General features: G+C 39.7%; 1 protein-coding gene across 3 annotated transcripts; it reads right to left on the bottom strand.

The window, feature by feature from the left end:
• Positions 1-22019: 22019 nt before the first annotated feature.
• LOC114666351 (B2 bradykinin receptor-like) lies at positions 22020-54021 on the bottom strand. 3 transcript variants are annotated; one of them, XM_051919852.1, is made up of 3 exons: positions 53795-54021; positions 47073-47139; positions 22020-23462 (listed from the first exon to the last, which is right to left on the bottom strand). In XM_051919852.1, exons 2-3 carry the CDS (start codon positions 47081-47083, stop codon positions 22418-22420), a joined length of 1056 nt encoding a protein of 351 aa, XP_051775812.1. In that variant the 5' UTR covers positions 47084-47139; positions 53795-54021; the 3' UTR covers positions 22020-22417. The 3 variants fall into 3 exon arrangements, with proteins under 3 accessions (XP_051775812.1, XP_028677007.1, XP_028677008.1); XM_028821174.2 differs by lacking the exon at positions 22020-23462 and adding an exon at positions 24679-30008 and having other exon boundaries at positions 53795-53975; XM_028821175.2 differs by lacking the exons at positions 22020-23462; positions 47073-47139 and adding an exon at positions 24679-30008 and having other exon boundaries at positions 53795-53975.
• Positions 54022-72089: the final 18068 nt, after the last annotated feature.

The raw sequence follows: 72089 nt of genomic DNA on the forward strand, positions 1-72089 counted from the left end.
GAAGGAGTCCATATATGTCCATTTATAAGTGTAAGAAAGCTTGTGAGAACTAAGAAAATTTGAAAATTGTGCATAAATCAAAAAATATGACAAAAGAATGAAAACTGGCCAAACTATTTGACATAATGATGAAAGTGGACTTTTCTTTGGAAAAAATGCACCCTATTATGTGATGTAATTGCTCAGGCCTTAAAGCTGCCTGGATAATCCTGCAGCTTCATGTAGTAGTAGTAGTAGTAGTAGTATTGTCACAAGGTAGATAAAGTGAGTGCTTTATAGTCGTAGCAGTAGCATTGTCATGTGTACAGAGTGCAGTGCTGGACAACCAAGCAACATAGTAACACCATGATCATGCAATGAAATAAAGTGTGGTAAGACAAAAGAACAATGACAAAGTTTTGGGGAGTCCACCCCGTATATTATCACCATCACTAACAATCGAGCAGAGAGTAATCATTAAAGACTGAGTCAAGACAGGCTAAATTGGTTAAGTGGAGTTCTTGGGGTTTATAGAAGCTTGACAAGAAGAGGTGGGACATGGGCGGCAGTGAGGTTGACCTAAGGACGTGGTTTAGTGTTGGAAGTAGGCAAGGCTTTAATTGTTTCTTCATTCTGGAGGTTTGTGGAAGAGGGAGAAAGGGCATTAGTGCAAGCTCAAGCTCTAACTCTGCAGCTTACCTCCTGTTAAGCCCTTAGACTGCCTCCCATATGTGGGTGTGTGACAAATGTTTTAATTAAGATCTTGCACAAGTCTCTTCAGATCCATTAGTATGTCTGCTTTCAGTCTCCCAGCCACCCCTCTGGCCATCACTGCAGCAGTAGTCTTCTTTTGGACACATTCTGACATCAGATACCCTGCCTATCTGCCTGTATGGATAACTAGCTATCTGTTATATGGTGCCTCGCATGTTAGCACCCCCTACTCACTTTGTGACAACAACAACAACAACAACATTCATTTATTTATATAGTACATTTTCAAACAAACAATGTAGCTTTACAACATGTCAGAGAGGAAGTTATAATAAAAGAAAAACAAATACGATTAGGCAATAATATTAAAGAATAAGTAATAAAGAAAAAACAAAAAATCTATATGATCTTAAAAACATATAAATATCAAATAGAAGAGTAGCGTAGTTTTATACAATATAATGAAGTTAAGTCCCTAAAGATGAGTCTGTTGATAAGGTCGGATGGCTGAGAGGACAGAAAAATAAAACTCCAGTTTAGCTGGAGAAAAAACAATCTGCAGGGATTCCAAGGCCAAAAGACTGCCCAGCCCCAACCAGGCATTCTACCTAACATAAATGGTCTTAATTCATTCTTTTTTCTTTCGTTTCCAGAGAGAATTTGACGAAGTAGGTCTCATGGACAGCCAGGTCAGTTCAGCATCACAGGTAGCTGTTCGTTGCTTTGATTAGGTGGTGGTGGCACAAATCACCACTTCAGAAGAACCAGAAAAGACAGCAGAGAAAAGTAGAGATTATTAAAGATTGCAAATTCCTGAAGAATACATTTCTATGCATATTCAGTCTATTAGGACTACAACTAAAATGTAGCTATGAAAAAGCCAAATTAAAATGTGTTTTTAGCAATGTTTTAAAATATTCCACAGTATTAGCCTGGTGAATTTCTATTGGTAAGTATTGCAGATTTTAATTGCATAACAGCAAAAGACTGCATCACCACTTCTTTTAAGCTTGGCTCTTGGAATTATAAGCAGACCACCATTAGAAGATCTAAGGTTACGACTTGGAGTGTAGGAGGACAGACATTCCAAAATATAGGAAGGGCCAAGATTACTTAAGGTTTTTTACACCATTAGTAGTAGTTCCATGTAGTCATTTCTAAATGACACAGGTATCCAATGTAACAACGCTAAAACTGGTGAGACGTTCTCAGATTTTCTTTTTCTAGTTAAGATTCTGGCTGCTTCATTCTGAACTAATTGCAGTCGATTGATGTCTTTCTTAGGTAGTCCTGTTAGGAGTGTATTACAGTAATCTAGTGGACTAAAAACAAAAGTGTGTATTAATTTTTCAGCATCTTGTAATGTTATAAGAGGTCTAACTTTTGCTATATTCCTTAAATGAAAATATGCAGTCCTAGTAATCTGGTTAATATGCGATTTAAGGTTTATGTCAAAGTCCATGACTACCCTTAAATTCTTTTCCTCCGCCTTGACTTTTAAACCTAAGTGATCAAGTTTATTTCTAATACCCTCACTATTTCCATATTTGCCAATCACTAAGATTTCTGTTTTTTCCTTATTTAGTTTGAGAAAGTTACTACTCATCCATTCAGAAAGACTGCTGAGATACAGGATCATAGAGCCAAGAGTGTCAGGGTCATCAATAAATACAACAGAGTGTCATCTGCATAGCTGTGGTAGCTCTCCTTGTGCTTTGAGATAATCTCACCTAATAGAGACAAATAACATGAAAAAACAAGCAGACTCCGAATAGATCCTATACACCATGTACAATATCATAGATCTCCGAAGAACAATCACCACAGCTAACAAAGAATTTTCTATCTGTTAAATAAGACTGAAACTAATTTGAATTGTTTGGGGGATAACCCCAAACAATTAATTGGGTTTCAGTCAATTTAAAGCTGCACCCACACCCTGTTCTTAAACAGCCCTGTATTTTATTTTCAGAATATTAATTTTACTCCTTTATATTGACCTTTGTCAATATAAAAATCCAGGAATCCATAGTTTGGCCAAATTGTTGAAAAAGGAAAATTAACACGGGAGAAAAATGATTAGCAGGTAATTTAATGTTACATTTGTATTTAAAACAGTGAACTAGCAATTAAGATTGATTACAAATTATGTATACATTGTCAATTAATCAATCAATGACTCTTCTTTCAATTGCGGTCGTGCAAAGTGCAACAGTTGGTCTGCAGAAATATTGGGTTATCCCATTTAATAATAATCAAGGCTCTCAAATAAAAATGATGCATGATGGCACTGTTACAAATCATAAACTGCCCACTGTTGGTAGCTTATAGTAATCAGGTGTAGATTTGGAGCTCCGTTTCTCTCGAGCATTGGTCCAGAATAAGATGCCACCTTCTGTCAGTATCTTGCCTTTATACTCCCCTGCCTAGAAGGGGAGGAATCAATTGCCCTCACTGGGTGTCTTCTCCTAGCTGTAGGAACAGAAAGAGATCATATCGTTAACGAAAGCATCCCCTCTTGTCCCAGGGTGGAACTGCTTACCCTTGATACAGCATATTCGGTTTTTCATACAGCACATCATTACAAAGTGGTGTAGATATCAAAACCAATACATTTCAAAATAAATAAGAATTCAAAACAATAATGTTCACTGTGAGGTAGCCATGTTTCAGCCAGGTTTATTTCAACAAAAATGCTCTGTCAAACCAAGAAGCTCCACAGAGCACAAAAGGCATAAAGGATTTGCCTATTCATGAAAATTTGGACCTAATCCAATTCAAAACAGTGCCACTAATACACAGGATGAACTGCAAATGTTCAAGTAGTACTGAACAACTGACCATGTCAAAAGCAGCACTGAGCTAGGCACATTTACCAGGGCTATCTCAGAGCTGTGATGAGAGCATAATCCAGACTAATCGTTTACATACATGTGAACCTGCAGTTGTTTAGCCACAACATGTTCCAGAAGTTTGGAAAGAAAGCAAAGTTGAGAAATGGGCCTGTAATTAGCTAAGCAATCTAAATTTATCCCGGCTTTCTTTAAAATAGGTCTAACAGCAGCAGTTTTCAAAATGGTAGGTACAAATCCTGAAGATTTTTTAATTATATTAGTAATAAGAGGACAAAATACAGGTAAGCATTGTTTTATAAGTAATGTAGACATGGGTTCCATAGAGGATGCAGACTTTTAATATAAGTTGAATAAACAGAATGGAAAGCGTAGGAACAAGAATGTAACTTGTTCGTTATCAGACAATGACTTCAGGTTTAATAGTATTTCCACAATTTCTCTTTTTAATTCTAAATTATTCAGAATCATATTTCTGTCCGTAAAGAAATGTAAGAATTTTGATCAAAGTCCAGGACTAAAGAAAGCAGCAGAATTTTCGTAAGCTTGGGTAAGTTTAATAAAAATAAAGAATAAAAACTTTGGGTTTCTATTACCAGATGCAATTAATCCTTATTTATGGAATTTTCTTGCACAGATGAATGCAGTATAACTGTTTATTCTGTTTCAGACAATATTACAAAAGGTGACCTCTGTGCTGGGGATGCGACTTGTGGCAGTGAAGGTGAGGCTGTGCCAAGCACATCTTCAGGCGCTGGCTGCACACACACCTCTGTCTCAGAAACCACCTGGCGACCATTTGACCGTGTGTTGAAAAACGCTCTGCATTCACAAAATGGAATAGGGGATGCTGTAAGAGATGTGGCCAATAAATTAAGGAATGTAAGTGTTGTACTCTGTGATATTGACCACAAATTAAATGAACTGGTTAAAATATAAATGCTGCATCTGATAACCTGCTTTTACATTCTGCTAATTGCATTCAAAAGAAGTTGTAACGCCGTTCGATTTGGCTGATCATTTGGTGTGTCAGGTTTAAGTTCATCATAGCGCATCTCTTCAGGCACAGGCAAGTCATGATTGTGTGCCACATTATGTAGCACACTACATGCTTGAACAATGCAAGACACTTTGTGTGGACTATAGAGCAGCACTCCACCAGTCTTCTCCAGGGAGCACCAACGGGCCTTAACCTGCCTTATAGTACGTTCTAGAACTGACCAAGCTCGAGAATGGAGGTCATTGTAATGTCGATCTTGTTCAGTCAGTGGGTTGGCAAATAGGGTGAGAAGCCACATCTTCAACGGGTACCTTCTGTCACCTAAGTATTCATGTTATATGGTTATATCATACAAATAACTGGTGGAAATATTAAATGTCTCTTCTTACTGAGAAGCCAGCCATCACACACAACACCATTTTCAAGTTTGTTCCCAACACTACTATTTCTCAGAATGAATGAATTCTGAGTTAAGCCAGGCCATCGTACCACAACATTAATGAGATGCATTTTCTCATAACAGAGCATTTGCACATTAATAGAGTGGAATCACTTTCTACATACATAAGGTGCATTCAGAAAATAAATTTACTTTATAGCAATGTGCGTACAGTCAACTGTTCCAATCACCTTTGGAAAACTAGACGTTGCTGCGAATTGCACTTTGATATTTGCATGTTCAACCAAATTGTAAGGAAATCTTATATATTTGGATGACAAAGGGATAAAACAATCCCATACAGCTGACATGATGTAACTCAGTGATGATTGTGAAATACCCAATTGGTCAATCAGTTCACATCATGTGACTAAAAACCTGAGAGTGGACAGAAATTGTGTAAGTGTGTAAGTCAGTGAGAGAAGGATAGCAAGCCTCCCCTGGTAAATTAACAGGGAGGCATTTCAGCAGAAAGTACTTCACTAGACAGTACAGCTCTGAAAGTCTGTAAGTGGGTTTCTTCTTTCCTCTTAAAGAACTAATAAAACAGTGGTAAATATATGAAACATGAATTGAGAGTGTAAACAGCTATGTTGCTGTTTTGGATACATGATGGTCAGTACTTGTGAATATCATCATTGACATCAGTCCAAGTTTGTATGGTCAGTGTCTTGTGGAGGAGGAGGAAGCAAACAAGTTAAAGATATTTGCAGTGTGAAAGTGGAAAGAACCAGATTGCAAAACTGTTAAACTAACAAACATGTTTTACAAATAGATGTAAAGCATCATTGCATACCAAAGAAAGAAATGACTTAACCATGCTATGTGCATATCTGAAGAAAAGTGTCCAAAAGGGCAGCCAAGAATAATTTTATTTATTATTTTTTTAAACAAAGAGAAGGCAGACATCAATCAAAGAACCACAGACAGAAAAAAGTGAAAGAATAGATCTGAAAATGCCTTGGAGCATAACAGCAATGATAAAGATGATAATCCAGACAGTATCTGAATAACAAATCTTTTCCCTCACTTAGTATGTGTTTATATAAAACCTAAGAACACTGTTATGGAAAATTATGGAAAACTGAGCATTTTCAGTCATTTGGTCATTTACGCAGTTCTGAATGTGACTCAGGTCTGGCAGGAATCTTATTTAAATTTAGACTCAGACCTGACTCAAAACTGCCTTCCTGTAAGACAAGAGCAAAAAAAAAAAAAACAGTAGTTAAAGATGTCAATGCACCAGACCTGGATTCAGCTAGTCCTGCTGTTTCAATACTTGGGTTTGGATGGTCATTGTCCTTATCTTGACTATGAGCCAACAAGATGGCATCCTAGAATGCACCTCACAAGCATCAAAGACAAAAGTTTTAAAGCAACAACAACAACATTTATTTATATAGCACATTTTCATATAAATGATGTTGCTCAAAGTGCTTTACAAGATGAAGAAAGAAAAGTTTATAAAAAAAAAATAAAAATAAGATTAGGCAATACTAATTAACAAAGAATAAAGTAAGGTCCAATGGCAAGGAGGACAGAAAAAATGAAAAAAAAAACTCCAGAGGGCTGGAGAGAAAAAAATAAAATCTGCAGGGGTTCCAGGCCACAAGACCACCCAGCCCCCTTTGGGCATTCTACCTAACATAAATGATCTCAATCAGACCTCATGGTTTTCAGGCATCACGTGGAGACCTCTGGCCTTCAATTCATCAATGTAGGGACTGCACGGTGCTTTGATCGGGTGGTGGTGGCGCAGATTGCCACCACAGAAACCCAGAAAAAGAACAGCAGAGAAAGTAGGGGTTATTACAGATCGTGGAGCTATGATAAAAATGATAATTAAATGCATATACAGAATATCAGGGTTACACTAAAATGAAGCTATGAGAAAGCCATGTTAGAATAATGGGTTTTTAGTAGTTTTTTAAAGCGCACCACTGTATTAGCCTGGCAAATTTCTATTGGTAAAGTATTCCAGATTTTAGGTGCATAAAAGGGGAAGGCTGCCTCACCACTTCTTTTAAGTTTAGCTCTTGTAATTATAAGCAGACACTCATTTGAAGATCTAAGGTTACGTTCTGGAGTGTAAAGAGAGAGGCATTCCAAAATATAGCACTGAGGGAGATTATTTAAGGCTTTGTAAACCATAAGCAGTATTTTAAAGTCAATTCTAAATGGCACAGGTAACCAATGAAGTGACATCAAAACTGGAGAGATGTGCTTGGATTTTCTTTTCCTAGTTAAGATTCTGGCAGCTGCATTCTGCACTAGTTGCAATCGATCGATGTCTTTCTTTGGGTAGTCCTGAGAGGAATGCATTACAGTAATCTAGTCGACTAAAAACAAAAATGTGAACTAATTCCTCAGCATCTTGCAATGTTATAAGAGGTCTAACTTTTGCTATATTTCTTAAGTGAAAAAAATGCTATCCTAGTAATCTGATTAATATGTGATTTAAAATTTAGGTCAGAGTCAATAATTACACCTAAATTCTTTACCTCTATCTTATCTTTTAAACCTAATGGATCAAATTTATTTCTAATACCCTCACTATATCAATTTTTGCCAATCACTAAGATTTCCAATTTCTCCTTATTTAGTTTGAGAAAATTACTACTCATCCACTCAGAAAAACAAAATAGACACTAGATCAGTGAACCAAGAGAGTCTGGGTCATCAGGCGCTATTGATAAATACAGTTGTGTGTCGTCAGCATAGTTGTGGTAGCTCACATTATGCCGTGAGATAATCTGACCTAATGGAAGCATGTAAATGTAAAAAAGAGCAGTGGACCCAGGATAGATCCTTGTGGATCTAATAGAATGAGAATAGATAAACGGCCTCTATCTGCATTAACCCGCAAGTCCTTTACTACTTTAATGAGCGCAGTTTCTGTACTGTGATTTGTTCTAAAACCTGACTGAAACTTGTCAAGAATAGCATGTTTATTCAGGTGATCATTTAACTGCGTAATGACTGCCAGTGTAGGATTTTATTTAATCCTACATTATTTATTTAATCTAGGATTTTACTTAAGAAAGGCAGGTTAGAAATAGGTCTAAAATTGTCAAAAACAGAGCAGTCGAGATTATTTTTCTTGAGCAGGGGTTTAACAACAGCAGAGTTAAGACAGTCTGGGAAGACCCCAGTAACTAATAATGAATTTACTATATCTAGTAGTTACTAAAAAGCAAGTTACTTATACTGATTGATTATGGTACTAGAGAATAGCGTGGTGTTGAAAGTTGATTAGCACATGCAAGTGAGAATTTCACCATACTCTGTAGATGTGACAATATTGCACTTATAAACCTATCTACACGGCAGCCCAATGATGTAACCAGATCCTTTATGCAAATATGTTATGTGATTTCTTTAGGGATTTTTAGCATTCCACTATGTTTGTACCAATCTGCTGTAAGCAGCCAACACATTCCGTAGCTTCCCTAGGTGAGTGCTGGAAAATTCCAAAGCCTGCAAGTGACTGAGTGGTACACATTCTCAGGCAACTGTCTGACTGAGTAAGCAGGAACTATGGAAACACAGCCAGTTTACTTGTTGGATATACCCAGGGAAAGCATTCATTGAAGAACAAAAGGCTCAAATCTTGCATGACAACCCATTAATGAGGTCACCTATATTTTTCTGATTTGAAGTTGGACCTAAGTTGCCCGCAGGGCGCGTGCACACACGCACACACACCAAGCACACACTAGGGACAATTTAGAATCACCAATGCACCTAACCTGCATGTCTTAGGACTGTGGGAGGAAACCCACGAAGATACAGGGAGAACATGCAAACTCCACACAGGGAGGACCCGGGAAGCAAACCGGGTCTCCTAACTGCGAGGCAGCAGCGCTACCACTGTGCCACCCTGCCGCCCAATACTCAATTTGTATTTTCAAATGATGACTAATATTATATAATGAATCATTAAATAGTTGGAAAGACAAAGTAAAACAAATCTGGATTTCAGATTCAATGAATGGAAAACAAAAAGAGCTCAAGGCAATCTTCACTTCAAAGAAATCTGATTACTGTATAGAACATCAGAACAATCTTGACAAGAACAGGCCATTCAGCACAACAAACTCACCAATCCTATCCACTTCCAAAATAACATCAAGTCAAGTTTTGAAGGTCCCTAAAGTCCTACTGTCTACCACTACTTGGCAACTTATTCCATGTGACTATGGTTTTCTGTGTAAAGAAAAACCTTTTAATGTTTGTGTGAAATTTACTGTTAACAAGATTCCAACTGTGTCCCTCTTTTCTTGTTGAACTAATTTTTAAGTAACAATCTTGATCCACTGTACTAATTCCCTTCATAATTTTAAACACTTCAGTCATATGTCCTCTTAACCTCCTTTTGCTTAAATTAAAAAGGCTCAACTCCTTTAACCTTTCAAAACTAATCCCTTTATATTCCGGAATCAGCCTAGTCATCTACTCTGGACTTTTTCGAGTGGTTCTATGTCTTTTTGTAGCCTGGAGACCAAAATTGCACACTGTACTCCAGATGAGGCCTCACCAGTGTGTTATAAAGCCTGAGCATAAACTTCTTGGACTTGTACTCCACTCATCAAGGTTCTATATAACCTCAGCTTCCTTAATGGCTTCTGAACACTGCTTGGCAGTTAATAGTGACATATCCACTATGACTCCTAAATCCTTTTCATAAAGTGTACTTTGAATTTTTAGGCCTCCTGTTGTGTATTCAGACCTCACATTTTTACTTCCTACATGTAATACTTTACATTTACTTACATTAAATTTCATCTGCCACAGATCTGCCCAAGCCTGTATGTTGTATAGGTTTCTCTAGAATTCAATGGATTCTAGACTGAAAATCTATGTAGCTTGCTATGGCAGTATAGTAGTAGAAATTTTAAGATGAGTAAAGTTCGCAGAGAGTATAAATACTGCTTTTAGAAAGGACAGGAAATCCCTGACAGGTATCAGCTTTGTCTAGGTCTCCTATTGGGTGCACAGCTAGGGGAGTGTTGCTGTTGGGAGGGTCCCTGTTTCTGTTAGAAGGTATGTTTTTTGGGTTCCTAATTTAATGGTGTTTTGTGATTGCTGAAAACTCATTTAGACATAAACAGAACAATGAAAAATGGGCGTAACTACTCTCTTTCATCACAACAATACAGTGCCAAAGGTTGTGAAAATCTAAGTCAATAAAATTAATTACAATAGCACATGAGAGAATAGAAATAAGAAATGAAAGCCAGTGATCTAGAGTGTTACAATGATAGCTATGCAGCCCCAAAAAACAGTTACTATTAAAGAGGAGATGACAGAAAAGAATCAGTCAGTTTCTTCAGTAGGAAAAACAGTATGTAGAGTGGTTAACAAGACAAAGCACATAATGTCAACCTAAAGTGAACGTAATAGATAAAAGCCACTGAATGCACATATAATGAGATCACATATAAAGTTAACAACAGTAAAAAGCAATAAATAACCTCTAAAAGAATAATTCAGAAATATCAGAGAACTATAAATGAGAATAAATAAAGTAGTTATTGAAGCATGGCATTGAGCATCCAGTAAAGAAAATGATGAATTATACTGTATATTCCTGTAAGTGACTTTTTGCAAAAAACAATATATTGGGTTTGTTAACCTCAGACTTTGTAAAATCTTTTTGGAGATGAGCTAGAGATCGGCATCTCTCACTCTCCTAATTTCACACCCTGTCACTTTCCTCTTCTACACTGTAAAAGGATGAAATTAGGGAAACACAAAGTTGTGAAACATCAAATGAGATTTTAGACATGGCAAGATACTTTCAGGATGAGATGTTGGAATGTAAATGTTAAAAACATGATTATGACGGAGATCAAGGCCTGAGGGAGTCACTGTGTCTAAGGTATGGTATGTCTGCATTATCTCTGAAATGAAAGTCAAGAGGTTTGGGAAACAGTTTGGCCACATTTTGGCTAGGAAGAACATTAAATTGGTCTCGTCCGTTGCAGGAAATGGACGTCTGAAGCGGAGCTCAGTTAACAGCAGTGTTATTTTTTCTATTATTTCTTATTATCCCGAGGTATCCTGTATTTATCCAATCCGAGTGTTCTATTATAGTATATGCAAGCATACAGTATATAAAAATGACAGGTAAGAAAGGGGCTGAGAAAGAAACGGAAAAGAAACCTAAAGCTATATCCAAGCCTAGACAGGCAAGTCCAAGTTCAAGCTCAAGGTATGGCATTTCAGAGACTGATCTGGAACAGACAGGCGAAAGCCCAGACTTCTCGGGACCATGGTCCGCTGCATCGTCTCTAGTTAAGAGCCTAATGCAGGTCACGATAGCTTGCCAATTCCAGAAGATCACTTGAAACTAAAAAAGACCTTGCAGTCCGCGCATTCATCTACTCCTCGCGAGCCGAGAACATCAGCTGTAATAGAGCTCGCCGCTTCATCTATGGTGCACAAAAGCAGAAATTATCTGTCCGAACTCAAGGTAATGATTGATGAGCTCAAGCAAGAGATAAAGAAAAATATAAAGAAAGAAATAAATGGTATGCTCAAGACAAGCGAGAAGACAAGTGAGAAGCTGCAGCGGGAGCTGCAGCAAGATAATAAAGACTCTGAGAAACGCGTATATAATCGCTTTGAGGCGGCCTTTAAAGGTATGCTGGAAAAAATTGAGGAGCACATTCAGGAAAATGCATCTAAATTGAGAGCACTTGCCGATCAGTTGGAAGACGTTAAGCAGACATTCATGACTCGAATTAAAATTTAGCATCCACCGCTGATGGAAAAGCAACAGCTGCGAATTCCGAATGCAAAAAACTCGGACACAGACTTGCTGCTCTGAAGATGAATGCAGAAGGAATAATATTAGAATCAAAGGTCTACCTGAGGATCGTGATAGTCCAAAACCAGTGAAATTTGTAGTTGAACTATTCTTCAAAATAATTGGAGAAGACTTTAAATCAGACACCAAGATAGCAGTAGCTTATCATATACGGGGATCAAACACATCTAAACTTAGGACTTTTGTTGTGCGCTTCGAGAAGTTGCAATATAAATTAAATGTAATGTCACTTCTCAGACAGAAACAAGAGATTATATCTGAAAAAAGCCTCATTCATATTTTCCCTGATTTCTCACCCTCAACAGCTGCTAAATGTGCCTCTTTTTATAATATTAAACAGCGCTTACGAAAAGCCGATATCAGATACAGCCTCTTGTATCCTGCCAAACTGAAAGTGGATTTTCAAGGCAAACATTACATCTTTACCACTACGGAGGAAGCAGATAAAGAGTTAAGAAAGCTGATCCCAACACTTTCCTGAAATACGATCATGAGTCGCACCCTGTCATGGCATCGTAAAGAAGATATCATCGGCTGTCTGATCCCCTTGCAATGACACTGGTACCATAATTATACATCCTTTTCCCTTCTTGGTCACTACCTTCTCTTCACCCAAGTGTCCAAGACATGTTGCCGCAAGTCCGATTACATGACTACAAAGTTGATCATTGAACTGAGGCCTAGGGTGTCCTGGTGCCAAGTGCACATATGAACGCCCCTATGCTTGAACATGGTGTTCGTTATGGACAATCCATGATGAGCACAGAAGTCCAATAACAAAACACCGCTTGGGTTCAGATCGGGGGGGCCATTCCTCCCAATCATGCCCTTCCAGGTCTCACTGTCATTGCCCACGTGAGCATTGAAGCGTTGAAGTCTCCCAGCAGAACGAGGGAGTCCCCAGAAGGTATTCCCTCTAGCGACTCCAAAAAGGGTGGGTACTCCAAACTGCTGTTCGGCGTATACGCACGAACAACAGTCAGGACCCATCCCCCCCGAAGGTGGAGGGAGGCTACCCTCTCGTCCACTGTGGTAAACCGCAATGAACAGGCTCCAAGTCGGGGGGCAATAAGTATGCCCACACCCACTCGGTGCCTCTCACCGGGGGCAACTCCAGAGTGGTAAAGAGTTCAGCCCCTCTCAAGGAGATTGGTTCCAGAGTCCAAGCTGTGCGTCGAGGTGAGCCTGACTATATCTAGCTGGAGCCTCTTGACCTCATGCACTAGCTTAGGCTCCTTCCCCTTCAGAGAGGTGACATTCCACGTCCCAAGAACCAGCTTCTGTAGCCGAGGATCGGACCGCCAAGGTCCCCACCTGCGGCCACCACCCAACTCACACTGCACCCAACCTCCTTGGCCCCTCCTACAGGTGGTGAGTTCATGGGAAGGGAGACCCACGTTACCTCTTCTGGCTGTGCCTGGCTGAGTCCCATGGGTGCAGGCCCGGCCACCAGGTGCTCACCATCAAGCCCCACCTCCAGGCCTGACTCCAGAGGGGGGCCCCGGTGACCTGCGTCTGGGTGAGGGAAAACTGAGCAACTGAGCTGAGCATGTTGCAAAAGAGTCATAAAACCAGCAACTGAGAGAGAGAGAGAGAAAAAAAAGCTCCTTGCAAGTGTATATCAGCTGAGAGAACTGAAAAGTATCTTCTTTTACTGTAAAAAGGCAACTGGTCCCCCACTGCCTTCTCACAGACACAAAATATTCATTTCTGTCAGTATAGTGCCACAACATTTTTACACTTGCTCAAAACACACATAAAATGTTATAGAATCATTATCAACTATGCTCCTTGAGTATGGGAAAGGTGCTACTTAAATAAAATGTATTATTATTATTATTATTATTATGGTCAGGGTCATTTCCCCATGGGAATCAGAAGCTGCACAATTTAACTATGCCAAATACTCTGAATTCTGATTTTCTTTCCAGCTTTCCCAGAATACACTGGACTCTGGCTCAGCTTGACATGACTTTCAGGCTTAAGGTCTGAAATCCAACATTTGAAAAGGTTAAAATATCCTCTATACAGGGGTGTAAGAAAGAACTCCCTACTGGCAAGATTGCTTGAAACAGAACAATGGAAATGGGATGGAAAGTGTAAACAGGCAAAGATTTCCAATATATATACACCAAGATTTCTTTTTATGGGTGTGTTTTAGACCTTTGGGAGTGCTTGATAAAATTCCTTCTTTTGGCAGCATCTCTGTATGACTCATAGTCACTTAGTTTTTGTGTGTGGCAATAGTACGTATTAAATTATCTGCATGAGTGTGGAAAGATTGATAGACTGGTTTTGTAAGTAACTTTGGGTAAAGGCATCATCTAAATATACAAATACAAAAAGAACAGCAATATTAATAGAAATGGCATCCATCTGATGTCATATTGGTTCCACTTAATAGTGACACCAAAAGATGACTATCACAATATGAACATGGTTTTAAGTAGTTGTTGATGACTTTGACTGTATACCATTAAGAGTTATCCATCAATCTGTTTCTCACATCTGCTTTATTGTTTATTCACGGGGAAGCTGGAGCCTATTCCAGCACGCATAGGGTGTGATTATGGAAAGGTAACATAATGGAAGCCCAGGTACTGGAATGTTTCACACTGCATTATACACAGTACACATGATGAAAACTATGTTCAAAAACTAGGTTGTTCATAAATGGTGTATGGACGAGAGGTCTTTGATTAAATTCATACTTATAGCATTTAACCTAACCTTCATATTGCCGACAAACTGTAAATAACACTGTGCAAATAAATGCAAACCAGAATTGTAATATTATACTCTCTGAGTTGCAGTTAGAAAGTCAGAGGCCCACCCCAGTGTCAGGGGTTCTCTTGCTGCTCAACTGGATAAGCTCCAGCTTACTGACATGAAGGCCCCCAGTTTATAGCCAACCTATCCATGTGAGAATGAGAAATAGAGAGGGGCACAACCCTCACCAATACACACTCTGAACAGCATGCAACTCATATGCTTCACTACATGGTGCATCATAATAGCAAAATGATGGTACTCATAAGAAGGTAAAGAACAAATAGGAAGCAAAAATATAAAAAATGAAAACATTACATTCAGATAGGTACATATCTATAAGAAATAATATGCTGTAGAGCATAAAAATTTAAACTCAGGAATTGCTCCCCTGCACCCTACTGAGTCGTGAGTTTCAGACACATGCAGTGGTGGCATCCACCCACTACACCACCTCGCAGGGTGGAGGAAAAGTGAGCAAAGAACAGAAAGGTTAAAGAACAGTTAAAAGCAACAGTGGGAAAAGCATCAGTGTGCGTAGAGGGTCTCTTCTGCATCATGTGTTTCTACATGTGAAACATTTAATTACAGTAATGGCAAAGTCCCTGTATGGGTGCCTTATTAATGCATGATATGGTAAATATGAAGATAAGTCAATAATTATTCACACTTTTGTGATACTTTTGTTTGGGCTGGCTGTACAGCTTTCCTTGTGCACATTTGGGAACATGGTGTGCCTGTGGTCACAGTTGTGACGTTTCGACCTTAATCAGTCAGTTTCTCTTGTTGTTTTCTAGGAATAAAATAGCTACTCTGATCTCCATTTCTACTAAAGAACAAACTCTTGTGTAAGTGTAGCAGATTATTCCTTAGAGTGATTAATATGGGGTATTACAAACGGAGGCTCTTAAAGGTTCAGTGGCTAATGTGCCCAAACTGATGAACCTACAATTAATGTATAGAGAGAGGGAGACTTCAGAGAGGCCATGAAGAATAAAAATTTCACATAAAAGGGGATATGAGAAAGATGACATCATTGAACATGAGTGGGAAATTAAAGACCAGAAAGCTGGAACAAGGGGCCGGACCTGTACCTGTGCGTATCAAGGGGGCATCGATTTTAGAAAAACCATTATAAGTAGCTGATGACATGTAAGGTATGTTTAAATTGAGCAGCTTAATAATTCCGATTCCTGAATTAATACCTTATGTTTTCAAAGATGACATCTGAGAAGGGCTATGTTTAAATCCTATCACCATTAATTAGTAAGAGGTTTAATAAAAAGTTTTAAAAGGACCTCATTTATCAAATTATAGGGAAACATAATTCTTGAAATGAGAAATGGGGCTGGCAAAAAGTTGGATGGGTAGGACTGAAATTATTAAGGTGTTATATGACCTTAAAGCTGAGTAAAGTTCTGGAAACTAGAAAAATGAATAAGAGAGAAGGTCTTAAATGATATGTGTCTGTCCCTGTGGTTTAAATTTTCATTTATGAGGGACTTGTCCAAATGTGAAAATAAAAACCTTACCAAACAATCACCACGATGAACAGCTAAGACGTTATTCAGTCATTTTGATGCAGCACTTATAAGGGGAAATTGTCAACATTTCTGACATAGGGTAGGGTCTTTAATATATTTCTGCAGAAGTATCATAGCTTCAGGTGTAAAGGGAATAAATCTATGTTTGATTTTAAATATTGAAAGAGTTGAGAAAGTTGTTTCCAAGATGTTACTATATAAGAAAGGGCAGAGCAGGTTCTTTGTCCTTAGGAGACTGTGTTCAGTAATGTGGGAAGTGACATCCTTCACATCTTCTACTGTATAACTTTGTGATGGCCAGTACGATTTTCTATGCTGTGGTGTGCTGAGCTGGTAACATCACTTCAAGAATGACCCACCAAATCAACAAGCTAATTAAAAGTGCAGGCTCAGTTATGGAACACACTGTGGACCCCCTGGAGGTAGTAGCAAAGGAGAGAATTAAAACAAAGCTGAGTGCCATTATGAGCAATGCTGCACATCCTCTCTCCAACACACTAACACTGAAGACTTTCAGCCAACAAACCATTCAGCAGAAGTTTGTGAATAAACAATACTGGGGCTCCTTTATACCAACAGCAAAATGTCTGCATAATGCCTCACTGGGACTGTGAGTTTTCCTTCTTTTGAATTTTTCTTGCTTTTTAGTAATTCCAGTGTAAATTCAGACCAAAGTGTGTGTGTATATTTATTTAATTTACTTACTTACTGTATCTCCATATTTAAGTATGCATTTATTTAAAGAGCTTCTGCAAGAAGCTAAATTTCCCCCGGGGATAAACAAAGTTCTATCTTTTTTTAAGCTCAGGCAGAATTCTCTTGAAACCAGTGCCACCAATTCTCCCAGCTGAACTGGACATTTGTCTTTTCTAATGTAGGACAAATTTAAAGAAAAATTTAAAAATATCTTTAAAGATATTAAGATTTAAAAAAAGAAACTATAATGAGGAGGTAATGCAAATGGCTCATTGGAAGACAATTTGGTATGATAAATGAAGTATGCTCTGGGGTTCCCCAATCTTAAATTGGTGAACGTGGGTTTGAGAATTCAGTTATGTTGTGTTATGCTTCTTGATTTACTCGGGGTCATAGGTGATTTCACATACTCTATTCCTAATAGAAGAGATGTATTCAAACAACTCACTGCAATTGGACCAAAAACCTGCTTGGTTAAACTCTGGACACATTAGCAATGGGCCATTGTGCAACAAATTTGTCAGTTGTAACAAAGAATATGTAGTTCAGTCATAATACTCAAAATTTTACATTTATAGTTATTTTCCAATGAGCTAAGGCATGTCCTCTCCAGTGCAGATTGCTGGGATTCAGGTTCAGATTTTTTTTTTTAATTTTAAGCAGTTTAGATGGGAGGCAAAAGAGATGAAAAGTCTCAAATGCAGGCCTTCAGACCTATTCCAGAATCCTACTCAGAGTCAGTATTAACTAATCATGAAAAATATATTCAATTTGGCCAATAGCTGATTGTAGTATTGCACTTCTGTCTGCTGCCATGAGCTTGCAACTGAAGTTGGCAGATTTGTTGGAATGAACTTTTATGGTTGGAAAGTGGAGAGGATGAAAGTGAAAAATAAAATGAGTGGGACCAATGCTCCAAAAATGCATACATAAGGATTCAGATGTCTGGACTGTGGAAAAGAAAGGATACTCCTTAAAGAAGGATCAATAATGTGTAGACTGTTGCTCTGTTGAAGAGGGAGCTTTTCAGATTCCTATAGGAGCTGTCCACCCATAACCCCCTGTGGTCACTAAATAAAGAGCTTAGGCAGGAAAGGAAGCTGACAGTCTCCTTTCTTATAGCCTTAAAAGTGTCCTGGCAAACCTTTCACTATGTAAGATGTACTTCAGTTGTTAAAAAAGCACACAATCTCATGTGTAATATATTGTTCAAGTAGTATTTCATTTTATTTTATTCAATAATTGTGTCGACACAATTAATTTCACTTTAAGTGTCCATTTAGAACTTTGCTGATGAGAACCTATATTAGTTTCATAAATACCTGAAAATATTTTTAACTACCTTTCTGCAATCACTTGTGAAGAACTGAATCATTCAGTATTTGCTTTATGTCTCCAGGAAACACACAACTAAATACACAATATTTCTGTTGCTGTTACTCCTAAGCAATATATACTAGGCCGGTGACACATAATCTGTTGTGGCTTGGGTGAAAGAATCCAAAAGGAAAATAATTAGAAGGACCAGGAGATGAATATCTGACTTGAAAGGTGTGTAAATAGCAAAAGTAGAAAGGGTAAAGGTCAAAATAATAAAACAAAAAAGGAAATGATTGACAAAATCAAAATCATGGGTATAAAAGCTGAAGGTGAGAAAATGTTGCCAAGAAGGTCCTTACTTTAACTAACAAATCCTTTCCCTATCTAGACTTAAATTCACCAGGTATACTTTGAATGCATGTTGCCATATTAGATAATCGTTGTGCACGGCATTCATGCACAATGTCAGTGTCACATCATATGTTAACAGTGGGAGCTGCAACAACCATAAAACACTATGAACAACCATTGAAAAAATAAATAAAATATATTTGGGCAAAATTAATAACTAAGAAACCAAAATTACATAATGTTAACATAATTTACAGGATAACATTCATGACAATATCTATCTTTGGCAGAGGAACCAGCAATAGTATAGGATATTTATTCAGAGGCTGACAGCAAAGTCTTTTTGGTGGACTATCAGCCTGCAGCATAGATGATTTAGACTATGAAGTAATGAGGGAAGACTCCCAAGGGTGAGAGCTGTTAACATGTCCACGGCATCAGTCATGCAGAGCAATAGCTGACCTGTACATATGTACTGTACATTTATGGTCTTAATGCATACATGTAATATGGAAATATGTTCTTGTTAAGAATGTGCTCTGGTTCTTGGCTATTATTGTCCTTTTCAATGTTTTTATTTTATTATAACTTTTTTATTAATTTCTCCTTATTTACGCATCACTGACATGGAATTGGCCACATTACTGAAAGCACCAACGACCATTTCTTGTTATGTAGCCATGGCGTGTGACATAATCACTTTGTGGCTCTTTAAGATTCATTAGCAAAAAAAACGCACTCAAAATGTCTACAGTAGTTAGAGAGGGAAAAGATCATAGACCGGTTTAGAACATTTGTTTTGTTTTTTGACTTCATATTTCGCCTCTCGTTTTGGGCTTCTTCACTTTTATTTTTTATTTCTTTTGGCCTATGTTATGGGTTTTATCCACAGCAAGGTTATTATAGTTTTGCCTTTTTATATTAGTTTTTGTTTCAACATTTTTTCTGACCTTACTTGGAAATTCAGTTTATTTTTAGTTTTCCTTTATCGTGTATTTTTAGTTTTAATTTAGTTTATATTTCACAAAGACATTTCTATTTTATTTTTATATCTATTAGTTTCAGTTTTGGTTTTAGTAATTATGGTGCAGTTAAAGAGCTACTACGGAGTTTAGTTTTGTGTCACAATCAGACAGAACTATAGACTTCATGGATTTGGATATGTTGGTGGACGCTTACTCCATTACATGGTCAACTATCTGGTTTTAAAAACAAGCATAATAAAAACCAGATATTGATATATGAACAATTTGATACTATTTTATAATTTTTAAAATAATTTCTATGTCATTTGTGGTGAACAAATGTGTGCCAACTGTTGGCACATTTTATCTTTTCTTTTTATTGCCCAGAATGGGCCAATTTGTAATGAAATTTAGGGAATTTTAAGGCTTGAGGGTTTTTTACTCTAAATGTCTACAGCACACAACATACCCTACTCCAAGACAATGTGCTTATAATGAATGCCTTCAATATTGCATTCAAAAATCTCCCATACTGGGCTTTGTTATTTTCTACCAGCCATATTGATCTTTGATTCCATCTCAGGCACAAACAATTTATAGACAGAATTTTTCCACCTGCAGGCCTGAAAAGATATCAAAAAATAGAAAATAGATTCTACTGTGTTCTGACAGGTGTGATCATGAAAATCATGGGGGCTTAGGAAGAACAGGACTCTTAGGCTTGAATCAATGAGCAGACCCCACCTAGCTGTATTGAGGGAAACAAAGAAAAACAAGCATGTAGTGTGAAGGTTAGGGTCATTGAAACTTGAATAGCCCATGTATTCGAACAGTAAACCCTTAATGAGCAGAGCAAGAGTAGATAATAGGAGTATGGATGGGCACAAAACAACAGAGACAGCATCTGAGATTAGGAACAATATATACATTATATAAACCTGTTTATCAAGAGCAGGATCTCTGGAAACCTGGTGCCTGGAGCAGGTTTGAATGCAAGGCAGGAAAAATCCCTGGTATGCACTATGTACGATATGGCTGATGTTAAGAACAAAAAGAATATGATATTTCAACTACAGTAATCCCTCGCTATATCGCGCTTCGACTTTCGCGGCTTCATTCCATCGCAGATTTTATATGTAAGCATATTTGAATATATATCGCGGATATTTTGCTGGTTCGTGGATTTCTGCGGACAATGGGTCTTTTAATTTCTGGTACACGCTTCCTCATTTGGTTTGCCCAGTTGATTTCATACAAGGGACGCTATTGGCAGATGGCTGAGAAGCTACCCAACCACAGCGCGTATTATGTATTAAATAAAACTCCTCAAATATATTGTGAGCACAGGGGCTGTTTGCACCCCTAGAGGACACGGCCGCCCCTCAAAAAACGCTGAAAGATTACCTTCACACTGCTCCCTTCTTTGCTGGGCTTACATGTGGCTGCTTTGCAAGCGATATGCTTCCCGCATGGTGCTTCGTATACTTAAAAGATCAAACAGCACGTATTGATTTTTGATTGTTTGCTTTCCTCTTTCTCTCTCTCTCTCTTATAAAAATAACCATATAAACATATGGTTTCTACTTCGCGGATTTTCACCTTTCGCGGGGGGGGTCTGGAACGCAACCCCCGCGATGGAGGAGGGATTACTGTATCTATTTTGAGAGAGAGAGAAATTGAAAAAAGGGGGACAGATATTTTAAAACATAATTCTGCTACTGGATTATTTTCACAATATCAGGTATTTTGATCTGTGAATATAAACTTAAATAAATACAGAATAAATCCAAAACACATTAGTATGTTTAATTTTTCTCCAATTGGCAGACTTTCTTCACCTACTTACGTGTAGCTTAGAAGAGACATTGCCAACTCAGGAACTTTACAAGGTTTGTATCACTTCGTTGTTAAACAACTTTTTTAAAGCAAAAGTGATTCGTCGGCAACAATATGCTGATCTTGTATGTTGACCTAGACTAATTCTCAATCAGTGCCATTTTATTTTTAAAAAGGATTTTTCCTGTGTGAAGTAGCAGGTAAATTATTGTCAACAAAAAGCAGGCACATGAGAAATAAACTGAAACATTACTCACTCATGATTTTTCTGTCCATACAGTAAAGATTTTGTTGACCAGCACATTCTGATTTAAGGCATTTTGAATTACATCTTGATATACAACAAGCGCAAAGAATGGCTGCACAGTAAATCACTTTCTATTTCACACGCTTTTACACGCCTGTATTCAGCTTGATCTGTCACTGCAAATGCTGTGTGAACACTCACCCTCCTTCACTGGATGAATATATTCAGGTGGCTCGTGATAGATTACTTTCTATTTTAGAGTTAAAAATTACAAGGGTTAAAGATTAACGGCAAGAATATTAATTCAAAAATGAAAACTAAAAATATTTTTAGTAATTTATTATTTTATTTTATTTTGTCTTTCCATCTCTTTAATAGTTTCATTTAGTTTTAGTTTTTCATTTCAGTTTTGTTAATTATTTTATTTCAGTTCATGAAAATTTTTTTTAATAATAGTTTCAATTTTGATTTTAGTTTTCGTTAACTATAATAACCTTGGTCCATAGGCATAACAGTTCTGAACATTGTAACAAAAACAGTTTAATTAACAGATTACTCGCTAATTTGACATGTGACTTAGTGATTATTAGCTAATTTGCTACAAGGTAGGAAATATACTGGCTGGTAAGTACTGGAACTGGGAGGCCATAGCTCATATGACTGTAGAGTAAAGTACCTTAAAATTTCTATGCTTCTCTAACATTAAATATGTTCCACTAATCATCTAGTATTATCTGTTTTTTCAAATGAAGGTCTTCTGTCAAATCTAACAGTTGAGATAATTCTCATTAGCAGCTATTACTTCAAGTATCTCCCAGTTAGGTCGTGTAGTGCATAAATGACAGTGCTTTGTCACATTGGCATTACTGGTTTTCAGTGGAGTGTACAATCCTTGGAATGGCTGCTCCTGTGTTTGATTATTTGCCAAAAAGTGTCTTTGGCTTTCCTTCTAAAGTGCTTCCCCACAATGACATATAAGATTGGATTGAGGCAGCAGTTGGTGTAGGCCAGATATGCAGAAATCTGAATTCCAAGATCAAGGACATCCTCCCAAAGGCACCCAGGCAGTAGATTGTAAAAATGAAGGATGTCGAGTAGTTTAAATATGTGATATGGCACCCAGCAGCAGAAGAAGGCCAGGAGCACAATCAAAACCAAAACAGCGGCCTTCTCTGATCTCTCCACACTCAGCTTTTTCATGTCATTTTGTCTTAGAGCTTTTATCATATGATAAGTGCAAAATGTGATTACCAGAGCAGGCAGGAGAAAGCAAGTTAGGCTAAATATTAAATTGTGGATGACTTTCCATTCTTCAGAGGGAAAATGAAGATAGCAGATATTAGCATTCATTTCTTTTATGTACTGTACAGTGCGAAAGAGCATTACAGGCAAGCTTAAGAGAAGGCCACAAATCCAGATGCCAAAACATATGAACTTGGCACTGGAGGTTTGTCGCATTTTTCTTGATGACAAGGAGTTCACTAATGCTTGGTACCGGTCCATGCTAACTAGCATCAGAAACAGGATGCTGCAGTGCAGATTCATGACAATGACCACATTGACCATTCGACAAAGAAATGCTCCAAAAACCCAGTTCAACCTGTTGATGACTGTCACAAACCAGAATGGCAAACACAATATCATTATTAAGTCCGCTGCTGCCAGATTCCCAAGATAAATATCAGGTACAGTGCAGCGTTTCTTGGGCAAACAAAACACACACAATACCATGGTGTTTCCTATAATACCCAGAATGCATATCAACGCCAAATAGGCAGGCTGGACAGTGTAGATCCACTCCCACACCACTGAAGAAGTGGAACAATCACTGAAGTTGGCAACAGTTCCGTTAAATGAGTAATTCGTAATATTTGGTGTGAGCTTGACATCTTCAGTTGTACCAGTCACCATTCTGAAGCTGTTAAAAGAAAGCAAGCAATGAGTACACTTGAGTATACTTTAGTATTTTTCTAACTTCTCCACACATTACATAAAATAGACTTGTTCTGAAACATTTGGAAACCTGTTCAATGGAAATTCTTAAAGGGCTTCTTCAGGTTCTGGGGTCTGTCAACTGATTGAACCTGTAAACTTTGCAAATGGCATTTATTTTAGCTGGTGTTTTTATCCAATTCAATGCATACCACTAACTGCAGTGAAACAGTTTCTAAATTGCTAGAACACAGGTATTACCTAATCATACTGTGAGTCAGTGGTGGTGGGGGGCAGAAGACTTGTGGTTTATAGTCTAGCTTATTGGACACAAGTCCCTCCTGCCTATGCCCCCATACTTCCTCATGGCTTTGATGATTGTTGGTTTACTTTTATTCTAAACATTGGACAACTCAGGAAATTCTTGGAATGCCAAGGACATTTACTGCTTTGGTTTTTGGCCAACTGCCTGGCTAGTTGATGTGCAGTTTACAATCTTCAGTTGAGCACTTGAAAACAACTGAGATACAGCAGATGTCACACCCCTCCACTTGAGGTCTCCCCATTTATAAAGAGTTTCACTCTCTTAAGGGTGCAATTTTTTACATTTTACATTGGTTGGGTATCCAAATTAGTTAGGTTTGTACAGTGATGAATATAACTTCTCTGACTCAGTAACACTCAATGCATCTTTCCATTTATGAGTTATTGTGGGCCTAGATTTATATGAAGATATTTAGAAGCACCTTTACCTCCTCCAGTTAGGTTTGGCAGTACATCTTTCACTGGATCTGATATCTGATCTGATACCTTTCCAACACGTGGACTGGTAATACAATAAAAGGCCATGGAGATCTGGTCACCCTCCATCTTGAGATGTTGTCTTTGGGCAAATAAACACCACATGCCATGTTGTAGGACATTCTATGTCACTCAGTAGATTTGACATAGCCCTGTCCTGCCAACAGTTAACATTTAGAAAGTCTGAGCAAGTGTGGCACAGGAGAGCAGTTCTGTAGTCTTTGATATTACTGTAGTATTTTTATGAATCTGTGGCATCAACTGCATTAAAACACAAGACAATAATGGTGTAGTGGCATTGAGCACTGCCTTTTTTGTGTTACCTTCGTTGTCTTTAAACTATCAGACTTTGCATCTGAGTTGGCATAACATACACATTAAAAAAAACATTAATTCTGAAATGAAGTTAAACAATATACACATTTTATTAATTTTCTTCATTTCTTTGCTGTTACACATTTGTAAAGTGCATCTTTTAATACGTCTACTATGACAATGTGCCTTTTGGCCACCTTTGCTTACCTTCACAAGTCTAAAGTCGAGGTGATAAGTGAAAATTCAATTTTTTTTAAACACTTTACATTCCCAAGGTTATACATAAGTACAAAGAAGCATAAAATACACAAAATTTGCTTTCTTGCTCTAATTCTGCTTTTACGGGTTTCATTAAATAATCATGTGCCTAACTTCTCATTTTAAACAATAGTTCTTCATTACTTTTTTCTTCTACCAAGTTTTACTCAATAGCTTGTTTGTGAGGACAACATTTATGAGCGCAGTTTACTCCTGTACTTCAGAATGTAAAAGTTGCAAAAGCAGATTTGATCTGATGTTGTAACACTGGAGGAATGTCACAGTAAGCACATTTCTTTGATCATATGGATTCTTTGAAATTTTAGAATGAAAGTGTGTAATCGATGTCAGTGGCTCTCAAGTTTGCTACTGGGGGCCCCCTTTGGGTGGAGGATTTTGTTCCAGATAGTTTTACAATCAGCAAGTCTTTTTACCACAATTGATCTCATGGTTTAAGTAGGTGGCATTCTTCCTTCTCTTAAACCTCTGGCACACTACATAACATTCAGAGTGATTTTAAATTTTAGCCTTCATTGAAATAATCTTAGTGAGCTGTGACTAGTAATGGTGTGTGTCCTTCATCACCAATAGTGTGGCAGACCCAATGAGTATGTCAGAGCGCAGTATAACTAGCCATAAGAAAATCAAACAGGTTCGATTTTGTCATAAGTTGTAGAAAGGGGCTTCTCTCTATGCGACAGTTACCAATCAGTCAACTGGAAGTACGATTCCCTCAACTAGAGAAGAGCCCAATCAAATCTACAATTAAAAGAAGAACAGAGAATTGCAATGGTGGCCTAAATAACTGGAGGAAAATGAGTATTCTGTGCCATGCAAACTGGGGAGACACTTGTGGAACTTTGGAGATAGCACTAATGTCTATTCAGTACCTCAGTTTTGCTGTAAGAGGTGAGAGTGGAGAAAGAAAAAAAGATGCTCCATTTTGATTGGCAGCAATGGTGTGTCAACTTTGTGATATGGATCTCTAGAACTGTGCCAAGAAGCCATGATATAGTCATGTAATTCATCTCATGAGAATCACAGTTGTATAAAACGATATCCTCGAGGCAACTGCAGTTGTTAAATGTGACGTGACCTCAGGCTCCAAGCTATATAGTGTGACACCGCCCTTGCTCAGCATTCAATACACAATAAAAAGTACCTTTGAGTTACAATTATATGAACGTCAGAAATAATTAGCATTTTGCCTTAGCAATAAATGCTTAATTCTCTTTTATTGCTTTCCATTTGCTTCACTTTTTTAATTGGAGTTTACTTCCTTAATTTTATTTTAATAATGGTAGGTATTTGATTAGTGGAGTGGTCACCCAGGCAAATAACCCTGAATGCTGAAAGCCTGTAGCCTACTGCAGTGTCAGACCCAGTACCGTGCTCATTAGTAAATAACGACATTAAAAAGTAGAACACTGGGAAAAGTAGAATGAAAATTGAGATAAAGAACGTGAAAATCTTAAAAATACTGAAAAATGCTAAATTATCTCCATGTGACACACATTAATAGAAAACTTCCAAAGCCCAATTTTATAACTTCTAGATTTCCACCAAAACAAAGAAACTCAGAAATAAACACTTGCTAAATTAAAGTAGGAATCCAATTAAAAGCAGAAGTTGAATAGGATGAAAACCTACTGTCGCAGTGAGCCCCCAGGACTGAACTTGAATACCACTGATCTACAGTATATGATGTCATTTTTAACCAAAAGCATATTGGGCTAAGTTGTTCACAAATGTACATTAGAAAAGTGCTATATGAAAGTAACTAATTATTATTATTATTATTATTAGGAGGAGGAGTAGTATTATATATTATTATCATTAGAATATCTGTGTCGTATATGTATGATCTCAGCTTCACCACGGGAGACCAGAACTGTGAAGCTATCTCTACTACTTCATAAATTTGGTGAAGGTCCTCATAAATCAACTTTTAATTTTTGCAAATAACCCAGATATGCTTGCTGCAACAAACCAAATAATACAATTTATTCTTAACACAAGGATAACAGAAGATGAACAAATGCAAGTATATACAGACAAAGGGCAATAATGAACAACCCAAAACCTATATCTGCGCTAGCTTAACTTGTGAATTCTGTTTCCTTAATTCTTATCTAAAGAAGCAAACAGGAAACAGCATTCGTTCCTGACAGGCTTTAAAATGTTCTTGACACAGTTGTGGTCTTTCATCTGATTGGACTGGTAAGTTCTTATCTAGTTATAAAGTGTCTAGAATCTGCACTTTGACAGCAGCATTGATTTGTTCACAGATTGTTTGCTCTTCTGTGTGTGTGTGTGTGTGTGAAATGCTGCTCTGAATTTTCCTGTTGAACATAGCTGCTAGCATAAATCATATATCTGATTGGCAGTTGGTGATCAGTTGACTCCCTTCTTCAGCAGGATCAATGTGCTGTTTTATGTATGGTCTCTCTTGCTTGTACACTTGCTTTTCTTTAGCAAGGTTTGGACTCTTGTATCACCTACATCAAGGTCCTCTTCCAGTCTTATGATACAGCTTTAGTGTGGAATAGAGGGGCTCACTCCAGCCTGGGTTGTGGACACACCCTAGGCAGTAGGGGTCCTGCTGCAGAACAGAAATTAAGGCCAGGTGGAGAGCGATTAGGCAGCAAAGAGCTGCAGCTTATAATGGGGTTATAAAGGAAACTGTGGAGTTTTGCCATTGGTTTCTTGGGTGCATACAAACACAACCTTTTGGTTGATAATTGGTGCAAAGTCTTGTCCATTATGGTTACCAATGGTTGAGTTATGGATCTTTGTTCACTGACTATGTGTTTAAATGGTACATCATGGTGCTATCACTGGATGTCAACTGCCTGCGATTGATCAGTCTTATCAGATAAAACCCAGAAACTGCATTCCAAAAAGGGAGCCCTGTGAGAAGAACTGACACTTTAGTTGAAGTTAACTGTCTGTGAAAGCGGGTCTGGTAGCTACCTCTTAACCAAGAGACTTGTGTGCCAAAGAAAAGCCAAGAGGGTAATCCCCATTTGTCCTACATCTGCCTGGGTTAGCTGTATAAATATCTGAGGCACAGACTTACCACGATGACTAAGAGTTAAAAACAATGCAAATGATTTGAGACTGTTTCTTTTTTCTCACATTTCGCAACACAAATATAAACACTGCAAAGAAACATACACACATCTGAAAGCTTAACATAAACTCACATAATTTTATGGACTGGTTTAAATACCAGTGATGACAGTTCACTTGGAACATCCGTTGTACTGCATCTCGCCTACAAAAACATTTTCTGGAGAAACACAGCAAAGTAAAAGTATTTCCAGCTTTTTATAAATACATTAGGTCTTGTAAAACTAAGCCATAACATATAATAAAAGATTCTCTGACAATTGCAATATCAAATATGAACAAGTAAATGAGAATACATATTAAAAACAAATGACACTGATTATGAATTAATATAATTCTACTGTCATTTACTGCACACTGCTATATAAAATATGAATTAGCTTCAAACAAGAATGATATAGTTCATACTGTAGATATCCAAGCAGAACAGTTTCATTTGATGCCTTTTACAGCTTAGAGGATCCACTTGTCTTTTTGTTCAATAAATTGTCTCTGTGATGCATTACTGCTTAGTGCTACTATCATAAGATTACCTTCATTTTGCCACCCAAGAGCTGTTATTTTCACTTTGACTAACTAATTTTGTTTTTTCATGAGCATGTCCACAAGAAATTTTATTCTGTTCATATTGTTTCTAAAGGAATCAGCCAGTGGAATTCAAATGTTGTTCTCAACTCCAATGTTTCTGGACTGGACATCTCAGATGAATATTATGTCTGGCTACAGATTATGGTTGTGATAGCTTAATCCCAGTTTCTTTTCTCCACCTCTGTCCTTCCTCATCAGTGGCCAGCCAGTCTGCAGCCATCCTTAAGCTCTGTGGCTTCAAGCTAGGAAGAACTTCCACCAGTTATGCCACTTTTGATTGTCCTCTAAGTAAGCCACCCATTCCACACCACCCTAATGTGGTTAGAGAACTTCTTCAAGTTGTGGCACCCCTTATAGAGAGGAGTCCTTATCATAGATTGATAATGTGTTCCCTTGGTTTGTAGAGGACAAGTATGATCTTACTGAGACGTTTGCTTTGTCCCACCGGTTACGTAGTTGTTGAAATAACCCCATGGCTTTCTTTCGAAAACCTTTGCCGACAATTACGTACAAAATTGGATTCACGCAGCTGTTGGTATAAGCAAGATAAGCCAGGCATTGACTTAAGAATTCATTCAGGTCCTTCAAGGCACATCCTCCGACAATTTCTGCTACAAGCAAGGTATCGATAAATGTCGCAACATGAAATGGAATCCAGCAAATAAAAAACACTAATAGAACAGCTAGGATCAAGTGAGTTGCCTTTTTCTCCGTTTTAACTCTAAAATTTTGCATTGAATTGTTCCTTAGCACTTTAATGATCTCGTAGGTACAGTATAAGATGCAAAGAAAAGGGATGAGGAATCCGACAATCGTTAGCACGTTGTTGTTAAGAAGATGCTGCCAAGTGTGGGTATAGTTTAGGTAGCAGAAGGAGACATTATGTGCAGGGAAATGTTCCACCTTTTTAAGAAGCTTAGGAATACTCATTATGAGTCCAAACACCCAGATAACTGCACAAGTCACTTTGGCCAATGAAGTGCTTCTGCTTCTTCCCTCTGATAGAGCTTTCACTAAGGCTAAATAGCGGTCAATACTTACGGCGACTAAGAAATAGATGCTGCAATACATATTCATGGATGTGCCAGCCCCAATAATCTTGCAGAGGAGGTCTCCAAATGTCCACGCGAGATCATTTGCCACATTCACAGCCCAGAATGGCAAGCAACTCACCATCACCAGATCAGCAGTAGCAAGATTTGCAAGGTAGATTTCGGCAATAGTGCATTTTTTTTTGTGAAGGCAGAAGACACAAAGTACAAAAGCATTCCCCACAAAACCTAAGATACAAACAATGGAGATATAGATGGGCCCGATCATCCGTATCCATTCCCACATTGTAGCAGAGAAAAAGCATGAAGTTGAATCTGTGTTGTTGATCCAAGTTTTAGCCAAGCTTGTGGAATTTGATGTCACCATCTTGGAAGTCATTAGAAAGCTGTTAAAAAATAGCATCTAGTGTCAGGGACTTTTTTTTTTTCAAAAAAAAAATGTAAACCATATAAAGAACAATTCAAAGAACTGAAATCAGAAACATGCTCTATGGTATTCATTAAAATTTATGAGATTCTACCAGGTGTTGCCATTAGGCCAAAAATCCATTGAGTCCTCTTTACACAGAAGGGTATCTAAACTGAAAAATTCATGCCTTGTCAAGAATGACCAAATAAAAATAATCATTCAGACAGAAACAGTTTGATCAAACAAGGCATAACGAATTTATGCTCCCTTCCTGGTTGAAAACTGTATATTCCCAAGTTCTTAAATTAATTCCAACATTAAAATATCTTAAAATATCTTAACATTGTTAAGAAAATTCCATGAAAGTCATAAACGAAATTATGAGTATGCATTAATTATTGGCTATTAATACTTTAAACATCTTGAAATTTTTAAATCAGAAAGTCAGCAATAGAAAATGCAGTTTGCACTGTGAATCAGAACACTGACAGGTTTTATGATATGCCCTTAGGGTCTACTGCAGTGCTCCAGAGCACTAATAACAGAAAAAAGTTTAATTATCAATAGTTGTTCTTCTTGCTTAGTTTTAAACATAATAGTCAGCCTAGTTCCTCATTGTCAGTTATGGCCGTGAGTGAAAGAATGAGGCTCCTGTGCACAGTTAGTGTGCTCACTCTCCAAGACAGAGTGAGGGATTCGGGATTATGGAGTAGATCAGTTGGTTCTTCAGATCAACACAATCAATGGATGCCCCACTTGCCAGATCCCATGGCCATTGTACCAAGCAAGGCCCACTAGAATCACATATCAAGAACATGCTGGAGGGATTATATTTCTAAACTGGATTGGGAATTTCAACAAATACCACTGGAGGAGATGGAAAATGTGCTGCAAGTGTCACCACAAAAAGGCAAATGAGAAGTGGTTTTTAAATTGAAGGAAAAGTTTTTGAAGTCAAAGTTATGTTTTCAGTTGTTGCATACATTTATTTGCCACTGCAACTTGTTTTGTTAAGTGAAGTACTATTTATAACTTTTAACAAAATTATTTACGTGCAGACTTAGGAGGTAAGGAAACAAATCATTAACATTCAGGAGGCGGCTGAACCTGACAGTGTACCTGGACAGGTACTGTGAGACTGTGTGAACAAACCTGCAAAGGTATTCATGAATATCCTTAACCTGCCTCTGTCTCATTCCAAGGTCCCCACATGCTTGAAGTCTACCATCATAATACCAGTTCCTAAGCACCCAGTTATTGGTAGTGTAAGTGATTATAAGACCAGTAGCTCTCACACACATAATAATAAAATTTTTTGAGAGGCTGGTCTTACAGTAAATGACTCATCTCACCCATTCTACATCAACCACCAGTATGCTTAGAGCTAAAAACCTACAGATGATGCCACTGCTATGGTCCTTCATTCTGTACTAGCTCACCTTCAAAATCTTGGAACTAATGTCCGGATGCTATTTATTGGTTATAGCTCTGCTTTTAACATCAAATTGGTTACTAAACCTCTGGACCTGTGGATTAGCTAGTTCACTAGCTTCTGGACCTATGACTTCCTATCATCAGATTAGGTCCTCACCCATCATCCACTCTCCCAGTTAATATTGGAGTTCTACATTGTTGTGTGCTGAGCCCTTTCCTGTACTCTCTCTACATCCAGGACTGTGTTTTGACATCATTGCTAAGTTCAAAAATGTCATGACATTACTCGAGCTGTTTCCAGACAGCAATGACTTGGTCTACAAAGAAGAGGTGCAGTACTTGACACATTTGGGCTTGGTTAAAAACATGTAATGTACTACCAAAGAACTCATAATTGATTTAAGGAGGTGCATTAACAACTTGGGACCACGTGCCATAAATGGGGAGAAATTAGAAAAAGCCTCCACCTTTAAATTTTTGGCTGACAATTATTCTACATCACTGATCAAGAAGGCACAGCAATGGCTTTGTTTTCCTAGAATATAAAAGAAATGTAATTTGTCTGAACAGCAGCTGATGTCCTTCTACTAATGTTCCATAGATCAGCATTTCCCAACCTGTCGGCTGTAGTTCTCTAATGGGCTGTGGCGGCATTGCAGATGGATTGCGGCCAAAACCTAAATAACCTCCCCAACCCCTGCTCTGACGAATGTACTTGAATCACCAAGGAGGAAAAGCATTGATGATTGTGCTTAATTCATTTAAAGCTCTGACGCTATGGCGATCACACAGAAAAAACATTTTGACGATTGTGCTTGATCCTGGTCTGGTGGCTCGGGCTAAATTCACAGTGAGTCGTGAACACACTGGCATGTGAAAAATTGGATTGTCAAACTCTGCTATAGAGAGAGTGTCCTTACTTACTCTCTGATGATGTGGTACTCCAATTCCTCCATGTCAGACAAAAAAGCCCTCCAAAAGGTCATAAACACTGCAGAAAAGATCACTGGAACTCTGCTACCACTCCCATTGTCTCCACAGGCCTAGTAATGTCACCAATGATTCAACACCCCGGGTACCATCTGTTCATCCTGTTGCCCTCTGGCAGGCATTGCAGGACCCTGTATGCCAGAATCTCTTAATCTTAAAGCAAGTTTTTATAGTAGAGCTTTAATTGAACTAAACTCAGTACAAATTATGTAGGATTCATCAGGAAGCCCTCACTTTTGTCACAATTATTCTGATGTGCTTTATATTTTATTGTTTTTATATGAACTATTTTTATACACATAGTGCAGGATATGTTTTTGTTTATATTCTACGCTTATCTCCATGCACTTTATACTTCTCATTTTCATGCTGTTATTATTAAATTACATTATACTGAGACCTGCATACACAGTGCAATTACAATAAAAGCCATTCTTTTCTATTCTAATTATCCCTAATTGTGCATTAGAAAAAATCAAAAACACTAAAGTCTTAAATATGAACATTTTGTAGCTCAGAATGTTGCTGTACATTAATTCTAATTTTGAGAATGCATACATATCAAAGAGTGCATATCATATTTTTATGCAACAACATGTAATTTTATAAGACTTCACCAATTTTAAAGCTGTTCAGCGTTCCTGTTCAACTCATTCCTTATCTCCGTTCAGTATATGACAACCTTTAACCTACATGCTCACGGCTACTGGTAGCTAGCGTCACGTACAGTATGCCGGTGTTGTAATCACACTTTGATAGCAAACTCTAAAAATTCCATTTGTTTATTTTAATTTAATATAATTCAGGTATGCTCTTTTCTTAACCATTTTAGTTGTGCTACACAGCTGTAGCCAAGAGTTTTACTTCCAACTTATTCAGATAATTTAAACCCATAGAGCTTCTAATTGGCTCCATAAAATTCCATATGCGAGATTTGAGTAAAGAGAAAGACAGTGTCAAGACCTTGAGATAAAATATAATTATTTACCCTTTTTTTAGTTATAAACATACCATGTAATGAGGAAGGCATGCTTTTGGAAACTGAAATGTTAGTTACTTCTAAGTGGACTTATTTGGCAAGTTTTAAGCTTTTATTTCACATTTCTTCCCGGTTCCCCATTGGCTGCCATTTTAGGCTATAAGAGTTGATGCTTTTCAAATTTTACAAATACAGCTTAACAAGACAAGTTTCCAGGGCAAAAAATGTTGTATTTCCTGGTTGTGAAAAAAATAATTTCAATTTTAAAAAGTACCAAACTTCTACTTTAACTGCCAGGTCCTTTAAGTGTGCTCTGTGGTGGACTGGCATTCAATACCTGCAGGATAGACCCCTGCTCACAAACCATAGACTGGATGTGTTGGGTGCTACGATGGTGATTGAATGGAATATATACGTATGTTTAATGGGAAATCTCGAAATGTCTGCTGCTTCATCACTGACATGATCAGCATTATGGCCGGACTGAAAGTGAATGATGGACTGAAAGTGAATGATGAAAGCGGCAGTGCTGAACACATTAAGAGGAGTGTGTGTGACCACAAGCTGGGTGAAAGGGTGCACTGTCAAAAGCACTTTGGATTCTAGTATAGGTTGACCACCTTTGAATTGTTTGCCCAGTTTTTGTCCCTTTTTATTTGTTTGTTTTTATTCCAGATTATTTTAAGGTGACCATTTAATGTTCATAAGGATAATTATTCTGGGCTGAAAGTAAGGGAAATGGTCCTGGTTAGGTTGGCTGGTAATTCCAAACTTAGCCCTGTATGAATGTGAGGGGGATCTCCCATGGAGTTGCCTCCTGTTTGGCATCCCCCCTGCATTTGACTAAGCACGTACTGTATCTTATGTTATAAATACACTATAAAGTTACTGCTGTTCCTGAACAGTGGCATCGTTTTGTTAGCACTGTCATTTATTTATCTCATACCTTTTGCCCCAGTTGACTTACAGACCACAAGTGCCTGACAGAACTGTTGTAATCTTCCTACAAAATGAAGACCGGCAGATTAACTGACCTTTTCAGGGACAAACAGTGAGTAAACCACAGGGACCGACACAACAACTTGTGGCTTACAGCTCAACAGCTTAGCCATTAGGACACACCTCACTGTTTAAAGGAGAACAACCACAAGACTGCTTATTAAAACAATGTATACACCACAGTATACTTTTCTAACATGCTTAGTTGTAGTCTAGAGACTAAGGCAGCCACAATGGAGATGCATACCAGTCTCTTACTGTGTAATTCTGAGCAGGATATGCAAACTACTTGAGCCTCAAGTGTCAAATATCATCAACAAAGCATGTAAACATTTCATAATCTGTCACATCTAATCAAACTTCTTTGAAAAGAGAGGAATTGTGGGTTGGGAGAGCCCTATCCATGGATACAATCATTGGGACGTTCTCAAAAAGCTGAGCCGAAACTGTTTATTTCACAATAAAAAACTAAATGATTGTCATGCTCTTTTTGTGATCATAGGTACTCCTTGGCTAAGTGGGACCACCTGTTTAAATTTTGTGGAACACCAGGCAGACCACAGCACAAAAATCACTCCAACCTTCATGGCATTTTACTGTGGGCGTGAATGGCTTTGTGGTGTGAATTCCAACACAGATGGACTGATGTTCTGAGTGGGATGGAGTGGAATAACTTGCCCGGCTGGGAGGCCGTAATGGATTGATCAAGTGTACAGAGGTGCAGCTCAGCCAAGATGGTTCCCAGCTCTTGTCCCAGTTGGACAGAAAGTATAATGGATGCACTGTGAGAGGCTGTGTTTCAGAGACGGATCTTCCCTGATTGTGAGAGGTGGCAGTGCTTCTCTGGCATGATCCCATTTTGGACATAGCAGGGATACATGGGACTTGGAATTCAAAACAGCAGCCATGCTGGGGTCCTTGGGTTCTGCTACCAGGAGAAGAACTCTCAGTTTAGTGGAACTTCCACCTGGCTGGGAAGTGATTCCGATGTGCAGTGCTGTGCACCGGAAGTACTCTCAGATCTGGAAAAAAATGGTGCCGTTTGCCTTGTTTGGGGAGTTAGAGTCAGGAGGTAGGGAACAAGGCTTGCACCAGGAGTATGGAATTGCAAATTGGAATTGCTACTAGTTGAAGAAAGAACCTGGATAAGGTAGTTTGTATAAAAAATTATACATTATTTTGATCCCCTAACTTTGACAGTGCACTTGTGTCTGGAGTCTTGAGCTCTCAGCGCCCCCTTTTGGTCATAGTGAAAATAAAGGAACTAATATTGCATACCCCTGAACAACACCGCTATACAAATTCTGTATTCTACAGCCCGATGGCTACTTGGGCTCCAAGGGGACTAACAAGTAAAGCAGATGACTGCAGAGCTACTTCTGGTGTCGGTCCAGAAAATGTGAGGAATCGGAATGGCACTGTTTATCTGCTTAAGTGGACAGAGTCCAAATGTTTTAATTAATAGCAAAGGGCATGAGCTACAACTGAAGGGATTAACTCCCAAAACCAGTTACTTTTTTTTTTTTGGTTAAAGTGAGTACTGTACCGTACCATTAGTAGACACAAAGCAGTTTTAATAATTTTGTAGAAAAGTTGCTCTTTTTCATTATCTATAATTCAGATTAGGAACGCTAAAATACATTTTAAAAAACTCTCTTCTCCTAGTGTATTTAAATACAGTTAACATCCTTTCGGATCTAATCCCTTTTATTCCAAAGTTGTTAATTTTAGGTAACTAATGAAAAGAAAAGGAACACATCACGTTTTATCCCATATCTCAGCATTGTGTGCAAAGACTGCATAGGGAAAGCAAACACAGGCATTCATGTGGGCTATTTATCAAGTGAAAAAATATTATTATCCCTTAAAAGGCGCATGAACAAAATTTTATTGCTGAACAATTAATAATTATTCACAATATATAATATCCATCCATTTCCACTGAATCATGTACAGAGTCGAGTGGAAGCAGGAAATCACCCCTGGTAGTAATTTAGCCAGCCGTCCACATCTTTAACCCACTTTTTCTGTGGCAGGGGTTTGTGGTGGTGCTGCCACTGGGCACCTCTGGGCATGGCTTGGCATCTTCACCCACGCATAACACACACTCATGCCTACAAGGGCTACAGATTTGTTTAATTTTCTGCAGCCACCTATTTCAATTTCAGAGACAGCAGAGGCTAGCAGCATGAGACAAAGTGCAGAAAGTAAAACTGGTCAAGATGTCCCTCCATTACTATTTCTTTCACTCTCATCTACTTGGACATTATACTCATTCATTCATTTTATGAAGCTAAACTCCAGTTCAATGTAACGGGGACTGCAGCCTATTCATACATTCAAGACTACATGAACACATTGGAAATTCTACACCAGTAGCAACCAGGTCCCCAAAGCTGTGGGTCACCAGTACTAACCGCTGCATTTCCATGCTTTTCTGTTTAACAATAATGTAAAATTGATTTAATCAGATGATTAACAAATAATTATGTTGTTTGCATCTATACATTAAAGTGAAACTAAGTATCTAGTCATCCATCCACTTAATCCAGTTCAGGATCACCTACGGTCATTTCAACATTCTCAGACCCAATGTATAACCTATCCCAGCAGCACTTGGTGCAAGGCACTTATCAACCCTTGTCAGTACATCATTGGTGCCAATTAATCACATACACATGCAGGGCCAATTCAGAGTCATCCTTTAACCTCACCTGAAAGTGTTTGGGGATGCAGAGAAACACGAGGAACTGGAAGAATAATCATAAATTACGAGGAAAACATGCAAAGACCGCAAAGAGACTGGCTGGGCATGGGATTCAAACTCAGTCCAGGGCAGATCTATCATCAGGGTATGTAATCAGGTGCTCAAGACGATGAGGGGCCTTAATACCAAGATCCCCTCCCTTGCTCATTGAAATGATAGAAATGATCAAGAGGACTCCCCCCAGGCAGGGCAGACTGACCAGCATCACAGGCCCCTGGGCAAAGAAGTGCACTGAGGGCGCTGTTTTGATAGCAAAACAGAAACATACATAGGTATGAGAAACATTGTGGGCCTATATGCTGCAGGGGACCCCAGCCAGTGCCCATTGTGCCCATATGTTAAGACAGCCCTGCACCCTGGGGGCGAGGAAGTGATCAAGTCTCACTCCAAAAACAAAACAGAGAAATAAAGTCCTGCACTAAATGAGCCGGTGCCTGTGCACTGCATTGTTAAAAGTATGATCAGCTTTCTGACTCTCGAACTGAGGACACTAAGACACTCTTAACCGTTGTGCCACCCCATTATGGGAGACAATCAAAATTTTAAAAAATGTAATTTTTAGAAAAAGTTTACGTTACAGGTGACTACTTTTTGTACACCTATATTACAGAAGTTTAATGTAGTAGTCCCTGTTTCAGTCATAAAGTATACACATAACTGACTAATATTTAAAGTAGATTTGACAGAATTGTACGTGGGAAATATTTGTTTCATGTCTGCATGGATTTTTCCTCTGACATGCTAAACGCAAGAAGGGTGGATAAACCGGTGACACTAAATGGGCACAGTGTGTATGTGGGGGCCTGAGATGGCATTATCTCCAGGGATGGTCCTCTATCTTGTCCCCCATGCAGCTGAGATGGGCTTTGACACTTGAGACCTTGTATGGCATTAAGTGCATTAAATAATGGATGGATGGATGGATGGATGGATGGATGGATGGATGGAGAAAATCTTTTTGTGCTTGTTTATGTGTATCTTTATAGGCCAGCAGTCACAGTATGAATGGGTTTTCAACTGTTAGGTGCTACATGCCACTTTGTCCCATCCATCCATTCTGTGAACCTTAAGAAATGAAGCCTAGGCTGGAGCCATCTGTGACCAGGATGTCAGTGTATCAGAGCACACTCTCACACTCAGTTACATTACGGCAAGTCATAATCACTAGTGCCTTTAGATTGTGAGAAAAAAGCAGAGTAGTTAGAGAAAGGCCTCGTGACCACTAAAAGAACAGGTAATCTCGCAACAGACACATCGACTGGGAATAGCCTTCAGTATGTACTAAACATTGTCATCTTGTACTGGCTTGCAATTTATTTACATTTTTTCTAGCGATTGCATCAGTGAGTCACTCTGTGGAGGAGTTCGTGCTCAGGAGTGCCTGAACTATTGACATGAGCGGAGTAAAAGGAGAGAAAGAGCTTAAGACATCAAAGAAGCAGAACTCCACTTGAGTCTAGGAGCCGTCCTCTTTCTGATTTCATTATGGACCTCGGGGAAACAGTTAGTGAAAAAGCAGCAGAGAGAGAAAACGTGGAGTGTTGCCAAATGATAAGCAAAACAGACTATAAAACTGAAAGAATGTGTCTCAAGATTCATGTAATGTTGGCAGGTTAGAGAGCTGAAGAAATGACCTCTAGTGATAAGAAGAATAAGAAAGGTATTGCATATCAGGAAGTATCCGGTAAAACTTAAAGTCATTTCAACATTTCTGAAAACTTTATGCTCGCAGTTCCAGGGACCTGGGTTCAGTTCTCTAACATTTCTTCATGTGTCTGTAGCCCATTTCTCCACCTACTCCCACTTCCTCCCAGAGTCGATCAATTGATTAGTGACTTGGTGTGAGGGGGCTCATGAGTGTGCTCAGGTCTAATTCTCGCCTTACACCCACTTTTGTCCAAATAGTCACAAATCTGATAAATGGATGGGTGGATAAAAGACCCCACCTACACTCTGAGAAACATCTGTGCCTGTTCGTTTACTGCTGGCTTGCCTCTTGTGTGTGTCTTCACATATTCTCCCCTAAAGGGCCTCCGCTCTACATTTACCACATGTCAAAAGCGTGAAGGGGACTGGAAAAACTAAATTAGCCTGGAGTGTGTCAGCTCTCCTTCAATGTGCCTGCTGTATGCATTGATGCCACATCTATGAGGTTTTTCGTGTCCTTCAGTTACCCTTTATAAACTCGTACACACCCTGAAATTAAATGGACACAGGCCGAAGCTTCTTTGTTTTATAGATACACTGCAAAATGAACTGAAACTGGCATCATGCACTGTCAATTCTTAAAACTCCCAATCAGAAAAGAAAAACAGCTAAAAAATCTCATGAAATGTAACATCTGACATCTAAAAGTACGTCTGATGGATTACCAGTTTTCACTGTGTCTGAAAACTAAGCCTATGTATGCTGGGAGCATTGGGAACAAGAGAGGAACCAACCCTGGATGAGACTGTAGTTCATCACATTACACATTTACTCACACTGGTCTGATTTGGAGTGTCCACCTAATATGACATTCACAGTTTTACTGGTAAAAAAATCGCACTTTGACACAGGGAGAACATGCGGTTTACACACAGAGGGTAGTGAAGTTATGATCCAGGAGCTGTATGCAGCTGCGATAACCCCTGTGCTACTAGTTTCATACAGGAGCAGACTGGCTGCATTAATATTTCTAAAGTTTTAATTATCTGTTGCATGTTTTAAACATAAATTGTAAAAACCACAGCACTTTAGTACTGTATGGAAAATTTGACACCGACTCTTGTGCCAAATGATCAAAGTGCAACATGGATAAATGGATGACATTAATCAAACAGACAATGTCCTAGCATCAGGACACATAACTCTTCTGTTCACACTTCACTGCTGCCAAATGGGGGATTAATAATTGAGCTCATTGAATTCACTTTATATTGGCATAACGGACACTTTATTCACAAAGCTGAAAGGTGGCACACAAACTACAATATGTCAGGCTCTGGGGTCGCAAGATAGGTTGAGCAACCTATAAACATGCAATGGTGCAGTGAACACATGAGACTACAGAGGTAGTCACCTCTGGCCGGTTTGATGATTAGTAGTGGTGGAGGTTCCTCAATGGAGGTACCAAACACAGAAGCAATAGCATAAAGGTGCCCTGGGGGGGGATCAGGTCCTTTGGTGTGACCTAAAAATGTCTGGTTTGTTCTGTTAGTCTGTGGTTTTAATTGTGAAGATGACAACAGACTTAACAAGATAAACAGGATGGTCATGTACATTCTGAGCACTAGCATGGCCGGTCTCGAGGTACGAGCAGAGAGAAGGATGCTGATGGCTATCATGAACAATGACTCACAGCCTTAGGAGGACAACCTGTGGTGCACCTTAAGCAGCCAGCTGATTCTACCACCTTCCTCCAGGGAGCACTACTGGAGCCCTGTTTAACAGCAGCCATTAGATGTTACAACATATCCTCTGGCAAGGCGACGTCTTTTTGGTATTGTAATTTGTTTAATAAGGTGATGGGCATGTCTATCTATCTATCTATCTATCTATCTATCTATCTATCTATCTATCTATCTATCTATCTATCTATCTATCTATCTATCTATCTATCTATCTATCTATCTATCTATCTATCTATCTATCTATCTATCTATCTATCTATCTATCTATCTATCTATCTATCTATCTATCTATCTATCTATCATTCACTTTTTACATTTTCAGTGTATACGTCTAGTTTTTATATGTCAGCTACTATAACATTGCAGCTTCCCTTTCAGATTAATGTACTGTATATCTAATATAGTCATTTCATTACTATCTGAGTTTTGATTACAAATGTCAATAGCTTTCAGTCACCCTGCATGAGTGGTCCCCAAGTTACAATAATGGAGCAAACACCCTGACATCTGCACCATCTGACATGTGCCAAAGCCCACAGTAACTAGACTGGGAATGGGAGGATATGCGGTTTTATATTGTAGCTGCCGGTCACGTATCATGGCCTATTAAACCCCAAATCTGTCAGTGTGACCCTGATAAAGTCATTTTGATTTTTTTTCCGTTGTGCCATTTACTATCAAACCTATTCAGCCCAGTTCTGGGTCGCCAAGACATAGGCCTTTTCTTGCAGCATAAGGCAGGAAACAACCCAAACAAGACACAACTCTGTGATTAAAAGGTAAAAAATATATGTGAAAAACTGTGCTGAGCTAGGAGTGGCTCACTATAGAAAAGACGCTACATAAAATAAAAGTTGTTTGTTTGATACTGTACCAGTCCCAAGCATGAATGACGGTGTCACTTCTTTCCAACCAGTGTGCTACTTCATCTTCCAACATGGAATGGAGAGCTTTTGCTAATTTTTCATTGTCTATGCCAGGAATTCCCAAGTTCAGTCCCGAGGTACCACTGTGGCTGAGGGTTTTTATTCTAACCAGTTTCACAAATAAAAGGTTCAGACTTACCTCTTAATGACCTAATTATTCAAAAAGTCATTTTGTTGTCTTATTTTGCATTCAGAAATATGTGCTAGCATATTTACTTATAAACAGAATTCAGAAATGTGCATTTTTTCCATATCTTTAAATGTTAACTTTCTTTTACCATATGTTTTAATCCACTATTTCCTGTGAAGTGTACTTCCCTAATTGTGTATCCAGATATGGACATTAGTGATACGCGGTGCAGACAAGGGTGCAAATGACATTAAATATTAAAGGGGAGCAGCTATTTCACTATAACATTCACATGAGAGCTAATTAAGAAGAAAAGGGTTAAATGACCAGAATATAAAAAAAAATCTTAAAAAGCAAGAAAAGATCAATAAATAATGTCTCACACACACAAATGCTTTCTACAAAACTGAGCAAATCCATTCTTTAGTTTCTGGATTGACTCCAAAAATCACAGAACCTTGAAAATAACAGCTTGTTTAATAAAGGCAGGAGTCCAGATAAGAACAGAAGGTGGTGGGGATGAAGACCTGTAGTTAAGGTGGTCCACAGGACTGAACTTGAGCAAAATGGATAACTGCTGGTTTCTTTTGTCATTTGCATCTTATTGCTAATAAGGAGCAATTAAAAACTGAGAATGCAGCTGTTTAAGACTTAAATAAGCAAAAAGGGTTCAAAATCTTAATGAGGGAGACAACCTAGAATGAAGCAGAAGTGTTTCTAGAGCAATAAGTGCTTCTTATTAAGCAATTGGGTTGGAACAAAAACCTGCAGCCACTGCGGCCCTCCAGGAATGAGTTTGCCCACCCCTGGTCTAAACTAAATTTGAATTGCATTAAAAACTTTCATGAGGTAATGTTCAGTGGACCTCTGACCTGTCTTTTATGTTTGGAGGCTTTTTATGTTGTTTTTTCCATTATCATCATTTTAACTCTGCATGAGACGAATTGGGTTAGATTTACTCAAGGAAAGCAGTCCTATTAGCAGCAGGCGCTGTCAATGGTACAGAACTCTAATGAGCTCCTTCTGGGCAAACATCTTAAAAGCAGAAGAGGACATGCAAGAAAAGTAAAGTTCTCGATAAACCACTAACGTGGAAGTGCAGTGGGCAGGATACCTGCTGATAAGAAGGCTCATGTAATTGCAGAGTAGTTTCGTAATCTCATGCTTTCAGTGTGGTTTTGTTTCAGACAAAATGGTCAGGCACAGCCCAGGGTGTATCTTTGAAAAGGAACAAGTGAAATATATTGCATACATCCTCCAACCCCTTTACTCCACAACCCTGCATGGTATACTAATGCATTGTAGGGGCCCGGCTGCATTCCTCAACACTGGGAGCGTGGGACAGACTAGTGTACACGGACAAGGACTCTTCCAGACACAGGAACAATGTTATGAACTCCACAGACATGATGGCTTTGCAATCAGGGCACAGGATCTAAAAGTCCATAGTGCCATCCAAATGTAAGACATTGCTGATTGTATTTCAAATGATCCTATTTAAGGATTTTCATATTGTAAATAAACTAAGCGGGGATTGAAAAAAGTGAAACAGTTTCCATACTTTATTTGTCAATTAATTTATTATTTGAATATTATTCAAAAGTCAAACTGCCATCATTAATGAATAATGGATTATAGTTGCTACAAATCTTTTAGAGTGACATTTTCGTTTCGCCATTAGGAGCAACTCTGGAACAGGCAACATACTGTATAGCTGATCACGTGAAAAGCACTGTTCTTTGAGGTAAACTCCACTAACCTTAAGTGATTGTCCTTGTGCTTTATTTATGGACATTGCAAATGCAAGACATACTGTAAATTAAAGTCGTTTGAATTCAAAAGGGAGTTCATTGGAATTCTTAGGTATACATGAAATGAAAACATCATCTTCCTTTCCAATTCCAGTTAGAACAGTAGCCTCAATTACAAATGGATGACATAACAGTGTTGCCACATTTCTCACAACCTTGATATATAATTTTTGTTCGAATTACATTAGAATTTACTCTTTAAGGGTTTTCTTAATTTTTCAAATCATGTTCACAGTCCAAAGACATGCAGGTTAGGTGCATTGGCGATTCTAAATTGTCCCTAGTGTGTGCTTGGTGTGTATTTGCCCTGCGGTGGGCTGGTGCCCTGACCGGGGTTTGTTTCCTGCCTTGCGCCCTGTGTTGGCTGGGATTGGCTCCAGCAGACCCCCTGTGACCCTGTAGTTAGGATATAGCGGGTTGGATAATGGATGGATGTGCACGCATTTAATTTGTTTTTATTAATCACAGAAACTATATCTTTTGGATATTTACTCTTCCTTTCACTTGGTTACTGAGTTGTGACAAAAATTGGGAGAGACAAACTTTCTTGCTTATTTATTAGATGGTGCAGTGTTTAACACTGGTGCCTCGTGCCACTGACAGACTAGGAACAATTTCCAAACTGGCCCCTGTCCTAGTCAAGTTTTTACTTTCTTCCTGTGTCCCTGTGGGCTCACCAGCAGATCCTCTGATGATCCTCCCAACTACATTTAAATTAGGCTGAGATCTCTAATTTGAACCCCCTGTGGATTTGACAGCTGCAACAGAGCTACCACGCAAGAGGAAAAGATGAAGGCCTAAAAGAAGGTTTATGGATGTGGATGTGTGAAAGAGGATATGCAGGTGGTGGGTGTGACAGAGCAAGATGCAGAGGACAGAATGATATGGAAAAAGATGATCCGCTGTGGCAAACCCCAACAGGAGCAGCCAAAAGAAGAAGAAGAAGTAGACTGGTTGCATGTACTGCTGCCAGGACAGCCTCAATTTCCTCATGATTCCAAATCGTATTAAGTGAGCTCTGAACTATTGTTTCTTTCCAAATCCTTGGAGAGTGTGTGTCTATGTGGTGCTATGACCTTGTTCAGCACAGAACTGTGAAGCTTTGTTAGGCTATTTTGAGTAATGGACACATATTACTTACTCTTACAGTGTTGCCAAAAGTAGGAAACTAAACACACATTTGGCATTGTACTGCACCCCTCCTTAATGTAATAGGACTTAGAAATAACAGATTCTGAAAGTCCCGACAGCTCTCTTTTCATACGTTTTATGAATAACTAAGAAACTAAATTCATACAGACATCCAGGCACATCATAAAGCATCTCCTCAAAAAAAAAAATCTAATGGTTTCTATTCAAACCATGGAGTCAACATTTATAAAACTCACAGTCCATCTTCATTTCAGCTCATGTCTTGTGCACCAACCCTACTGATGGCCGTGCCACCTATATTATGGGCTTCTCATTGATGTGACATGCGGCTGAAGTTCTTAACCCAGCTAGTGCCTAACCAGAAGTGGCACCCTACTTGACTCGATTTGACTCGTCTTGTCTGATCTGAGCCCTGCGGTTCTCTCTTAGACAAGGCTCTTGCTAGTAGTCAGCCATCACTTTACATTCCTGCTCTACTCTCTGTTCCACAGTTCATGTCTGATGGGTCCAAAGGCTTTAGACTGGCTGCTGCACCTCTGGTTTGCATGCTTCACCATTCTTTTGCCTCTTTAAATTCACAATAAAAAAGAGGAGGCTTTGAAATGAATTGCAATGGAATAATTAGGCTTCATGTACTGCATACAGTATGCCTAAAAGACTGTAGCTATGCTGTAGTGCAGAAGTGTAAAATATTACAGAATTTGTCTTAAAAAATGCAGGCTAAAGATATTGTATTCTACAGAAACATCTGGAGAATCAGAAAACAGTTAAACAGATGATAATAATAATGTAAAACCACCCTTATATTTTTGAAATGTATCTCTTTTTTAACTTCATTAAACTCCACAAACACCCCATAGAGAGCAGTGCTTGGGTTATCCTTCATGAAAAATGTCTGAGTTGTGTGACTGTGAGAGGTTCACATTCCTATCTTCTTAACCTTTCACCCCAGTCTCAATATATGCATATTACTGCAATATGTTCCTTTTTTGCCAATTAAGGGTTAAACCCCCTCTTGTATTTTTCACCCACTGCCTAGAAGAATGTTTGCATTTACACATATGGTAAGAATTACTTTACCCACTTCTACTATTTTTTTCCTTTAAAATGACACAACTATTTGGTTTTTTATCCATTGGCTAAGAAGAATTTTGCCTTCGGAATGATTCAACTTACGTATTGTGGCAAGCAGCTGGGGGTGGCACCCAGCCGGGATGCCGGAAGGACTGGAGGAGGGCTTACGCCTCCTCCAGACCATGAGGGGGCGACCGCCCTGGTGGTTTTGGGGACCATGGGAACAAAGCTTACAAGCTCAACCCTATATGGGCCTGTGGTCACTGCCAGGGGGCACCCCGATGCCTGGGGAGCCCTGGTCCTCAGCACTTCTGCCACACCCGGAGGTGCTGGGGGGAAGAAGACTAGGGACACCTGGAGTGCTTCCGGGTGCACAGCCAGTACTTCCGCCACACTGGGGAGTACCGGCGGAAGCTAATCGGGAGGCACCTGGAGCACTGGTATGTATAAAAGGGGCCGCCTCCCTCCATTCGGCGGCTGGAGTCATTAGGAAGAAGACGAAGTCTTGGTGGAGAGGAGTGGAGGCGGCGAAGAGAGGCATCATTGTGTACAGAGGCCTGGACTTTGGGGAAGTACTGGGGTTGTGTGCTGTTCACTGTAAACAATATGTTCAATAAACATGTGTTGGGTTTTGTACCTACGATGTCCGCCTGTCTGTGTCCGGGCCAAGTTCCACAGTATATCAGCAGGGAGATATGATTCAAACCAAGCCAAGAAATAGCATAAACATAAGACTTGTACAAAGATTCCTTACTCTCTAAAAATCAAGGATACATCTTGCACAAATATTAGGATGTTTTTCTGTACACAGAGAACCCTAGGCACATGGAATTGAGCTACCAGGTAGTGTGGTAGACAGAAGGACTTTAGAGACTTTCAAAACTAAACTTCATGTTATTCTGGAAGACTTAAGTGGATTGGACTGGAGAACTTTGTTGGGCTGAATGGCCTCCTCTAGATTGTTCTAATGTTCTAATATCTGCGTATGAAGATTTGTTTTTTCAAACTTATCTCCAGCATGTTTCTGATCTACCTGTAAAATTATGATGGACAAAATGTCACCTTGTAAGAGCCACAGTCACAAGGAAGAACTGGAAAATGATGATAGAGGAGCAGCAGCAGCGAAGCCATTTTTTAAATGTGTATTACAGACAATAACTATGTATAATGTTAATGTTTACCCCCCCGGGTGGAATTGAAGAGTTGCATAGTTTGGGGGAGGAACGATCTTCTCAGTCTGTCAGTGGAGCAGGACAGTGATTCAGCATTTCTCTCCCTGACTTTTCTTCTTTCTCAAGTAAGTTAAACAAGTTTCCTTCAGAAATACATTTAAAATCTAAATCATTCAAGGAACACAAATTACTAAATAAAGATCTCTGAGACATACCTTGAAGTCATGTTAGGTAAAGTTGATGGTTTGGGAGTCCACCTATAAGGACATCGTTGTTTTGTCCCTATGGAACAAATTCACAATTAGTCTTTGCTTTTCTATACTGATGTCCCTAACCATTTCTACACCACTAGTTCAAATTTATTAGCCCAAGTCCACAGACATGTCATCTGCCATACTCTCTTTGTAGAAAGATTCCTTACTCTCTAAAAATTAAGGGAAAATCTGTGACCCTCTTTGTCACAGGGTCTCTGAACATGACTCCCCAATGCAGATTAAGTCTGATTATCTTTTATATGTACAGTAACGCTTTGCATGGAACCTTCAGTTGCATGCTATTATGATTATTGTCACAGTTCAATTTTTACACATTTTTCTCTATTTATTTCGTTCTATTGTGCATTTATAGGTTTTCTGGGTCATAAAATGCAATGAGTTTTTCCGAAAGCATGGTTTTCAATTACAAAAATTTTACATCATTTTTCTGGTGCCATCTTGTTTTTTTATGTGCTGCCATTTTGTGTGTCCTATTGTTAGTATACACTCCTGTCTGCCATGACGTCACTGACATTAAAAGGTCACCTGCAAAGACCTTTCTTCATCTGAATTTGCGGATAAATCCAGAGATCCCAGCATGGTTGTTTGTGCTCATTTTTGCTTTTTGGATAGGTTTTGACGATAAATAGGATGGGTCCTCTATAAAACTCTTTTTTTCTAGTTTTCTTGACAGTTCATCTTCCAGTCACCTCCATTATTCTCCAGTTTTCTCCTTTTTGGCAAACTATAATACCTGCTGGTATACTTATGCAAGACTATGACTGATGGGCAGGTGTCAGCAAGCATGTAAATAAAAAGTCATATAGATATTAGAAGCCATTTGTGTTCTGTCAGTTAACTGGCAGATAAACATTTGAGCAAAAAACAAGAGATGCATGTGAAAAACAAAAGAAAATAAAAAAGAAAATGAAGGAAAGTGAATCCGGAGCCCAATATGACAGACAATATTTGTGGTCAAGTGAACAAGAGGGTCAAAACAAAAACAACACATAAGAAAAAAGCACAAATATAAAGTTTGAATATTTCAATGATGTGGTTCTGCAGATCAGATAAGAATTACCATTAATTGATGACCTTTTATCCTATTGCTTCAATTAAGTATGGGCCCCGACCTCAGAGGCCACGTCCCTCACAACACTGGAACCAGACCTAATGACAGAAAAAATATTGGTGGCATTGAGGACCCAAAGTCATACCAAATCATGACAGTTTGCTGTATCACTCAGCCATTTAAGTCAAAGTTAGGAAAGGAAAGTCCAAACAAGAAGGACCAGGACCTATCTTCAAAAGAGAAGTTGGTTCAGTGGTCTTATTGAAGAGCCCGCAAGGGCTTGCTTCACTCACAAATCTCTACACTGTCGTCACAAGAAGCTGCCTACTCAGCTGCACAAAAGAAACAAAACACACTATGTTACTTTTTGTTGCATTCTGTGCAAACCTTTCATTATTTACTTTCATTTATTTTCATGTATTCTGCCATTGTTTTTTTTTTTTTGTTGTTTATGTAAGGGGCGAGGCAATGTTATCTATAGTAGCCAGCCCACTTGCCAACAGGTGACTCACTACAAGTGACGCCTGTTATTATTTAAGATAATGTCACGCAGGTCACGTTTTGTTCATGTTTGTATCCTAGTGGTTGGTTAAATTAAAAAAATCTTCTGAATTACTTTTTGATTCCTTTTATGGATAGGAACAATTTACTTCTAGTTTGGTTAAAATATTTTCTATAAACGTTATTATGACTTTGAGTTTCACTTCACATTTTGGTTTTGCTTCCTAGCTTATTAGATTTCCCTGTAATGAATATTTGCCGGTTTATCTGTCAATTGTTTTAGACAATTGTCTTGGCCCCTTCTTTCCTGACCACAGCTACAATTAGCCATTTCCGCAGCTTATTTATATCTAGGTGCTAACAAAATGCACAGCAGCATCAGAAAGATAGATGAATTGTGCTCGAAATAAGAAAAATTAAAAAATAAATTAGGCAAACCACTACAAAATAATCAGAAATGTAAATGACTCAAGCTTTCTAAAGATAATTGCAAAGGCAGAAACTTTGCATTCCCAAAACTCCTTCTGTAGAAAAATCTTGAACCGAGAAATACATGAGTCAGATAAAATTAAAAAAAATAAAATAAAACAACTTCAGAACAGCTGTCGAACCCGACATCAAGTCCCCTCAAGGCCGCTTATGTTTATTTTGCATGGAAATGACGGCAAGAGTTCACACAACGACAGGCATATCTTTAAATGTGCACTTGCACTTTTATACGACGACGAGGGCAGTTGTGGACCTGTTGTGACAAGTTTGTTCAGTGGTGTGATCACTGTTTTTACAGGATTTGGCTGAAGATTTTAGGAGTTCACCACCTCCCTCCCTCTCTCTCTCTCTCAACAATAATAAAAGAGCAGAATGGAGTAATACAAATACCTAGGCAGCCATTAATAATGTGCTGCCCTTTCAAGAAAGCTGTAACAGCTATTATTTCAGTGTTTTCAATTATTTTAAAGTACACAAAACTATAATGAAGCGTTTCTATAAATCTTTTATCTAATCGTTTGTCACACCTGCTATTTCTTATAGGTTGTTTGGAAATCTAAGCAGTAAAAACATAAACTATCTGAACAACATTTTCAATATTAGCCATAAAATTATTGCTTAGCAGAAGTCCTTCCTCACTGCGCTGTATCACAATGAGTTTGAAAGAAGGCGTCGCACAGTAGACAGTAACATTCCTCTTATAAAGGCTCAAGAGCAACAGGTCTAAGAACTCTTTCATCCCTTGAGGCATAAGCATTTGAAATGCTAGTAATTGTAGGTACTTCTAAAATATGATTGTGTTAAGAGTTCTTCTAGAAACCATAAGCGTGGGTGTACTGATTATAACAACAGTTGTCATTTGTAGTCTCTTGACTTATTTTCTGTTATTCGTGTAAAACGGTCTTATTTTTGTACTTTTCCTGCTACAAACACAGTTCTCGCTGGCATAATAAACGTGTGCTTAATTACGACAGTTCTTTTACTCTAATATCAGCATTCTTGAAAATCATTTTCAAGTTTGCTATGCGCTTTCGCTTCCTTGGCTTCACTTGTTTGTTTAGTTGTGATATTATCTTGAAATCTATATCCTTCGTCTCACCTTGTCTATTACGTTTTATCAAATAACACTTTTTTCAACACCACCAACAATAGGTCATGTTCATGAGAAACATGTAAGAAAGTCATGGGTGACAACAGAATATGATCAGCTCAGCCTGATAGCAAGAACCGGCTCTTTATGTGAAGAGCACACTTTTGGTTATATCACATTCTTTCGACGTGCCCAACTGACAGCAACCCAAAAAAAGGTAATGAAAAGAAATATTAGTTTAAGACAGAAACTGAACAGCATTGCATTTGAAAGGGGGCAGTGATGGTCCGGAACAAACTGCTATTCATCGAATAAATCACCTTTAAGGAGACATTAGGACATCTTAGCTAATCAAACAAACAAGATAGTATGAATGAACTTCTCTCATTTTTTAATGTTTTTCTATGGCAATACAGCCTGATGGCCATGACAGTGACAAGGAGACACAACAAGACACTAGCTGGCAATGGTGTTAATCATCCAGCTATGCCATTTTTACACTTCCTAGTACAGACTTCTTTGCCAAAAGCATTGATCCTGGAAGACTAAAAATTGCATGGGGCCAGTTTTTTCAAAAATGACTTTGGCACATGGGCTGCTGCTTATTCGTCATACTTTCCTTCATGTTCTCTTACAACAGAAATGTAATGAAATATTTGGTAACACTTTAGGCACTGCAAAAGATGCATCTATTCCTCATTTACTCTTATGTAACAAGACCTTAATCTTCATGACTCTTCTAAAACATCAGTACATTGGTTAGTCATCTCTGTGCAGTGTGGCATATTGATATGATGGTAAAAAGGCTTGTTAATACAAAGGTCTTATACTAAATATGCAAAATCAAGGAAAAAGTGTCTCATTTAAGCCACCTCAGACCACTACAAAGTGAAGCGGTCCATTGCAGAGATGAATAAACACTTTACTGATGCTTATAAGTGTTATAAATACCTAAAGAATTGTATGTCTTGTTAGATAATAGTAAATGAATAATAAATGCATTTTTGCAGTACCTTAATTAAAGTGTTACCAAATATTCTAACACCCTTTTTGCTGCATCTCTTGGAACATTATTTGCTCTCATTTGATGCCTGACAGTGCTGTAAGGGCTGTTATTAAATAAAAGCATATGTTCTCTGATAAACGTTCATTTCACGCCTTGTGCCTGTTGCTGCCCAAACTCCTTCTGGTTCTCCTTTTGCCCCAAATGTAAACAGATTCAGAACTGAAATCCACTCAATGCAGAGTGGGGTTCAAGGGGGCCAAGTGTCTACTCTAGTAGCATACCATGCAAAATAAGAACCAACCCAGGACATGACACCAGTCCATCGCAGGGCCAATTTAGGTTGGTAGTTAACCTAACACATGCATTTTTTGAAAGTGGGAATGAAAATCAGAGAACCCAAAATAAAATCTGTGTAGAAATGTTAAGAACCTAGAGACTCCATACAGACAGACAGCAACCGGGCATAGAGTCTGCTGGAGTTGTGAGGTGGCAGTGCTGTGTCATGGTGCCTCTCAGGTAGAAGTGCCACAAAGTAACACTGATCAAGTAACTGATTACAACTTATAATTAATCATGTGACTGATTAGTAAACTTAAGTTTGGTTCTCTTAGATATACAAGAGTAATGCGCAAATGGTGTCTTTTTTTAAAGTAACACCAACTAAAGAGTGAGTAAGAAAATGGATGGAAGGGTGTTTAGCACTGGTTTCCTGAACTGAATTAGTGGGCTATTATACTGGATGGTTGGATAAAATGACCACATTAAACCAGGGAGTGAAGACACTCTTGAAATGTACTGGGGACTTAACTACTGACCTGTCACAATTCACATTTGTATACACCCATTTTACAGTAATTGCATACAATTTCTACTTATTTATTTTTAATTCTATACAATTTACAAACCTTATCATTCTTAAAAATAAAGGTACCAGAGTGGTTCTTCAGACCAATGACATATTAGTACTAGTTTTGGTTCCCAAAAGACCCATCCACATGAAGGTTCCAGAAAGAACCTTTTATTATTTTGGATCCATAGCAGCCTCCATAAGCAAATAACCATGAACAGATGGTAACAAATTTGTGAATAGAAACGGGTCATACAATAATACAGGCTAAGTGCAGGTTATCTTAATCTGTTGGTGTCCTTCTAGGTAGTCTACCATACATTAAAGAATTCAGGTGTCTTATACATATTAGGAAGTTTTTCAAAGCACTGAGAACCAACTTCATATGCAAAGACCCCTTTCGAAAATAAACTGGTGCTTTGTCATGCAACAATTCTACAAGGAAACCCAAGAGCCTATAAAGAACCATACAGTGCCTTTAAGGAATCAGTATTTTTAAGAGTGTTTTTTTAATACAAATTCTGAAACACAAAACTGCAATTTTCAGTTTTTCCTAATGTATACTACTTACAAATACGTCCGTTGTAGTAACTAATAAGTCTTTTGGCATGGTAAGCACACAGAGCTTCTGTTTTTCTTTCATCTGTGAAGCTCTTTTTCGCTCGACATTCAAATGCAAAACTAAGTTTCACTTTCCTTCAAACTATGGTCTTGCCAACCCAACACACACACACACAGATAATGCTGAGACTGAAAGGCGCTATATGACACAAACGATTGGGGATTCCACTAAGGCTTTTACCATTAAAATGTAACAGTCAGGTGTATGCATTACTATTCATATAAAACATATGCTGGGGTATCGTTATTTATATAAACCTAAGAGGTCGCCTTTTATATTTAGCACAATTATAAACTCTTTTGCATACCTGAAGTAGGATAACAAAATAATTGAACAATGCAATACAAAATGAGACATAGAAGACCGTTCATAAAGCAAGACAATCCGCACAAACTGTTCAGAGTACAGTGTGAAAAACAGCGCAAAGAATGCAGGGTGTCACCGCTTTAGGCTAAAACGTTCGTCGCTGACGGGATCCGCATACTGAATGCCGCTTTCCAGAGCCTCTATCTCGCTCACAGCACTTCACATGCATGTTGAATAAAAACAGAATCCTTTTGTTCTGTGAATGGAAAGCTGTAACGAGTCCAGATGGCAGACGCAGTGAGAAGCGTGACCTGCTGCAACGCTGCCAGACCCGAATCCCTCCAAGTGCAAAAAAAAGTGATCTGTCTCTCCTACCACGTTCTGTTAATACGGCGCACAATGGAGATACATAATCGATCTTCACTGTGACAGACCTGTCTCCGCGAGGTTATCAAATGTGACTATGCAAGATCAATATAAATAACGGGTTACAAAAAACGGCAGAAGCTCGTATAAAAATAGCCTATGTAACATGACCCCCAAGAAAGTCGTGGCAAACACAACTCAGCGCTGGGTAAATGAAAAGTTTTACACCTCAAGGTAGATTTAAAAGTCCTGCATGTTTAAGTCAAGTCATTTTCTTTCTTTCTTTCTTCTTTTTCTCAGATAAAGTTTTTTTCCCTACGGTCCCTATTCGTCTCTGTCAGTCCCGCTCATTGCTGACCGCTCCACAAGTCCCCGCTGACTTACCTTTGAGTTTCCCCGCTCAAAACCTTCAAAGGGTCTCGGAGTTGCCTTTCAGGAATACTGCCTGGCACTTGCTGTTTTGACTCACACCGCTAACAACATTTTGCGAGGGATCTTATTTAAGGGGAGGGAAGCTCTTAATTAAGATGATGTCATGCACAAGTCCGGTCCGCTCCCTCGCACTCGCTGCCTGTTTGAAGGAAACAACAGAGGAAATGCGCGGTCGTGTGCGTGTTCTCAACCTGCTTTGGTGGGGGTGTCTTTTTTTTTTTCTTTTTTCCCAATCTGCTAGGGGAATTTGGCCCCTTGAAATGGTGATGTATGACTGCTTTCGCATGTGCTCACAGATTGTTGCCAAATATATAGGTTATATTTCTTTTTTATGTACTTATGTGAGGCGCGCAAAGATTGAGGGAGATCAACAGAAAAAATACAAATTGAAAACGAGATGAACGAAAGAAATATTGAACACTCTCAATTATGCACAATCACTCACGTTAATGTTTAACTGTTCGAGATTGGCTGCCCTGATTTCATCCATCCGTCAGAATTTTCACCACATATCCCCTAAGTACCACCTCACTTAATTGTAACAATTTTTCATTTCCTCTCATTCTTTTTCTTCACTTAAAGTATCTGATAATTATTTACTGATAGTTTGACAAACTGCATTTTGTTGAGGTGGCACAATGTGCAGTAATCCTTTTCTTATTTCTGTTATCCTCCAATTACTCAGAGGTGTGAGCAGGGCCGGGTTAAGGTGGGTGCTATTGATGCTGCAGCATTAGGCCCATTCCTGAAATAGGCCCAGATGAAAACAGATGAGTGACTGTCGAATGCACATGCACCAATGATGCACAGAAAAAAATGGCCCAATTTCATCTTAATCCGGCCCTGGGTGTGAGGGTTCAGTTAATTGAATTTGTGTTTGAGCGGACCCTACGATGGATTGGTGCCCCATTCAGGGATGATTCCTGCCCCAAGACCAATGCTGCCAGAATAGATTCTGGTCTCCCTGAATTGAACTGTATGGTCCTGTGAATGTTACATTATGCACATTTATCAATTATGTCTGTCTTTTTATTTTACTTTGTGCCTTCTGTGACTTATACTACTGACTGAGTTGCTGATGCATACGCAGCATCTGTGCCAGTAGTTGCATGAAATGCAGTCATTGTACCATAATGTGAAATGAAAATAGTTTAACCGGAATAAAATATTGAATTGATTTAAATGCACTGTATGCTTTAAGGTTATTTTCAGTCTGGTTTGTCTGGTATGTTTTTGTGTTTCCTTTCAGTTTGGTATACTGGATGAGGCACTGGGCATTAAACCTCTAGGACTGCCAGTTCAGTTCCAGCTTTTGACTCACTGTGTGACTCTGATTAAGTTACTACTTAAACTGTCTACACTCCAACTTTACAAAAATATCAGTTTACAATGACAACATATCCTAATCAGGATAAGCTACTTTGGGTAAAGTTGTTAGCTAAATATGCAATCATTTCAACCTGAAAATAGTTGGGAGAGTAGACGAAGAGGGCATTGCAACCATTCATTCATTGTATCTTGGAATCCCAGGCGCTACCCTGAGAGCATCAGGCGCAAACCAAGAAACCAATTGGACTGGCTGCCACTCCACTATAGGGCACATGCACACAGGCCAGGTCAGTTATGAAATAAAGCTATGGAGAAAAGGTTGGGAGCACATTGCTGCACCCACCACGTGACAAACTACTCTCATTGGGACCCAAGTGCAGCTGTGCTGTGGGTGACACCTCAGCACCACACTGGAACAGTGTGAGTTTTTTTTTTTACGTTGGCTGGAGTGCCAATCCTGCCACCAACCAGTTTCTATTTTGTCTGTTATCTATTGACTACATTTATGTTCTAGATTGCAAATACCATATATTGCAATACTGCGGTGGGTTGGCACCCTGCCCGGGATTGGTTCCTGCCCTGTGTTGGCTGGGATTGGCTCCAGCAGACCCCCGTGACCCTGTGTTTGGATTCAGCGGGTTGGACAATGGATGGATGGATGGATATATTGCAATAATGCTCATATTGTTTACTACATGTCAATATTGCTCCTTTGTCTTGTCTTTGCACAATGTCTTGTCTTGTTTGTGTTTTAATTTTAAATTTTAATTTATTATTGCACTTCATGTTGTTACACTGTGGACCCTGAGCTTCGCAATTTCGTCTATCTGTATACTTGTATATAGTGAGATGACAAAGTTCGCTTTGGCTGTGGATTTGGCTTCTCCCTGCAAGGAGGACTTGCTTTCAGGGCTGGATGCAGGTTAACATCATACTCAAGATTAGGAAATTGCAGGTTAAGGGCCTTACTTATAAGGGCCCAGCAGAGTAGAGTCACTTCTGGCATTTACGGGATTCAAACCGGTAACCCTGCCAGTGCAGATCCCTAGCCTCAGAGCCTCCACTCCACCCTTGGAGAAAGCTTAAATGGATATGAGGATAACATACAAACCAACACAGACAGTGACTGTGGAACAGGAACAGAACCCAGGGCCCTGGAGCTGTGAAGTAGCATCACTAATCACTGTGCCACCCATGGTCATGAACATAATGTTCTAAAGTCTAACAACACAAGGTCTCCTTTGAAGCTTTTGCAGATCATGCAGTACTGTTCAATAACTCCTAAATATTTAAAAGTAGAACAAATGAGTAGACATTTATCCAGGTGTAATACACCTCTGTTCAAAAGTTCAGAATCCCCAGCAGTGTTCATGTTTTTGATAAAAACTGATAACTTTCTTATCAATATACCGCTAAATTTATTTAAAAATGCAACCAAGACATTACTAGTGTAACCTGGGCTAGGTTAAAAAAAAGGAAAAAAAAAGAATATCAGAATGCGAGTTTGTGCTAATAAAGTTTATTGACTGAAATGGGGTACAAGTTAACCCAGCCACAGGGGATGCACAAACCAGTATGTTTCTTCATGCTAATCCCAAGCCCAGATAAATGGGGTGGGCTATGTCAGGAAGGGCATCCGGTGTAAAATTTTGCCAAATCAATATGCGGACAACAATACAAATTTCCATACTGGATCAGTCGAGCCCCGGGTTAATAACGACCACCACCAGTACTGTTAGCCAACAGGGTGCTGGTGGAAATTGGGCTACTGTTGGCTGAAGAAGAAGAAGGAGAAGAAGAGGGGGAGACGTGTCCGGAGGCAGGAGGAGAGGAGGAAGGTAAAGAGAGTGGAACTGAGGGTAGGAACTCTGAATGTTGGCAGTATGACTGGTAAGGGAAGAGAGTTAGCAGATATGATGGAGAGAAGAAAGGTTGATATATTGTGTGTGCAAGAGACTAAATGAAAGTGGAGTAAGGCCAGGTGGACTGGAGGTGGATTCAAATTGTTCTATCATGGTGTGGATGGGAGGAGAAATGGGGTAGGAGTTATTCTGAAGGAACAGTATGGCAAGAGTGTTCTGGAGGTGAAAAGAGTGTCAGACAGAGTAATGATTATGAAGCTGGAAATTGGAGATGTGATGATGAATGTTGTTAGTGCATATGCACTGCAAGTTGGGTGTGCAATGGGTGAGAAAGAAGATTTTTGGAGTTAGCTGGATGAAGTGATGAACAGTGTACCCAAGGGACAGAAAGTGGTGATTGGAGCAGATTTCAATGGGCATGTTGGTGAAAGGAACAGTGGAGACGAGGAGGTGATGGGTAGGTATGGTGTCAAGGAGAGGAATGAAGAAGGCCAGAGGATAGTGGATTTTGCCAAAAGGATAGACATGGCTGTGGTGAATACATATTTTAAGAAGAGGGAGGAACATAGGGTTACGTACAAGAGTGGAGGAAGATGCACACAGGTAGATTACATCCTATGTAGAAGAGTTGATCTGAAGGAGATTGAAGACTGCAAAGTGGTGGCAGGGTAAAGTGTAGTTAAGCAGCATACATAGGATGGTGGTCTGTAGGATGATGTTGGAGATCGAGAAGAGGAAGAGAGTGACGGCAGAGCCAAGGATCAAATGGTGGAAGTTGAAAAAGGAAGACTGCAAGGTTGAGTTTAGGGAGGAGGTGAGACAGGCACAGGGTGGTATTGAAGAGTTACCAGACGGCTGGGAAACTACAGCAGATGTAGTAAGGGTGACAGCAAGAAGGGTGCTTGGCGTGACATCTGGAAAGAGGAAGGAGGAAAAGGAAACCTGGTGTTGGAATGAGGAACTACAGGAGAGTATACAGAGGAAGAGGATGGCAAAGAAGAAGTGGGACAGTCAGAGAGATGCAGAAAGTAGACAACAGTACAAGGAGATAAGGTGCAAGGTGAAGAGAGAGCTGGCGAGAGGTTGGATGATGTGGAGATAGTGAATCAGGAAGTGTAATGGATTAGCAAGGAGGAAGTAAGGACAGCTATAAAGAGGATGGAAAATGGAAAGGCCGTTGGTCCAGATGACATACCTGTGGAAGCATGGAGGTGTTTAGGAGAGATGGCAGATTGTTTAATGGAATCTTGGAAAGTGAGACAATGCCTGAGGAGTGGAGAAGAAGTGTACTGGTGCCGATATTTAAGAATAAGTGGAATGTGCAGGACTGCAGTAACTACAGGGGAATAAAATTGATGAGCCACAGCATGAAGTTCTGGGAAAGAGTAGTGGAAGCTAGGTTAAGAAGTGAGGTGATGATTAGTGAGCAGCAGTATGGTTTCATGCCAAGAAAGAGCACCACAGATGCAATGTTTGCTCTGAGGATGTTCATAGAGAAGTTTAGAGAAGGAGTGGCAGAGAAGTACGTAAGAGTTGTACAGGATATGTACGAAGGAAGTGTGACTGTAGTGAAGTCTGTGGTAGGAGTGACGGATGCATTCAAGTTGGAGGTGGGATTACATCAGGGATCAGCTCTGAGCCCTTTCTTATTTGCAATGGTGAAGGACAGGTTGACAGACGAGATTAGACAGGAGTCCCCGTGAACTATGATGTTTGCTGATGACATTGTGATCTGTAGCGATAGTAGGGAGCAGGTTGAGGAGAACCTGGAGAGGTGGAGATATGCTGTAGAGAGGAGAGGAATGAAGGTCAGTAGGAACGAGACAGAATACATGTGTGTAAATGAGAGGGAGGTCAGTGGAATGGTGAGGATGCAAGGAGTAGAGTTGGTGACGGTGGATGAGTTTAAATACTTGGGATCAACAGTACAGAGTAATGGGGATTGTGAAAGAGAGGTGAAAAAGAGAGTACAGGCAGGGTGGAATGGGTGGAGAAGAGTGTCAGGAGTAATTTGTGACAGATGGGTATCAGCAAGAGTGAAAGCGAAGGTCTACAGGATGGTAGTGAGACCAGCTATGTTATATGGGTTGGAGAGAGTGGCACTGACCAGAAAGCTGGAGACAGAGCTGGAGGTAGCAGACTTAAAGATGCTGAGGTTTGCACTGGGTGTGACGAGGATGGATAGGATTAGAAATTAGTACATTAGAGGGTCAGCTCAAGTTGGACGGTTGGGAGAGAAAGTCAGAGAGGCAAGATTGCGTTGGTTTGGACATGTGCAGAGGAGAGATGCTGGATATATTGTGAAAAGGATGCTAAGGACAGAGCTGCCAGGCAAGAGATAAAGAGGAACGCCTAAGAAAAGGTTTATGGATGTGGTGAGAGAGGACATGCAGGTGATGGGTGTAACAGAACAAGATGCAGAGGACAGAAAGATATGGAAGAGGATGATCTGCTGCTACACCCCCTAACAGGAGCAGCCGAAAAAAGAAGAAGACTGAAATGGGGTCCAAGTTAATGGGGTTGTGTAAGGTTAATCTGGATATGTAAGAGTCCTCGATTGGCCTATCGACAGTCCATTGAAGATAATTGTGAGACAGGATTGGAGGAAAGTAGAGAGAGCAGGAGGAAAAAAAAAGAGACAGTTTGAGGCAGGATGCCGAAACGAGATGGGAAAAGAAAGATAAAATAATTTTAGCAAACCGCTTAAACATAAAAAGAGAAGACGGGAGAAGAGAAAGATTTAGCAACACTAAACTGATTAGACAGAAAGAAGCGATAGAAGAACGCTAAAGGGAACGTGAAATATACAGAGTATTGTAAAGCCACAATGAGTAAGAAAGAATAGTCTAGCAAAATGCTGACGCCCAAAGCGAAACACCGAAGCGATAGATAGTTCAGAGGGGAGAAAGCAAGTGGGGATCACTGTAAAAGTGCACCATCAAACAGAGGGTGTCTAGCCAATGAAAAGGAAAAGTAAGTGTGCCACTGCAGGATGCGAAGAGGGTCAAGAGAGGATAGGGCCTGACACATGGTGGACGGAGTGATTTGGTGACCTGAAGAAGAGAAAGACGGCAGGACACGAGTTCAGCACTGGCAAACTGCGAGTGAGGAGGTTGTTCAAGAGAGAGAGACGAGAGGCCCAAAGGAGCTACCTGAGGAGATCGGAGAGTACATTCAAACAAGGTCTGTGTGTTTTTTTTTTTGTTTCTTTTAAGTGGCTTGAGTTAAATCCTCAAGTGAAGGGGCCAGTTCTGTTTTGTTTGTTTGGCCACCACGCACCCTATCTATGGTTTGGGGCTCCCAACGGAGTGAGTAAACTTCACTGACTGTGGTAATTAATAAGGGTGAGCTCACCAGTAGTATCGGACGGACGATATATATAGCTGTAAATAATTTAGTGTTTGTGTTTTATTATGTGTTGCATATATTTGTAAAATGCCAAGTTTGGAAACCTGTTATTCATTTTGCATTTAAGTAAAGAGAAAGTTTTTTTTTTTACTTAAATTTGGAGTAAACTTTGATTTGGTTATGTGTTCAAAAGCTGAAGGTGACATACAGTATATTGTACATGCCAATAATAGAGGTGGCAACATCATTATAAAGAATTCAGGGCCATGAACGCATCAGCCCAGCTGAAGCCTGTTATTCTGATCACTTCGGTTGCAAGGTACTGCCATTCCTACATTTAAGTTCTGAATTCAGAAATGGCGAAAATGAAACAGCTTACCCAAGAGACGCACCAGTCTGGTGTTGTTTTGCTAAATGAAGATTATTCCATGTGGCACATGACCAAGAAACTGAAGATTTCAAACAAAGGTGTCTATTACTAGCTTGAGAGAAGAAGGCAAACTAAGTCTAACCAGAACAGAAAAAGAAGGGGAAGACCCAGATGGACATCTGCATACAAAGAGAAAGACATTAGGGTCTGTAGTGTGAGAAACAAACACCTCAGAGGTCTTCAGCTGACTTCTTTGATAAATACACGGCAAATACCAGTGTCACCTGCAACAGAAGAAAGATGACATTGGGCCATCCTGTTCTTCTTCTGTCCTGATTAGATCCAGTTTGTGTTCTTCTCTCAAGATAGTAATAGACACCTTTGTTTGAAATCTTCAGTTTCTTATTAATCTGCCACACGGAATAACCTTCATTTTGGAAAACAATAACAGACTGCCGTGTTTCTTGAGAAAGCTGTTTCATTTTGGTCATTTCTAAACCGAGAACTAAATTTTAGGAATGCCAATACCTTGCAATCCAAGGAAAGACAATTTTCTTGTTTTATTGAACAGAATAACAGGCTCCAGTGGAGCTAACACAATTACAAAGATGTCTCTAGTAGCAAATCAGTATTTAAAAATGATTAATTAAGGATGGTGTCATGCAGGGGTGCATTGGCAACACCTTAAGGGCTCTACTGATTGAAATTTCCCGCCACTCCAGGGGTTGGCACTGTGTCCTAATGCTCTTTCTCCTCCTCCCTCTGCAGACTGGAATATTGATGGCTACTGATGTCACTTCTGGAGTCTGTCCACCTGGACTTACCTCTTTCTACTGGAGCGAGTGAAAACCCAAAGATCAGCCATATTGAATCAGTTCTGTATTGAACTTGCATCTGTAAAGATGTCTCCAATATTATTACATGGTTGCTTTTGTTTTTCAATCACATAGTGTGGTTGGGCAGTGAAAGGACAGTTTCAAAAAGGAAGAATTTTTGGGGATGGCAACCAGGTCGCCCCTTTTAATCGTCTCGAACCGAAAAGAATGAAAAATGTAAAGAAAAGGTGCAGCTTAGCACTGCTCCCCAAACTGGAGTTTCTCATTAACAACAAGATAAAGGGTTTTCATTTTCTTATTTGCTCAAGGCGAGGCAGTGCTCCATCCTGGGAATAGCTCTGGTCTGCTCACAAGACACCTTCTTCTGGGACATCTGGGTTTTATAGTGGTCCGACCAGAAGTGTCAGCTGGTTTCTTGGAGCTGTGAGGGAAGAAGAAGAAGAAGAAGAAGAAGAAGAAGAAGAAGAAGAAGAAGAAGAAGAAGAAGAAGAAGAAGAAGAAGAAAACAAAGTTAATAGTAGCCCCTCCACTCATCTCGGCAGGGTATTGCATACCTGAACTCAACCAGCAGAGGAGTCCTCCAACAACAGTTATACACAGCTACCATTTGGTACCCCTAATCTTTACAGTAGTCTTGTCTTTCTCTTATGGGCTAGGGGAGTTTACCATCAGGACATTAAAGGAATGGTTGTTACAAATGGGATTTGCAGTCATGAGAATAGTCAGATCAAGCATTAATTGCCATTAGCAATGCTAGTCATGTCTTAATTAATTGTGTCATGGTAAAAATATATCAATTTCTATCCAAATATGAAAATCTCTGGGTAATTCCAAAGTTTTGACCGCTAGTGTACCTAAATATGCAAATCACTTTCAGATCATGTAGTTTCTGGAAAACTCATTTAATCTTGTTCTTTAATGTCATAGAATGCATTCCCTTATTGTGCCTACTTCTAATTTGGCTAATTCTCTGTTTGGAAATATGCCCCCCATCAAACTGAGGCATTGTACAGTACCTTCAGGCTTTCTAGCTCTGAAATGTGCTGTGTCCAGGCAAGAATAGCTAAGAGTCTGACCTGCTTGTATTTTTAGAAAAAAATAAATACATCTGCACCTCTTCAAGTGGAAAATGTGCAGAGCAAAAATAAGCTTTTTAACTGTCTCAAAGTGTACAAAATCCTCTTGAAGTGATAACAATATTATAATTGGAATGACACTGTTTGAATTTTGTTAAACCTCAACCTGCTTGCCAGAAAAATGAGTGTGATGCTGAGCAGGCCTGCAGCTGTTCCACAAATGGGAACAAAAAAAAGCCAACAACAACTAAAAAGGCAGTCCATCATTAAACTGAAAATGGCCAATCATTTATGCTGTTTAGCCATTGCTCATCCTAAACACAGTCCAAAAGCTTATGGAAAAATTCAGAAAAATAGCCCAGTAAAAGCAAACTGGCCAATTCTTTTTTTATTGAAGAAAAGGATTGAGAGATGGCCCAGTTTAGTAGAATACATACTCATCTGTCAAAACTGATCTAAGGAACAATAAGATGTAAAGGTCTGATCACATTGCTGTAGGAATGGCCAGCATATGAAGCATTAACTGCTGCTCACAAGAAGAGTGGGTTCTCTTAAATTTCTAAAATATAAAAAAGAAAACGTTAAACTTAAAGAATAAAAAAATGCAAATACTGAACATTTTTTTCAAATATTTTAAAAGGAACCTTCAAGAGAACTGCTGTTGACTGTACAGACAGTCAGGTGGAGACTGCTTTTTTGCTTCTTTTTATCTACATGCCATACTTGAGAGATGAATAAAGTCGCTGTTCCTTTACTGTTGTCAGAAACATTCCATCGGTCCAGTATGAGTGTGACTCATACCCTGCCATCAAGTGGTGTCCCACCTACTAGTGATGGCTCTTAACTTACTGCTAGAGTGACCTCCACTTTCTTGTGAGCAGGCCATTGGATTAAAGGAGTTCAATGAAAAGTGCTGATGGACAATAAGACTGAGCCAAAGTCCAAAGAAATTCACGACTATGAAGCAATAAATGGAGCAGTGATATAAATAAATAAATAAATATATATATCAGCACCTCCAAATCCGAGACCATGGTCCTCAGCCGGAAAAGGGTGGAGTGCCCTCTCAGGGTTGGTAGCGAGATCCTGCCCCAAGTGGAGGAGTTCAAGTATCTCGGGGTCTTGTTCACGAGTGAGGGAAGAATGGTGCGTGAGATCGACAGGTGGATCGGTGCGGCATCCGCAGTAATGCGGGCGCTGCATCGGTCTGCCGTGGTGAAAAAGGAGCTGAGCCGCAAGGCGAAGCTCTCAATTTACCAGTCGATCTATGTTCCTACCCTCACCTATGGTCATGAGCTATGGGTAGTGACCGAAAGAACGAGATCGCGAATACAAGCGGCTGAAATGAGTTTCCTCCGCAGGTTGTCTGGGCTTTCCCTTAAAGATAGGGTGAGAAGCTCAGTCATCTGGGAGGGGCTCAGAGTAGAGCAGCTGCTCCTCCGCATCGAGAGGAGTCAGATGAGGTGGCTCGGGCATCTGATCAGGATGCCTCCTGGACGCCTCCCTGGTGAGGTGTTCCGGGCACGTCTAACCGGGAAGAGGCCCCAGGGAAGACCCAGGACACGCTGGAGGGACTATGTCTTTCGACTGGCCTGGGAACGCCTTGGGATTCTCCCAGAAGAGCTAGAAGAAGTGGCCGGGGAGAGGGAAGTCTGGGCATCTCTGCTCAAGCTGCTGCCCCCGCGACCCGACCTCGGATAAGCGGGAGACAATGGATGGATTGATGGATGGATATATATATACGAGGTGAAACACAAAGACAACCGGACTGGGATTGGGGCCTTCCTGGAAAACCGTCTGGAGGTCGGCTGGATGTGAATCATAGAACTATGTCCCCTCCTACACGCCCTCTCAAACTTCCGGCCGGCTAGGTATATCCTGTGAATAGCCCAGTCAGTATTTGCACAACAATCGGTACACGAGTTGCTGCGACATCGGGCGAAAAATGCGAACAGCGAGACAAGACAAGACAACGCTCCCGTGCATAATGCTTTTTCCGTAAAGCAGTTTCTGACTGACTAAAACATTCCTGTCCTCAATCATCCTCCCTATTCACCCAATTTAGCTTCCTGTGATTTTTAGTTGTTCCTGAAAATCAAAAGCGACCTGAAGGGAACACATTTTTCTTCAATGGATAAAGTGAAGACAGAAAAGGCAAGCCTGTTAAAGAACCTCAAGCAAGAATACTTCCAGCACTGTTTCAATCAATGGAAGATACGTATGGAGAGGTGTAGAGATCGAGAGGGGGAGTATATAAAAGGTCACAATGTTTAGAAGACTGTAATTCATTAATAAATATATATATATAATATGTTTTTACCAATCCGGTTATTTTTGTGTCTCACCTTGTGTATATATATATATACAAATTCACACAAATTCGAGACAGAGTCATATAAAGGTTTGGGGCCGCCACCCGTATAATTTGGTTTCCTGGCTGCAAAGTTGCTTTAAATTGATACAGCACTGATGTGTACAAAACCGAGTCCAAAAACAGAACTGAGGGGATAGGGAAAAGGTGGAGGCTTTAAAAGGGGAAGACAGGAAGTGAAGTCAAAGGGGTCAGGCTCATGTAGGTTTTCTGCCATTGGTGCGAGCCCGGACGTGATATCACAGGGGCTGGAGCCAACAAGGTCTCCTTTCATTGGCTCGGTCCTGGAAGTGATGTTGAGAGGACCAGGTGGAATCTCCCGTGAACGGTATGCAGGCAAGGGAGAAAAAGAATCAGTGCACTCTGCCACATCCTGTATGTCTCGGAACTGTCCCTAACACAGATAGGCAGAGGCACAAGTTCCAGCACAGCACACTTTTATTTACAAGTGGAGAAGCAGTTTTCCCTCACTCTCCACAGCAGCACAGTGCAATAGAGCACCACATACACAGTCCCTGCTGTTTTCTTTTCCCTTCCTTTCTGCTTCCACTCCTCCACGATCAAGCTTCTTCCCTGTTTCTCTCGACTCAGATGGAGTAAAGTGGCTTCTTTTATGTTACACCTGGGAGTGCTCCAGGTAGCTCATCAGGATTTACTTGAATTACTCCCAGGTGTTATGGAAACCCAAAGTAAATTTCTACAACTCCCCCTGGAGGCCCCCATGGAACTCAACAGGGCTGTGCCAAGCTCTAACTCCCAGCATGCCCTGAGGGAAATCTGTGGTGGCACAGCAGCCCAGTATGGCTGCTCTCTAGCGTTCCAGGGAAGGTAGTGTCTTGTGGATGCTTTCAGCTGGGCAATGACCATGGTCGCCTCATCACTATATATATATATTGTCAAGCTTGGGTCACAAAGTTGCACAGGAGTGTACAGAAGGTTTTCCAAGGAGTAGAAACTTTATTGCTGTTTAGGCAGATACAAACACAAGTCTCTTTCAGAGGTGATCCGGCCTTACAAGGAATAGCTGTCAAACTTGACGCATCAACCCTTTCCTGCTCAAAAGAACACAAAGTCTTTTTCAAGGAGGAGGTACAGCAGCTCGGAAGCAGCAGCTGGAGCACAGGTAGTCTGGGGGAAGAGAGACAGGAGAGTGAGACCTCAGGATGGATGCTGCTCAGTCTTTTATATGTTTGAAGCCCTGCATGAGGGGCACGTCGTGCAGCAAGACAACAGCTGATCCTGCAAAGAGGAGCTATAAGAGTGTGTTTTTATATTTGTTTATTAGTTTTGTTATTTGGGAATAGCAAAGTAAAAACATTTTCATATGTAAATTTTAATCCCCACATCCCCAACAAGCACCCACCTCACGCTGGGGCTATACAAAATAGAGTCAAATTTAAATTGATAAAACTCAAAGGTCACTGAAGTCCCAGAGGCCCACTTTCCAGCTCAGCAAGATTAAACTGGTAAATTTTAATCTAGTTAAATTATGGGGTTGCTGTCATCCACGACTTAACCACTTGCTGAAATTTTGAGGCAGTAAACTGTTGTACCGTGTGGCTCACAGTTTTAACAGAACAGGGTTGTAAAAAGAGGACCTCCTGACAAAGAAAGTAACAAGGTCTGGGTTTTTCCATTGGAAAGCCATAAGAACTTTAGCTGCTATTGTAGCTTTTGAAATAATGCACTGAGGATGAACATAGAGAGAAAGAGTACAGAAATCTGAAAGGAGTAAATTAATAGGAAAGCAAGGAATAGAGACAGATAAAATGTGGGCATACGCTGGATCTTGACTTTTCTCGTGGTGTATCTGTTCTTAATCTGGAAATTGGTGATGCAGTATTTTCAGACCATATGCCTGTTTTATTTGATTTTGTTCCTCTCTGTCAATTTACTAAACCGTATGCACCCGTTCGGCGCTGCCGTGCTCTTAAATCTTCCACTACTGCTCAGTTTTCTGCTGTTTTTAATTATGAAGTGACTTCACAGCCCTTGGTATCTTCCAATACTGAGGAGCTAACACTTCAATTTAATTCTGCTTGCCAAACTGCTTTGGACTTTGTGGTACCATTAAAAAGCAGGAAACTAAAGCCCTGCTCTGAGCCGTGGAAAAATGCTAATACCCGTGCATATAGACGGGAGTGCAGGAGAGCTGAGCGGAGGTGGAAAAAGGACAGGTTGCAGGTTTCTTTTGAAATATTGAGAGAAAGTTGGTTGTGTTATCAGAAAGTTTTGAAAGCTGCAAGATCAAAATTTTTTTCTGAAGTTATTGGGTCTAACTCTCACAACCCCCGTGTACTTTTTAACACATTGAGTTCTGTACTTAATGTTCATGAACCTGTCTTTCTGGAAGCCTCAAGGGAAACTTGCGATAAATTTCTTTACTTTTTCTTGAAGAAGGTTGTAAGCACTAGGGCCCTCATTTCACCACCTTCTCATGATCCATCCATTTTAATACCCTGTGTTTGACCACTTCAAGCCTGTCACTTTGTCCTTTTTAAAGCAGCTGGTTGTTAGTATGAAGCCATCTGGCTCCCCCCTTGATGTTGTTCCTCCTCGACTTCTTAAGGAGGTCTTTTCTACCTTGGGTCCTTCTATTCTTACTATTATTAATAGTAGTTTAACCTCTAGTGTGGTGCCTAAAAATTTTAAACATGCTGTTGTACAACAACTGCTGAAAAAAACGGGTCTGGACCACTCTGTTATGTCTAACTTTAGGCCTATTTCCAAGCTAACTTTTTTGTCCAAACTCTTGGAAAAAGTCATCTATACCCAACTGAAGTCCTTTCTGGACGAACATACAATTCTGGAAGTGTTCCAGTCTAGGTTTAAAACTCACCACAGCACTGAGTCCTCTCTGTTAAGGGCTTTTAATGATATTCTTTTGACAGTGGACTCTGGTGACTGTGTACTACTTATGCTTTTGGATTTAACAGCTGCATTTGACACGACAGACCATGAGATCCTCATCTCTAGGCTGGAGCAGTGGGTGGGCATCACAGGTTTAGCTCTCCAATGGTTTAGGTCAGATAGAAGTTTTTGTGTCAGTATTGATGATTTTACTTCCACCTCTGTTGCCCTCCCCTGGGGGGTACCACAGGGCTCCATCCTGGGACCTCTTCTGTTCTCCTTGTACCTGCTGCCACTCGGCGCTATTTTTCGGAACCACAGTATTTCCTTTCATCTTTATGCAGATGACTGTCAGGTGTATTTCCCTCTGAAGTGCCAAGGTCCATGTTCTGTCCAGCCCCTGCTTGATTGCCTTATTGACATAAGGAGTTGGATGGCATTAAATTTTCTAAATTTTAATGAGAACAAAACAGAAGTCATGCTGTTTAGGCCCAATAGCACCAGCGGGACCCCCTGCATCAACCTTTCCACTGTTGCTCAATTTGAGAAATCCATGATCACAAATTTAGGTGTAGAAATGGATTCCACTTTAAAACTTGATAGCCATGTGAACGCAGTGGTAAAATCTTGCTTTCTCCTGTTGAGGCGGCTGTCAAAAATCAAGCCTGTGTTGTCTAAGCGCAACCTTGAAACAGTGATACATGCTTTTATAACATCTCGTCTAGATTACTGTAATGCGCTTCTTTTTGGAATTAGCCAGGCCTCCATGGCTCGCCTACAGCTGGTGCAAAACGCTGCTGCTCGATTTTTAACTGGCACAAGAAAGCATGAGCATGTTACCCCGATTTTGGCTTCCCTCCACTGGCTTCCAATTTGTTTTTGAATCCATTTGAAGATCCTTGTATTTGTTTTTAAATCTTTTAATGGCTGTGCCCCTCTTTATTTGTCGGAACTGCTACACCCTTACGTACCGTCTTGCTCCCTCAGGTAAGCAGACCAGATACTTTTATGCGTTCCCAAGGCACGATGCAAACTCCGAGGTGAGCGAGCTTTTTCAGTTGCAGCCCCAAAACTCTGGAACGATTTGCCATTGCACGTTAGGCAGGCTCCTTCGCTAGCTGCCTTTAAATCCTATTTAAAAACACATTTTTATTCTCTGGCTTTTAACCCTGTATAATATGTTGGCTATTTATATACTTTTTATACTTTCTATTAAGAATCTCTTCAGTTCTTATGTGTTTATGTGTTGTTTTTCTTTGTACAGCACTTTGGTCAGCCTTGAGGTTGTTTTTAAAGTGCTTTATAAATAAATTAAATAAATAAATAAATAAAATAAATAATAGTTGTATAATAAACGTGTGTTGGGTGACCAAACGATGTCTGCCTGTCTGTGTCCGGGCTGTTCCCCACAATATATATATACAGTATATATATATATATATATATATATATATATATATATATATATATATATATATATATATATATATATATATGGTTGAAATAGTTTACTATCAAATAATGCAAAGAGTATGCGACACATGTTTCACCCTAATTCTGGGCTCATCAGGCGTACACACTCACTGCACCCCCCTCTTGTGGAATCAAACCTCGGACGTCAGCGCTGGAGGCGAAGCCTCTAACGTTGCGCCACGGTGTGTGGTTTGTTCATTTGACAGCATGTAGATTGGGGTAATTACATTCATGGCATTCATAGTCTGAATCACAATCTGATTGTATTGGTGGTTACCTACCAGGCGGCACGGTGGCGCAGTGGTAGCGCTGCTGCCTCGCAGTTAGGAGACCTGGGTTCGCTTCCCGGGTCCTCCGTGCGTGGAGTTTGCATGTTCTCCCCGTGTCTGCGTGGGTTTCCTCCGGGCGCTCCGGTTTCCTCCCACAGTCCAAAGACATGCAGGTTAGGTGGATTGGTGATTCTAAATTGGCCCTAGTGTGTGCTTGGTGTGTGGGTGTGTTTGTGTGTGTCCTGCGGTGGGTTGGCACCCTGCCCAGGATTGGTTCCCTGCCTTGTGCCCTGTGTTGGCTGGGATTGGCTCCAGCAGACCCCCATGACCCTGTGTTCAGATTCAGCGGGTTGGAAAATGGATGGATGGATGGGCTACCTACCAGGTAATGCTTGTGGTTGGTCAGCAATATATATATATATATATATATATATATATATACTGTATATATATTGTCACACCCGGAAGTGCTGGGGGGAAGAGGATCAGGGACACCCGGTGTGTTTCCGGGTGCGCAGCTGGCACTTCTGCCACACTGGGGAGTGCCGGCGGAAGATTGTCGGGAGGCACCTGGAGCACATCCGGGTGATTATAAAAGGGGCCGCTTCCCTCCGTTCATGGGCTGGAGTCAGGAGAGAAGGAAGGACAAGATCTTGGAGGAGGCAAGGAGGCGGCCTGAAGGAAAAGGCATTTGAAGAGTTGGCCTGGACTTTGGGGACTTTAGGGGTTTGTGGTGCACTTTATTATTGTAAATAATGTACAATAAACGTGTGTTGGGTGATTTGAACGTGTCCGCCTGTCTGTGTCCGGGCCATGCTCCACAATATATATAGTAAGAAAAGCACAAACAGTCCTAAGGAGTTTGGGCACCCGCATGCAAGCCCTGTATAATTGGAATCAAAACATGAGTTACAAAAATAAAAGAAATGTCTCCACATGTCTCCACAGGTTTCAAAGGTGACTGATTCAAAGTGGCATATTTTCTGGTAATAAGGACTTCCGGCAGGAAGTGAACAAGCACCAGTAGTGATGTGAAGGGTGGTAAAGTCATCAATCTTCTGCAGAAGGGTGAGGATACAGGGTGTTCTGCTTGGAAATTACCATCATCAGATCCCTTAAGTTGTTCTCAATGTGCATGTGAGTGACTATATACATACAGTGGTGTGAAAAACTATTTGCCCCCTTCCTGATTTCTTATTCTTTTGCATGTTTGTCACACAAAATGTTTCTGATCATCAAATACATTTAACCATTAGTCAAATATAACACAAGTAAACACAAAATGCAGTTTGTAAATGGTGGTTTTTATTATTTAGGGAGAAAAAAAAATCCAAACCTACATGGCCCTGTGTGAAAAAGTAATTGCCCTCTGAACCTAATAACTGGTTGGGCCACCCTTAGCAGCAATAACTGCAATCAAGCGTTTGCGATAACTTGCAATGAGTCTTTTACAGTGCTCTGGAGGAATTTTGGCCCACTCATCTTTGCAAAATTGTTGTAATTCAGCTTTATTTGAGGGTTTTCTAGCATGAACTGCCTTTTTAAGGTCATGCCATAGCATCTCAATTGGATTCAGGTCAGGACTTTGACTAGGCCACGCCAAAGTCTTCATTTTGTTTTTCTTCAGCCATTCAGAGGTGGATTTGCTGGTGTGTTTTGGGTCATTGTCCTGTTGCAGCACCCAAGATCGCTTCAGCTTGAATTGACGAACAGATGGCCGGACATTCTCCTTCAGGATTTTTTGGTAGACAGTAGAATTCATGGTTCCATCTATCACAGCAAGCCTTCCAGGTCCTGAAGCAGCAAAACAACCCCAGACCATCACACTACCACCACCATATTTTACTGTTGGTATGATGTTCTTTTTCTGAAATGCTGTGTTCCTTTTACACCAGATATAACGGGACATTTGCCTTCCAAAAAGTTCAACTTTTGACTCATCAGTCCACAAGGTATTTTCCCAAAAGTCTTGGCAATCATTGAGATGTTTCTTAGCAAAATTGAGACGAGCCCTAATGTTCTTTTTGCTTAACAGTGGTTTGCGTCTTGGAAATCTGCCATGCAGGCCGTTTTTTGCCCAGTCTCTTTCTTATGGTGGAGTCGTGAACACTGACCTTAATTGAGGCAAGTGAGGCCTGCAGTTCTTTAGACGTTGTCCTGGGGTCTTTTGTGACCTCTCGGATGAGTCGTCTCTGCGCTCTTGGGGTAATTTTGGTCGGCCGGCCACTCCTGGGAAGGTTCACCACTGTTCCATGTTTTTGCCATTTGTGGATAATGGCTCTCACTGTGGTTCGCTGGAGTCCCAAAGCTTTAGAAATGGCTTTATAACCTTTACCAGACTGATAGATCTCAATTACTTCTGTTCTCATTTGTTCCTGAATTTCTTTGGATCTTGGCATGATGTCTAGCTTTTGAGGTGCTTTTGGTCTACTTCTCTGTGTCAGGCAGCTCCTATTTAAGTGA

Source organism: Erpetoichthys calabaricus, chromosome 16 (assembly GCF_900747795.2).
Source record: "Erpetoichthys calabaricus chromosome 16, fErpCal1.3, whole genome shotgun sequence".
In the NCBI taxonomy this organism is placed as follows: Eukaryota; Metazoa; Chordata; class Cladistia; order Polypteriformes; family Polypteridae; genus Erpetoichthys; species Erpetoichthys calabaricus.